The sequence below is a fragment of the Pituophis catenifer genome, unplaced genomic scaffold, assembly GCF_029215685.1.
Source record: "Pituophis catenifer annectens isolate HBS135680 unplaced genomic scaffold, rPitCat1.0.hap2 SCAF_1, whole genome shotgun sequence".
NCBI lineage: Eukaryota > Metazoa > Chordata > Lepidosauria > Squamata > Colubridae > Pituophis > Pituophis catenifer.
Window position 1 is genome coordinate 115,602,761 of NW_027256881.1, and position 72,089 is coordinate 115,674,849.

At 38.8% G+C, this 72,089-nt stretch overlaps 1 protein-coding gene across 1 annotated transcript; it reads right to left on the reverse strand.

Annotated features, from left to right (window-relative positions):
- Positions 1–2,422: 2,422 nt before the first annotated feature.
- MEI4 (meiotic double-stranded break formation protein 4) lies at positions 2,423–59,602 on the reverse strand. The gene is made up of 5 exons (XM_070954395.1): positions 59,524–59,602; positions 44,756–45,001; positions 43,032–43,567; positions 28,144–28,275; positions 2,423–2,689 (listed from the first exon to the last, which is right to left on the reverse strand). Exons 1-5 carry the CDS (start codon positions 59,600–59,602, stop codon positions 2,432–2,434), a joined length of 1,251 nt encoding a protein of 416 aa, XP_070810496.1. The 3' UTR covers positions 2,423–2,431.
- Between the last annotated feature and the right edge of the window lie 12,487 nt (positions 59,603–72,089).

Here is a 72,089-nt window from a genome sequence, read left to right on the forward strand (position 1 = left end):
AGAGAAATGTTTCCCCTTTTGTATCTGAGCATCCAAGAAGGGACAAGAAAAGAGAAAGAAAAAGAAGAAAGATGGGAAGAAAGAAGGAGAATGAAGAGAGAAAGAAAAAAGAAAAGGAAGGAAGGAAGGAAGATTATAATGAGAGGAAGGGAGGGTCTGAGGGAAGTCCTGCCTTAGCTCTTGGCCACCAGCAGCCCTGCTGCTCTTTTGCCATCCCCTTGTCTCCTGACCTCTCCTGGTGGCCTCCCATCCTATTGCTGAGGATGCTTTGGTTACAAAGCTGAGTCTCTTTGCGTGGAGAGGGAGTGGGCCTTCCTCTGATCCACACATTTTGCCCTCCCACATACACCATGAACCTGGCCAAGGAGAGTGAAAACAGCAGCAGCACCAAGGAAGAGGTAAGTGCAGCCAGGCACCCCCTTGGGGAAGCGGGGCTAGGCTGGGCTGTGGGGTCCTGGTGCACTTGGAGCTCGAGGGCCAGGCTGGGTGCTTGCTCTTCACTGCCTAGGGCTCTTCACTGCCTGTGCCGCTATCCGGGGGGTCCTCCGTGTGGCCCAAGAGGGACAGCGAGGTGCCTCTGGAGGACAAGGGTTTGGCGCTCTCCCTGGTCTCGCCTTTTTCCACTGAAGACAATGGATCCCCCCGGCCCTGCCCGGGCCACCACAGGTGCCCCCGACATGAATGATGTTGATATGCCCACGCCCACCCTGGCCCCCTGAGGTCAAACACAACCCTGATGCAGCCCTCAATGAAATAGAGTTTGACACCCCTGGTATAACAAATATCTGTCTTTAAGAGTTGATAGACCATATATAGAATTTAAGTAGAGGAAAACCTTTTGCCTGCAATAATAAAAAATACCTTTCTTATTTTTAATATAAATAGTTGCATTATTTTAAAAGCTATTCACATAATTGCTTAGGGTGAGGAAAGTGTTGCATCTCTCTTGTGCTTTTTTCTCTGTTGCAATTTAGGTATGTTCTTATAATTTTAGACAGCTACTTTTAGTAGAACAATGCTTTCCATTTCATTTTTTTCTCATTAATCTTGTTGAAATGGCTAAAGGCCAAGGTACATATTATGTATGTAAATTGCCTAAAACATCTTTTTAAAAACAGCAAAATTCCCAGCTATTCAGAAACTTACTACATGTTGCAAAAAAATAGCCAAGGCATTGGGACTTCTAACCTAATGGTAAAATCTATGTGATATGCTTCTATTAATTACAGGGGATGTCTGGAGTACTACAGGGTTTTTATTCAGTAGTTGTAAATGGTAGATCTTTCCTAATTATGGATATGCCAATCATTTATTTCTTGAAGAAAATGGGGAAAACTTTTAGCCTTTTGATCTTGTGTTGCGATTTCAATTTTAAAAAGTCCTTGAACTGTACATCTCTGCTAAGAGTTAATATTCTCCAGAGATCTGTTTTAAAAAGGAAGTAAATTGATAGCTATGGAGAATCAGTCAGAAAAAGAATTTGCATCAAGAAGCCAAACTGTGACATAATTAATTATGGTCACTTAAGGTACTATTCTGAGAAATTTAAAAACATAATACTTGATAGAAAAAAATCGATTTCAAATCCACATTGATATTGCTCATTACAAGATGTTTTAGGAAACATTTCCCTATTCAGTAATTAAAGTTGAAAAGGGAGGCCAGCATATTTATTCAACATTCCCCCTTCTCCATTGTAGAATAATCATTTTAGATGATTCAGTATTAAATATATTGAAATAAATTGCAATTTATATAGCTAATACAATCACACACATATATATTGTATATATGTGTATGTGTGTGTATGTATGTATATATGTACACACACACATACACACACACATAAATTTCAGCAAGGATTACACATTTGATTTATAAAGTAAACAATATCTAAGTCTAATTATTATACCTTGTAGATATCTAATTGTCACAATGAAGAATGTGAGCAGTCTTCATTGTGGAAATGTATTTTGTGCTTTCCAATAGAAAATAGTTCAGAACCTTTTCCTGAAAGCTGTTGGGTGGGAAAATATAACCTACAAATAACAGTTCCTAATTATGAAGACTATTCAGAAAGATAAAACCTAACTGTGTGCTTAGGTTGTCTGAAAAACATAATAATTAGGCTCATAAATTGGTGCCCTTCATTGCACTACAATTTTAAATATTCTAATTTCTGAATTCACAATTTCAGAGCTAATTTTTAGTATCAGAGCTAATCTGCTTTATTCAAAGGAACATATTATAAATGTTGCTCAAATTTTAGCCACCAAGAACTGAAGTGGCGATCATGAAACTGCCAAACACCCAATCAAGCAATATCTGATACCAATAAAATAAAAATTTATTAACACCTTTGCTTCAGAGCTTCATTCTCATTCAGTGGAGAATTTTAGTTGCTTCCTGCCTCTTTCTTACCAAAAGCTGGTCAGTTTCTTCCTTGAAGTTCTGTTTGTGCTGCATTCAAAAGTGTACCCAGGCGCCATAAATAAATACAGAACAAAGGAAACTCATCAGAGAGATGGAGGACCGCTTGATCAATGTCCTGCAAAAACTTTTTCTTCTCTTTTTCTTCATAACCAAGACTGGTTTTGTTTTTTTGCTCTGTTTGAGTTTCAAGAAGCTGTTCCAAAATGTTACACAGAAAGAAAATATTTTCATACTGTACACTGTATTTGGCTTGAATCTGGGATGGGAAAAAAAGATAAATAGCAGCATCAGTATGAAATAATGTACATAGTAGCTTGAAAGAAAAAGATATATGATTATTTTGTACATGCATTATTTTATTTATTTATTTTATATGCTGCCCATCTCACTGTCAATGGAGTGGGGTTGGGATTTTCTTCCTAGCCCACTACCTCAGTGTGGAATGCCCCTATCAGGACCTCAGGTCAATTGGCAAAGCCAGGTTTTTAGGCTCCTTCAGGAGGCCAAGAGGTTGGGGGAGGATCTCACCTCAAGGGACATAATGTTCCAAAGGGTTGGACCCAAGGCAGAAAAAGGCCATTCCCTTGGATCCGGCCAGCTGGAATTATATTATGCAATACTTGAGGGTACATTACTAATATTATGTATGGAATACACTTAAAAAACATGTGTGAAGTAATGTTTAATCTGTTGGTGACTTAATTTATGATGGGTCATTCATCAATGTACTACTAGTTACTATTAGCAGTACATTGTTAGTACTATTGCAATCAATGATAATAAGCAAATGCAGATTGAAAATAATCCCTAGAAAAATTTATGGTGTAGATCAGGGGTGTCAAACTCAATTTCATTGAGGGCCGCATCAGGGTTGTGTTTGAATTTTGGGGGCCAGGGTGGGCGTGGCCAGCTTGATGTCACTCGTGTTGGGGGTGCCTGTGTTGGCTTAAGCGCTCTGCAAGCGAAAATGGACTCCCAAGCTGTTTTTGGCTGTGACAGCCTCCTGCAGCCCTCTGCCAGCAAAATCGGCTCCTTTTTGCTGGCAGAGGCATCGCGGGCCAGTCCTTTGCTGTTTCCAGGGTGCCCCCATGGGCCAGATCTAAGCACCCCAGAAGCCAAATCCACCCCCCCCGGGCCTTGAGTTTGACATCCCTGGTGTAGATACAAAGCATTCATTAAACAAGAAAAAAAATCACATTGCTTCACAGGTGACAGATCTGATTTTCTTTGTTTCTAACAGATCAGTGAAAATGATTGGCCTGACAGATGACCTCACCCAGAGACCTCATGCCGAAGTTAAATAAAAGGTGTCACAGTGTAGAATTTGGATGCAATCTCTTTCCTAATGTCAAAACTGAATGAATTCAACCACAGAGAAAGATAAACCATCAAAATACCAAGTTGCTCTATCATTGCACTTAAGCCAGCAGGATACCATGGTTGATGGTATGGAAAGCCTCTCAGAAATCAAAATAACCAAAATGGTTGTACTACCCATACAGTATGTTAGTTCTCCCCAAAGCCATAAACAAGTGCAACCAATGCTGTTCTCGGCTCGTCACCCAGCCAGCCCGGATTGCAACAAAAGGACCTGATGAAAGAGCGATTTGCAATGCTTTTTACTTTTGGTAAAAAAGTATATATTTGAGACTGAAACCTCATTGAAAAGGATGTATATAATCAACCTAGTCAGTGGTGGGATTCAATGTTTTTTACAACCGGTTCTGTGGGCGTGGCTTATTTGGGTGGGCGTGGCTAGCTGGTCATGTGACTGGGTGGCTGTGGCTATGTGTATAGGGACTACTCAGAGGGCTGAAAAAAGTCATTTCTGACAGTTCCTCGACTTTTGACCGTTCCTCGCACTTATTTATTTATTTATTTATTTTTCATATTTGTATACCGCCCTACTCCCAAAGGACTCAGGGCGGTGAACAGCCATAATAAATACAAATACATATAGAAGTTAAAAACTATTAAGAAACAGATTAAGTAATTTAGGCTCAAAGATTAAAAAACATCCAAATTTATCTAAAGAGGTTTAAAACCCAATTTAAAAGACAGTTTAAAAGCCAATTAAAAAGGGAGAGTTAGGCCAGACCAGCTTGTTGGAATAGAAATGTTTTCAGGGCTCGGCGGAAAATGCGTAAGTCTTGGATGTTTCGTAACTCCGGGGGAAGCCCGTTCCAGATTGTAGGTGCCCCCACAGAAAAGGCTCTCCCCCTGGGGGCCGTCAGTCGACATTGTTTGGCCGACGGCACCCTGAGGAGTCCCTCTCTATGGGAGCGAACTGGTCGGTGAGAGGCTATTGGTGGCAGGAGGCGGTCTCGTAAGTACCCTGGTCCTGAGCCATGGAGCGCTCTAAAGATAGTAACCAAAACCTTGAAGCGCACCCGGAAGACCACTGGGAGCCAGTGCAGCTCGCGCAGGAGGGGGGTTACATGAGAGCGCCACATTGCTCCCATTACCACCCGCGCGGCCGCATTCTGGACCAGTTGGAGCCTTCGGGTGCTTCTCAAGGGGAGCCCCATGTAGAGAGCATTACAATAATCCAGGCGTGAGCTGACAAGGGCGTGAGTGACCGTGCGTAACGAGTCCCGATCCAGAAAGGGATGCAACTGGCGAATCAGGCGAACCTGATAAAAAGTCCTCCTGGCTACGGCCGTCATATGCTCTTCAAAAGACAGCTGTGAGTCCAGGATGATGCCCAAGTTGCGAACCCCATCTGTGGGGGCCAACGACTCGGCCCCAATAGTCAGAGATGGCGCCAACTGACTATATCGGGACGACGGAAACCACAGCCACTCGGTCTTGGATGGGTTGAGTCTGAGTTTGTTCCTCCCCATCCAGATCCGTACGGCCTCCAGGCACCGGGACATCACCTCGAGGGCATCATTGGGGTGGTCTGGGGTGGAGATGTACAGCTGGGTGTCATCAGCGTACTGATGGTACTTCACCCCAAAACCACGGATGATCTCACCCAGCGGCTTCACATAAATGTTGAATAGAAGGTGACTGGTCATCATTTATGCCCATTGTAGCATTCTTAACAACCGTGTCACTCATTTCACAACTACTTCTCTTCACCATGGTGACAAAATAGGGCGAAAAACGTAAAATGTGAGGACAGTCGTAAGTGCGAGGACTGGTCAAAAGTGCGAGGACCAGTCAAAAATAACTTTTTCAGCCCTCTGAGTAGTCCATATGCACAAAAGGACTACCCAGTGGGCTGAAAAAAGTGATTTCTGACAGGTCCTCGGACTTTTGACTGGTCCTTGCACTTATAACTGGTCATCATTTATGCCCGTTGCAGCATTCTTAACAACCGTGTCACTCATTTCACAACTGCGGTGCTTCATGTGACTGGGTGGGTGTAGCCAGGTGGTCATGTGGCATCGCTTCTTTGCCCTAATGACAGTTTGCTGCAATGGTCATATGTGTGAAAAACGATCATAAGTCACTTTTTCCAGTGCCATTGTAACTGTTGTAAGTCAAGGATTACCTGTACAAAAATACAAAAAGCTTCTTTGCTTGCAAAAAGCTGCCCTAAATACCAATCATTAGATTAGAAATACCTGCAAACTGGAGTTACAAATCAGGGAGGGTGCCAGAGCACCTTGAGGAATTAAAATAGTTAAAAAGCAATTATAACTATCAGCAGCCAACTCTTGCTCATAAAGTGAAACCCTTTAGCAGAGAGGTCATTTAAGCTCTCCAGAATGAAGCAAAGGAGCAGAGTATCTGTTGCTTGTTAAACCAATTACCAGAACAAATAGAGACAGAACTAGTCAGATTTCCAAAGCTGCTTCTTTTCAGGAACAGAGATTAACATTTTTCCTTCCAAACAAAGCTGAATAGGGAAAGTTATCCCATCACTAAACACAGGATTAAACATCACCAAGCACAGAATTAAACTTCACCAAAAACCAGTTTTAGACCAAAAGTCAGAAAGGGTATGTAAACTCACGTTTGAATGTCAATCTTTCTAGCTAGCCAAGAAGCCTTGCTAAATGTCACTCATCTTGGTACCTTATCATTAAAAGCTTCTGCTTCATTATTCAATTATTTCTTCAAAGTGCTGATCATTGCACCCTGGCTGGAAGAACTCCAACAGGGGAGTATTTCCTCCCAACAGCGGTGTAAAAAGCTTAAAACAACCCTTCCCCTTTAAGAAAGTCAAGCAAAAAAAAAAAAAAACCCACCTCCGAGAACCTCTGGAACCGGAAGTGACAATAAATCTAGGCATACTACTAGAGAGGCAGTTTCTGTAAGCAGGACAATAAAGATTAGGCTAGGAAACAACAGCAAATGTTGTAATTCCTTACAGGATTAAAGTAGAAAAAAACAAAAGGAGATTTCTTTTAACAACCGGTTCTCCGAACTGCTTAACTACTTAACAACCGGTTCTACTGAATCGGTACGAACCGATAGAATCCCACCACTGAGCCTAGACTAAGACTTCAGTGATAACAGCCCCACCATCTCTTGGATAAAAACTGACCAATATAGTTAGGTCTACAGAAATATTCTTGAGGAGGGGGCATGACACCACTCCTTCAAAAAAGCAGGGACCATCCCCTCCTTCTACAAAATACATATTACAGTGTGGCCCAACCACATGCCTTCCCCTGGACTGACTTCACAAAGAGGAGGGATGTGGATATAATAAATAGGTGGTAGAATTAGCAGTCTTGGGGATTCTGCTTATCTCCTTAGGAGTTTGCAGGTTCTAACTTATTTTTATTTATTTGTTAAATTTGCCACCTATCTACATTTATTTGCCGTTTATCTCGCCGTGGCACTACTCTAGGCAGCTTACAATAAAAAGGAAGAAATAAAAAGAGTGCAAACAAAACAGAAATAAAATAGACCAATAAAATAAACAACGGAAAATAAAAAAGAACACTTGTCTCAGCTAATCACATAACACCACTTTGATGTGACTTGAGCAGTTGGAGTCCAATTCTGACTCTATGGCCATGTAGATATTCTTAAGACTCATCTTTCCCTAGCAGAGTAGGAGTCACTTAAAAAGGTCTGCTGGGCAGCTACCAGTGGAGATGTGATTTTAAACAGAAAAAAAATATTTTTGCCACTCTTATCATCACAATATAATCCCTAACATGGGGGTCTTATTTGAGTTTCATCATACGCCTTATCTCTGTTATAGAAATTTTATTATTTGAAACAGTTGATTGCCTTCTGTTGATACGAAGCTGCAGCATTTTTCTGTATTCATTGCAATTTAATTCTCATAGGTCAGCAGACATTTTTCCTTGAGCCTTTTGGTGTTGAAGCTGGTGGCTCTTGGACATCTCTGCTCTGGAATGATGGCTTTCAATTTAATTCCTAGGGTACATCTTAAACCTCTGGTAGAGAAAGGCATGGCTACCCACTTTTCCATAACAAAGAAGATTGAACAGATATGTATAGATGATAGATAGCATGAAGTAAATTTATATGGAATTTATTCCAAATAGAATATCTTGTAGTTCCTGAAGAAAAAAAAAATCTGCTATAAGGTTTACCTGCCTATATTAATGTTTTACAATAAAACATGGAAGCTATAAAAGAAATATAATTTTAAAACAAAATACACAGTTCACTTTATTTACAGTTACATTCCCAGACACTATATATTTGTTAAAATTTGTTGGTTTAAATTAAAGCATTGGAAGCCATTTTAAAATGAAACAATGTTCAAGCAATTTTACATGTATTATCCATTTGTGGAGAACAATTAACCTACTTTTTGACACAAGAGTTTGAATTACACAGCAATAATATTACAGGAAAGGCATATGCAGCACACCCATATATTTATAGTTGAACATTTGGAGTGCATTCAAGAATGCTGAAAGGAAGGTATGATTAATCAGCCCATTGAACAGATAGAAATGAAAACAGTCCCTGTGAAAATTAATATGTAAGCTTCCTGTCCTCCCGATATTTTTTTTATTAAAAGATTCCAGGTGGTTGAAAGTAGATTAAAGTTCTAATTCCAATTGTTACTGAATAAAAGCCTGACATAAAGTTTCTGCTACTCATGCAAAATCTCTGCTGACTTGAAAAACCACTTATGCATACAGTATATATGAAAACATTAAGGTAAACTGGTAATTTCTAACTGGGTTCTATCCCAAGATAGCTATTTTAGGAATAGGTAAGGCCTTTCAAAAGCCATTTTTTGAGTGCACCCATAACTTATCCTCAAAATTCCAAATATGCCTATCAGTCTAAAAAGGTTGGTGACTCCTTTTATGAAATTTTATAATAGTAAATTGGCTGCTGTTGAAAGATTACATTAACTATGTGCCCCTTATTTTGAACTAATACAGCATTTCAAATATTTTGTTATTTGTTATGGCTGTCAAGAATACTTGATTTTTCCATCCTAAGAAAACTGTTATTTAGAGCCAAACAAAATTTGAAAATTCTGTCTTTCTCAATCAAATTCTTATGCAATCCTTCTCCACCCTAGGAGAAAGACTTATTCTATATGCATCTCTCTGTAAGTATTGCATTAAATAATGCATTATTAGTAAGAATGGTAATTGAAGGTTGGATGATGGTGATATTCCAGGTCTTTAGGAAGGAATTGATAGGTGGACAAAAATGCAAAATCCAGTCTAAATGTCTGGCTGTGTGGCCAACCATCATCATCATCATCATCATCATCATCATCATCATCATCATCATCATCATCATTATTATTATTATTATTATTATTATTATTATTATTATTATTTTGGCAGCTCAAGAACAAGCCCTAGCCACAAACTGTATGAAGGCAAAAATTCAACATGTTACCACCAACAGCAAATGCCACCTCTGCAATGAAAAAGAGGAGACAGTTGACCACCTGATCAGTGGGTGCAGCAAAATTTCACAAACTGACTACCTACAACGCCATGACCGTGTTGCTAAAATCATTCACTGGAAATTGTGCCAGAAGTTTGGATTTGAGTACAGCAAAAACCACTGGGAACATCAGGTTGAGAAAGTTTTAGAGAATGAGAAACTCAAGATCTTGTGGAACTTTAGGATTCAGACTGACAGGCACTTGGTCCACAACACACCTGACATAACAATAGTTGAAAAGAAAAAAGTATGGTTCATTGACATTGCAATACCTGGTGATGCACGAATTGAAGATAAGCAGCAAGAAAAAATCACAAAGTACCGGGATTTACAAATTGAAGTTGAGCGACTGTGGAAAAAGATATCGTGTGTTGTCCCGATTGTAATTGGAGCCCTCGGAGCAATACCCAAAGGGCTACCCCGCTATTTAGAAATTCTAAATTTGCCGGACTTGAACATTTTGACTCTACAAAAAACCACCTTACTCGGAACAGCTTACATCCTCCGACGATACCTTAACAGTTCCTAGGTCCTTGGTTAGGACTCGAGCTGCTGAGCTATTAACCAGCCTCAAAGGCTGTGAATCTCACTAAAGATTAACCAATAAATAATAATAATAATAACAACAACAACAACAACAACAACTCCAAGAGTCATATGATTTAGCCACCTCAATCTATTTTTTATTACCTAGGATCAGTTTTGCTCCAACAATTTGTACTTTGCTTTGTTTATCTAAAACGTTTAAAGATTAACTTCATTTTAGCGTTTCCCGCATTATTCAATATTAATCTAATATCAAATAACTTCTTTTTCTTGTGATTCAAGTTATTGAACCACAATTTTCCTTAGCATCATGTTCAAAGGCATCAGTATTTCTTCAGCTTTACTGATGGTTCAGCTTTCACAGCATATACTGTATTACAACTGGAAAAACCATAGCCTTGACAATATAAACCACTGAAGAAAGGGATGATATTATTTTCTTCCATTTACAAAGAGCACTCTGCCAATTCTCCAGGATTTTCTCAAAGAAAATACAATTCAATCTAGAACCTGTGAAGAGCAACGTTGCTATTTATAATTTTCTGACAGGCTGTAAACTATAATGTTGAAGTAGACTGAAGCATAGTAGCGGTTCTGCTGTCCTCCATTTTTTTCTTATTTGGATTGCTTGCAATTATGCTTTTATCTTTTTTAAGGTACTCTAATTAGTCTCCATTTTATGCAATATTTTCCCCTTGGAAGTACAAGTACAGGATTCTAAAAACAAATTAAAGCAGCACTAATTTTATAATTTAAAATAACCAATACATTGAAAAATGTATTTTACACACACACACACACACACACACACACACACACACACACACACACACAGTTTCCCCGAAAATAAGCCCTCCCCAAAAATATTTAAACGCAGAGCTGGAAATCAGGTAAGACGGCAAGAGGAGCCCCATCTTGCTCCATGCGCCTCAAAATAATAGGACCACCTCAAAAATAAGGCCAAGCACTTATTTCGGGGTACAAAAAAATATAAGACAGGGTCTTATTTTTGGGGAAAGACAGTGTGTGTGTGTGTGTGTGTGTGTGTGTGTGTGTGTTCTATGTATAAATATATATACAAAGTTAGGATTATTTGCTTGCTAAAACTGACATAGGTACAAAAGAGCTTTTTATTTTAACATCATCGTTTCTTCTATCAAGAGCTTAATATTTGAGCTGCAAATTGTTTTTTATTGAGATGCTGAAGTATAAATGTCAAACCAAGTCAAGTTTAATTTAGTTGTTCAACCATAAGCCATAACATTCAAGGTGGAAGAATAGAGGATCAATAGGTTATCACATAGACAGCATTCCACTTAACCTTTAAAATACCATTTATACTGACCACACATAACACCCTTAGATTCTAATGTAAAAGTACACATTTCACAAAGTTGGTTATACCATAATTATACAAAATTTAAACATTATGTATAATATTAATTCAGATTGCCATAAAACTAATAACTAATTATCTATTTAGATACACTGTACATTCAGAATAATGTTTTATTAAATGTTCCTAAAGTTCTATTCAGGGAAGAAATAATTACATATATTAATTTGACTTAAACTTTGAGACAAGGTTTAATATTTTGGGATGCCCATTTTCTTTTGAACTACATATTTAATCCATGAAAATTTAATGGGGGAATACAGAAATGCATTATCTTTGTTGTTCTTATTGCTGAGAGATAGTCCTTCGACACTGGAAATACAATTTTCCTCAGTTATTTGAAGACCTGATGCTACTTGCAATTCAGAAATAGTTTGCTTATAGACATAGATATTTCTATATACAAAACATACACACACATAATAATTCTTCAAAAGCTATGTGGGTTTAGATGGGGAAGGGAGCCATGTCTAACTCAAAACAACATGGCTGTGGATATCAGCCCGCCAAAATCTGGTAATATCCCATCTTTAATCTTGGTCATGGAATGAAAATAAATGTACTTTAGACCATTGTCTCATACATGTGTTCATCATTGTGAATCAGTAACAGTATCCCCAATATTTCTGCAAGAGAAAACCCAGCTCACACTAATTTTTGTCCATATGTGGCATTATAAAGAAGAAGAAGAAATCTAGAGAAAGTAAGAATTTGCCAGAGAAAGCTATCTGAACTGATGCTTGTAAAAATATCAATCATTTTCTTTAGTGAGTACCCACAAATAAGAATTTGGTGAAGTATAAGTCACTGAATCCAAAACCAACGTTAACAACCAAATACAGTAATGTACTCATAACTCAAGGTCACGTTACAGAGTGAATTAAATTTATTCCATAATCCTACCTTGTGTACTTAGCAATACTTCATAGAGTTCAAAGATACACTCTGTCGCTCTAAATCTGATTTATGTTAGAAGAATAAGCAATTAGCTTATTATTTCATTCCATCATTTTTCCAGCATGTTATTCTTAAAAGATAATTTGCATTATCATACCCAATTTTCTAAAAAACAAATTTTTCTACTTAGTTATTCCTAATATGATCTATGTTTAATATATTATGTTCCCTGTATGAATAGTTTCTCTCCAAATGCTGTGTTGTTTGAAATGCTAAATAAATGATTATACTAGGGAACTCATTGCACGAAAACTGCATTACTTCCATCTCCACTGTGACAGTTAGCCATGACTAATCACATCTATTCGCTCTGCAATAGATTTTTTAAACATTTCCCAGTTAAGTGTGTGCACAATTTCACTTACTAGAGATTCAAATTCACATAAAAGATTGTATGTGTATATTGCCTTTTTAAACACATGACTTTCAAAGAAATTCACATTTTTTTATATACATGCAAAACACAATCTCTAGCATTATAATGTTATCAAAGCAATTACCTAACAGATGCATGTTAAAAAAAATCACTGCAAAAATAATTCCTTATGGACAGAACAAGCTTTGACCTAGTGTTAAGGAATAACCCTTGAGTAGCAAGGGTGTGCACATGAAAGCGGTTGAGAGTAGTTATGAATAAGCACAGTCACCACAGATACACTGAGTCGTGTTATAGTTTACACAGTCCAATAAATAAAGTCTTCATACCAGTCATATTAACCATACACAGTAAACAATTCTTCTAGAGATGCAAACAGTAAGACAGTAAGTCAGAGATATCAGAGAGCAAGAACAACAAAGAGAACAAGCCATGTTTCTAGCTCCCTCTTAAGGACACTGGCAATAGAGCTAACCAATCAGTACACAGTATGATGCAATACAGCAGTCTCCAAGCTATACAATACAATGCAATATAATGCAAACATACATTGATGGTTTATATATTGCCAACCCAACAAGTTAGGTAATAGTCATATTCCTAATACCTAGGATGCATTCCAAGAAGAATAACTTTTTAAACAGCTGCTGATCAAGGCAGGGCTAGTCTTCAGTTCCAAGTTCTTGTACAAATTATGAGAATACAGGAAGTCCTCGCTTACTAGTTTAGCAACTGTTCAAAGTTAAGAAAGTACTGAAAAAATAACTTTATGGCCAATTTATACTCATTTACAACTTTATCAGTATTCCTTAGTCATATGATTGCCGTTATTGTCAGTACATGTTGTTTTGTGCCAGACTTGGTTTTCCCCCCTTTTTCTCCCCCCTAACAAAAAGGTCGGAGAAGAAGATATTTCAAAAGAATAAGCTATTTGCTCTTTCCCACATTGAAAAAAACACAATTCTGGTGGCAGTGAAAAGCATCAGGCATAGGAGATTACCTACAGGTATTGCTTTCTTTTTTCCCCTCTCCCACCTTGCAGCTCAAAGAGATTGGAGGGAAAGATTTAAAGAGAGTAAGCTGTTCTATAGCATGCAGGCACATTGTTTTCAATGTGTACAAAATAGTAAGCCGGTATTTGAGCCTTCCAAAGAGAGGGGGAGTGGTTAGGGTCACTGTTTCACACCTTCAACAAAACCCGAAAGTATGAAACTGAATAGTCTTCTCTCTTTCCAACTGGAAAGCACTATCACATGATTTCTCACTTAGCAACCATTCTGCTTTATGATGGGAGTTGCCTGGCCCAATTGAGGTCATCAAGCATTGCTATACCCGTAAGCTATTTCTGAGTAAAATAAAAAATGACAACTTTGTCACAGAGATCAGTGAGCAATTCATATAAGACTGCAGAGTTTCTGCAAAGAAATTGTTGAAAATTTGTTATAGCTCACAGGTTCCATGATGAGTAAAATTACACAGTCTATATGCCTTTCTCAATTTTTTTATGCTGAAGGAGCCCTTGAAATAATTTTCAGTATATGAGAACCTCTGTACATTTTTTTAAAAAACATGAAAACTTCACAATATAATTCATTTCTAAGTGACATGAAAACATGTTTTACGATGTTTTCAGTGGCAAAGCAGAAGGCCGGCAGCCAAATCTGGGTATGCAAAAATTCCCACCTGTCCTGCTTCAGGCTTCTATCAAACATGGTGCTCCGAAGATTATCAGTTTTACTTCAAAACTGAAGAGTTAACAATGAACAAAGGGATGTAAACAGAGCAAAAGCTTGCCCACAGAGTTTTCTTTAAAATAGAGCAAACAGAAGAATCATCCAATGCCAATCCAGGGTTATTAGCCAGTGCAGAGGTCACAAGTTCAAGGCTCCTTTTACAAACAGGAACATCACACAAAAGCCAGAGGTTACACATTGTTCCAGCAAAAACATGGTCAGAACTGCGCTGGCAGCCAAGACTGCAGCCAGCTGTCAATAATCAAGAGATTTATTCCCTTGCTTGATGAAGAAACTTCCGCTGCTCTAGTCTCTTCTCTACTCATCAGGGGAGAGGATGGGAGGCCTTATATCATTCTCATCTGACTTGTCCAGCTGCTGAAGTGGTGTCTATGGTTAATTAGCCTCATGTGATTCCTGGCTTTGTCTCTTCTGAAGCTGGCATTTCACAGACTCAGCCACTGCAGCTTCTTCAAGCTCATATTCTGACTCTGAGTCCTGAGCCAAGGCTATGACACCCACCATTGCAAGAGCTAGTAGTGCATGGTGCATGAAGTCCAAAAATAATTTGTTTTTTAATCACAATATCTCATGAAACTCTAGATCACGTGTATCAAACTTGCGGCATTATGTTGCCATCATGTGATGTATTGTGATGGTTTTCCCCTTCGCGGAACTGGAGTGGGCATGGCCTTGTGTGATGCATCCGGCACACGGGATGCCAGTTTGACACCCCTGCTCTAGATTCTGTGGAGCCCCAGTTAAGAATGATGCACAGAATTGTGACAGAAACGTATTTCATTGAGGATACTAAATATTTAGCACATATCAAAATCAGAACTATGGTTGAAGGCTATAAAGTTTTATTTCTCTCTGTAACCTGATATAGGACAATGGCCTGTGCTCTCTTATAATTACTTGCAACCTTTCCATCTCTAAGGTAGGCAAATCGCTATTTAATTCAATTTTATGGCAGAAAAAGAGGGTAATTAAATCTGTTTTCCAAAAACAATATGTGGATAGATTAGACCAGCATGCTATTCTAGAGAGACCTGCTAAATATATATTTTCCTTTTATAATTTGATATTTAAAACATTATTGGTCCTTTTTTATGCTCACACCTGTGCCCAAGATGTTTTGTTGGGAAGAAGGAAACAGAAGCACTATAATTATTTAGCTGACCCAAAGTAATGCTCTCTTATTGACAATTAGCTCCAAACATGGAAATCTCAATAGTTTTATACCCTCACACCTGGGAAAGTGTCAGTGCATTCTAGCTTGTTAACTAAATTGTGCTACGTCCATGCTGGCACTTTAACTCTTGAAATGGCTCCCTTTAGACCCATGAGCTGATCAGCAAATTTCAAGCTGTTAATGCACATGTGTCTTTGTTTTTAGATCACCTCTTATGTTTGAGAAACTTATGTCTAAGACCCATCTATGAAACTTACTATCTTTTTAAAAACGCAGTTGCCCATTCCATGTGGCTAATAAATGCATAATAAATGTTTCTCAAGTGCTCCAAAGATTCTATTTCTAGCAATGCTTTATAATTTATGCCTTTTTATTATTTATCATTATTGTAGTCTTGATTTAGTTTTTGTTACATTATTCAGGATCTTCCTTGAGTTACTTCCAGCATTGAATATAGTGAAATACCTCCATGCTACATCAACCTTTATATACATAAGCTGCCCCAAGTTTCTTAAATTCACAATACTTTAAAGAGTAGGTGGACATATATGTCAACACCTTGCAAGACTAAGAAAAACCTGATCCCTTCATCCAAAAGAACATGTTAAAAATAACATCCCCTTCCATTGAAATTTCATTTCAAATCACTGATCCTTCCAATCGTTTGCCCAAGTTAATACTAAACTTTTGAATCTTTTGTTCACTATGCTATCCACATAGACGTATTATGCAGTATAATGGAATAATTCAAGAATGAAAGGAAACACCCCAAGCCTGAAACTATACATTTTTAAAAATTCCTTATTTGATTACAAAGGAATCTTGCCTTACCATAAAAAATGCATCATATAGTTTAAGCCCTTCACCTCTTTTGCTTTCCAAGTAGAAGGTGAACCAATTGATAATACCATGTGACCTTGCTTTATTTCCAGTAAATCAAACACATCTGAAATGCAATCCATTTATCTGAAGTAAAGGAAATGTTCTGTTGAACTTCTGATATGTGGTTTAGTTAGAAATTCCCTTTTGTAGCATTTCTGGCAATTACCTTTACACTGTACAGTAAAACCCAAGGATGAAAAGGAAATGGATTTTTGTGGTACTATAAACTCTAGTTCTCCAGGGACAAAACAAAAACAACATCAACAAAACCTTACTCTCCAGCAGGTGATTCTCACTTTGCTACTTCTTTGTTTAAGTTAGCATCATATTTCAGAATAGTTAGTAAATTCTGCATCTCTAGAAGAGTAATTCAATGATATATTGTTAAATTGTGGTGTAATTTTTCCTGACTGATTTGCAGTTGGAAAAATCTAGAGAGACATTTACTGTTTCTAATCGACTCACCCTCCCCAACTCTTATTTTCCTTAAACACTTTGATGTGATGATGAATTGAAAATACTGATTTCTAAACAAGGTCCTTTTAAAATTGTTTCAACTATAAAACATGGTAGGCAAATTATAAAATACAGTTTTAATCTGTATGATACTTATGAAGATTAATTTTGCTAAGAATGACAGATGAGTCTTAGCTTCAGAAAATTAGTGTTTGCTTTAATTCTTATGAATGTAATAAACTACACTGTTGTCTGTAGAATTTCATGTGGGGACTCACTTTATTACTTAATCTATTTACAACGTACTTTATTTCTGTGGATTTCTGGGAAAGGAACAAGAATAAGCCAAAATAAACCTACAATAACAAATGCTTCAAATTCTATAATGCAATATTATAAAAGAAAACAAGAATTAACTATGGTTTCTAATGAAAGAAATGCTTGGATAAATAGCCATATCTTCCTTTGGCTCTGAAATGAAACTGACAACTAGACTTAGCATAGAGTATTATATTACTATTATGAACGATGTATCCAGATATATTCTAAAAAGTAACACTCCAAGGGAAAATACAGAAATAGATACCAGAAGTCCTTGTTTAGTGACAATTGGAACGGGCAACTCAGTTATCAAGAGGCAATTGCTAAGTGAAAATATGTCTGGGTGTAGGCTTGCAATTTTACGTCAAAGGCTTCCTATAGGTTTATACTGCTTAATAAAGCAAGATTTCAGCTTGATTGAATGAAAGCATGAAGGCCAATAACCATGGTTTCAAAGAAGGAAATGGCCCACATTTGAATTGTAAAGCAATGCTAACAAGTTACAATACTGCCCTTGGGTTTTTCTGCTGTTTTGCTAGTTGTAGCTAGAACAGGGTTAACCCAATAGCAATCCAATCCCAGCTCTGATGTAACCCATATTTCCAGTGGGAAAAAATAAAATAATGTGATATTCAAAAAAAAAGCATTAATATTTGATGAAACTGACTAACCTGCCACAAACTCCTTTGAACTTTCTCAAGGGAGTTCCTCTCTAAACTGATTTTGCTTTTTATCTTCAAATTTATTTTCCGTATCCGAGGTTGATGGTTGGACTATTTAATTGCAATGATGACATACCAAGAACCCCTGTATGATAGTACCCCATTGGAAGCCAGTTTGGAGGAGGAAGATGCTGGAACTGAAGCCCTCAGATGGGGTTGGCATGAATCCCTAGAAGTGTCCAGAGAGCCCGGGGGCAGAGGAAAATGCAGTCCTGGGCCTGTCTGGCATCAAGGTGAACAGTCGATTGGATAGTCAGCAGCCTACACTAGCAGAAGCAAGGGAGGATCATCTGTTGTTGAGTTCCGCCTCTAATGAGGAACAGCTGCTGCTTGCACCCAATCCACAGACACAAAGAGTGTTGTGTAGAGAAGCACAGAGGAGGTCGGTGAGACTACTTGCAAGGAAACAGCTTTACTCCTCCTAACGAAAAACACTGGACTTGGGAGATTTAGTCAGACATAGGAGAGGATGAGTTTATTGAAGACAACCATTTACTTCTGCAGTGCACTCTCTTTGACTCTGTGAATGTTGGACCTTGTTCTTGCTTTTTGGATTGCTTGCAGACCCTGCTCTGTGGACCTTGGGTTTTGCTGTTGTCTGGTGGAATTGCAGACCTCGCTCTTGTGGATATTGGACCTTGTCCTTGGAACTGGGGTCTTGTGGGGCCAAACTTTATCAGTCTGACTACAGAAAGGTTTGGGGGCTGCTTTGAGAAACAGCTTGACACAATATAGTTGGGTAATAAACATACTATACTAGCATCTGCTGCTGTTTGCGTGACTCAGATCAAAACATCCTATACAGGGGTAGTATTCACTTACCTTCCCTACTGGTTTGCAAATGTGAGCGCGCATGCAGAGCGTCATGCACATGCGCATAGTGAGTGTCAAAAACAGGATGTAATGACATCTGGGTGGGTGGGCGGAGCCTCCCACAGCCGCTGCTACCGGTTCACCCGAACCAGATAGAACCGTCTGAATACCACCACTGATCCTATAAGGGAATCATGGCTGATCTCTAACTCATCCCTGACTGAAAATAGCTGTTAAAGAAAGCTCTAACCGCTGTTTTTCCTCCCAGTTGTGTTTGCAAATCCATTCTAAAACTTCAAATTTGTGGGAAATAAGAGGGAGGTTTGTTTTATTTAGAACCTTTTCATGTACAAAGTTACCCTACCTTTGGTTGTTTAGCTGACTTCCATGGAGAGAAAGATCCAGGGCCGTTACTACGCTGTTTCTTTTTTACATATTATATAATCCCACAGAAAATCTTGCTTTTTGTCTCACTCAGAATAGTGTAACTTATGTTTAAAAAGAGTCCTAAAATAGGTTAATATAATTAGGGATAGGAGAGTTGTGAAATGTGAATTATTAGGCTGATGTCTCAAGCTCCTCCTATACTTTGAAAGGAATATGCTAGCACTGGCTATTTGCCTAGTGAGCTTGTGGTTGGAAGTTTAGGAAGCAAATTAAAAGTCTTTAGTGTGAAACTGATTAGGGCCTTCTCAATAATAGGCAGCAGATAGTATCAGGCTAATTAAGGTCACAGAGCTGAGGTTGTTTATTTGAGGTTAGCACTTTCAGAGGGGAGCTCTACTATCAGAAGCAGCTCAGGAAGATAATAGTTTAAGCAATAGCTTCACTCTGGAAATCAAGCACAGGACAATGACTACTGACTGTAATACTGAACAGGTATGATGCAAAGGTCATAAAAGCATGAATTGGATCACAAAGGTATTTTTTCATTGTCATAACTACAAACTGAAGCAGTCCCTAAACAATAGTGGCCTGTAGATGAATTTATATTATTATGAATATGGATTTATCAGATGTAAATAGGTCTTAGGTGATCTAATGGCTGCCATTCTATTGAATACTAAACACCTAGGGATCATGTTTTAGTACTCTAGCTTGCTTTTTGGATGGTAGAGGAGTGATCAGCTGTGTCAGAAATGTACATTGGCATTTCTAAAACACATTCTTATCCATTCCATAGGTATCAGTTTCTCATAATCTGGAATAACAATACCTTGCTGTTTTCATTTCATTTAGTTACTTCCATCTAAATAAATTTCTTTTTCAGAGTTGTCATCTATCTGATTTCTACATAGACTTGAGATTTGCAAGTTCAAATTGTATATTTGACCGTTACTACTGAAGAGATCCCATATGTTTCAACTAAAAAGACTGAATCAGCATGATTGGCCATTCAGCAGTTCAACTTTGTATACATTTAGTCCTTGACCTACAACCATTCGCTTAGTGACTGTTCAAAATTATAATGGCACTGAAAAAAATAACTTATGATTGGTTTTCATACAACCGTTGCAGCATCCCCATGGTCAAATGATCAAAAATCAGATGATTGACAACTGAAATGGGTTTATGGACAGTTGCATTGTCCCAAGATTTTGTAACCTTCCCAGCCAACTTCCCATAAGCAAAGTCAAGATTCACTTAATGATATGATACAATTCCGGGCGATGGAATTTGCCATACGGCTTCGGGGAATTCGAGAGGAGGAGAGACAGGATTTGAGACAAGTTTGCTCTGAAGCCTTGGCTAAGATTTTACAAGCTAATCCTGATTTGGTATTTCATAAAATAGATAAAATTTACAGAGTGAACTCTTGGGTGGCCAGACAAAGACAACTGCCCAGAGATGTGGTCATATACTTTACTGACAGAGAAATTAGAAATGATATCCTGCAAAAATCTTTTCATACTTCTGTACAAGTGGGGGGTTCACGACTTGAAATTTTTAAAGAATTACCTCCTAAAATGTTGAAAGTTAGAAAAGAATTTGGTTTTCTTGTTAAGGAATTGAAAAACTTACAGATACCCTTCCGGTGGGACGCACCAGCTGGGATAATTTTTAGATATAAGGGAGAAGGATATCGGTTGAATACCGTGGAGAAGGCACAACACTTTTATAGTACTATTCTTAAGGAAAGAACACCATCTCCACGTACATCTACAGTTTTGGAGATTAAGGAGAGTGAAGAGAGGCAATTGAAAGAACAGTCTAAGCAGGAATTAGAAATAGTGCAAGGTGCAGAAGGAGGTTTTCTGAGTGAGCCCTTGTTGGATTCTTCTCCAATTTTGGATTTGATTCAGTTGACTGAAGTTAAAGATCAACGTATAACTAGAGCTCAATCCAAGCTACTTAAACAAAAGCAACAACAACAACAGGAAAGACAAGACAAGAAGGCAGTTAAGAGTACCGTACAAGAGAGTGGCGCTATGGGAGGAGCGAGATCGAAGCTCTCGGATGAACTTCAAATATTTTGCTCTGCGCTACAGAAAGAGGCTGATGACCTTTAAATGTCTATCTTGGAATGTTAATGGGTTGAATTCAGCACAGAAAAGGAAGAAATTATTTACATATTTGAAACAATTTAATAATGATATAATATGTTTACAAGAAACGCATATCACAACTCAAGATCAAAAATATTTGATAAATCCAAAACTAGGAGCACATTATATATCTTCAACTTCGCAGAAAAAGAATGGTGTGGTTATTTATGTAAATAAAAAATTAACAGCGAAAGTTATAGAAGCAGATCAAGATGGTAGGTTTGTAGCAATTGAATTGCTTACAGCAAATGGACAAATTCTTTTGATTGGAATTTATGCTCCCAACCAACAACAGGACTATTTTTATAAGATGTTACATACTAAAATATTGCAATGGGACTATAGATCTATTTTAATTATGGGAGACTGGAATGGAGTAATTGATTCTAAACTAGATAAAAAGAGCTTGGCAAAGTCTAGAATTAGACTACCACAGACTTTTTTTGATATGAAAGAAGATATGGAATTAAAAGATGTTTGGAGAATACATAATCCAAATGAATTGGATTACACTTTCTTTTCTGATAGACATAGATCCTTTTCTAGGATTGATTTTATTCTGTTGTCAAATGATCTACTTGTTAAGACAAAAAGAACAAAGATTTTTCCAAGAACTTTGACTGACCATAGCCCTGTATGGATAGAAATTGAGATGGATAAGGTTGAGAGACGTTCTTGGAGATTAAATGAGAACTTGTTTAGATATGAAAAAAATACAATAGAACTTAAAAAGCATTTGAAAGAATTTTTTGAAATAAATTTGAATAAAGGTACCCCAATTGAAATTGTTTGGGACGCAAGTAAAGCTTATATGAGAGGGGTACTTATCTATATGAATTCTAAACATAGACTGCTCCGACAAAAGAAAAGATCTGAGTTGGAAATGGAAATAAAGAATAAAGAACAGTTACTTATTAAAAATCCATCAGATGAAAGAATACGAAGTGCTATAAAACTTTTGAAAGATCAATTTCAAATGCTTATGGCGGAACAAGTTGCAACAAGCCTACAATACGCGAAGCATAACACATTTTGCAACGCTAATAAACCGGGCAGATGGTTGGCTTACACATTGAGGAAAAAACAAAGTGCACGGATTATCGATTGTATTGATATTGGAGGGAAAGAAATCTTTCAACAAAAATTAATTAAAGAAGCTTTTGTGGACTATTATACTAAATTATATGCCAAAGAAGAGGTGCAGAATGGACTTATAGAAAAATATTTAAATGATAAGAGAGTTACAAAAATTACCGATCAACAAAAGGAAAGAATGAATTATCCTATAACAGAGGAGGAGATAACAGCAGCAATTAAACAGCTAAAAACAGCCAAAGCTCCTGGCACGGATGGTTTGACTGCAGTGTATTATAAAACTTTACAAGCTGAAATGGTGGGACAACTTAGAGATTTATTTTGCAATATTCAACAAGGGGGTAAAATACCCCCATCTTGGACAACTGCTTATATATCTTTGATACCAAAAGAACAAGTTGGTCCTAAAAAACCAGAGAATTATAGACCAATATCTCTTTTGAATACAGACTATAAAATTTATGCGAAGGTATTAGCCAACAGGTTGATGCCAGTAATCCAAAAGGTGATTCATGAGGACTAAGCGGGATTTATTGAGGGTAGATATATGAAGGACAATGTAAGGCAAGTAATAGACTTATTGGAATATCTTGATAAGAATAAACAGATTCCTGCAGTGCTGGTTTTTTTGGATGCAGAGAAGGCCTTTGATAGAGTGGATTGGAATTTTCTACTAAAGACTTTAAAAAAGATGGGCTTTGGGGACCAATTTATACAGGCGATCTCAGCAATTTATCAAGAGCAAAAAGCACAGATTATTATTAATGGAAGTTTGACGACAGAGTTTAAAATTGAAAAAGGAACAAGACAGGGATGTCCGTTGTCCCCACTTTTATTTATTTTAACATTGGAAGTCTTGTTAAATACAATACGGGACTCTAAAATTTTGAAAGGCATAATGATAAGGCAAGAGGATTATAGAATAAAGGCATTTGCAGATGATCTGGTCGTTACCCTATCACAACCAATGGAATCAACAATCCTGATGAACGACATTATACAAGACTATGGTAGAGTTTCAGGTTTTAGACTGAATTCAAAAAAGACTAAAATGATAGTTAAAAATATGACACAAGATCGTAAACATGAGCTTGAAAGGAGGGCAGGTTTTGAAATTGTACCTAAGGTAAAATATCTTGGAGTTCAGGTTGCAGAATCAAACATGAAATTGTTTCAAAATAATTATGAGGTGTTGTGGCGAGAGGTTCAGAAGGATATGGAGACTTGGAAAAAGCTGCAACTGTCTCTACTTGGAAGAATAGCAGCAGTTAAGATGAACATTTTGCCAAGATTTCTGTTTTTGTTTCAAATGATTCCGGTGCTTAAAAGTGATAAACAACTGAAAGTCTGGCAGTCTGGTGTGAATAAGTTTGTCTGGAACGAGAAGAAGCCGAGAGTGAAATTGAAAATTATGCAAGATGTTCCAGAAAGAGGAGGTCTTAAACTCCCAAACCTACAGTTATATTATGATGCAGCAGCTTTAACCTTAACAAGTGATTGGTTTGGAAGTAAAAAGACTGGAATATTGAAAGCAGAAAGTTTTGACCTTGAATTTGGATGGCATGCCTACTTATTCTACGATGACAAAGTTGATAAAGTATTTAAAAGTCATATACTTAGAGACTCTTTGATGAGAGTTTGGAAGAAGCACCGACTCAAATGGGATTACAAAATACCGCTATGGCTGGATCTTGGTCATACTTTGTGGAATACAAATATAATGTCACTCGGGGGGTTTTTATACAAAGAGGTTCTTTTTACAGATGCGGGCAGATGGCAGCTGAAGACATTACAGACACTGTTGGATGAAGGGCTTAATCTAACTTGGTTACAATATAATCAATTACAACTGAGATGGAAAGAGGACCAAAAAACTGGTATTATGTTGCATGAGGAAGAATTGGTTAGACATATAAGAGAGAAAGGTCCAATGCATATTAAAAGGCTTTATAATGTTTTGCTAGAAAGAGATTCAGAAACTGAATTAGTTAAAGACTGTATGATTAAGTGGGCACAGAATTTTGAAGAACCAGTGATGCTGGAAACATGGGAAAAAATTTGGGTTCAGAATGTTAAATTTACACAGTCGCAAAACCTGAGAGAAAATTTTTATAAAATGTTTTATAGATGGCATTTAGATCCCAAAAAGTTGTCATGTATGTACCCTAATGTTCAGCCAAAATGTTGGAGATGTGAATGTTTAGATGCCACGTATTATCATGTTTGGTGGACCTGTAGGAAAGTTAAGGCTTTTTGGATAAAAATTTGGTGGGTCATGCAGAATGTTTTGAGGAAAAAAATTCAATTTTCTCCACAGTTGTTTTTATTGGGTATAGTTAAGGGTTTTACACGGGGTGAGATAAAACTGATATTGTATATGATAACAGCAGCAAGATTGTTGATAGGTAAATATTGGAAGAATGAAGCTTTACCCACTATCGAGGAATGGACTTTGAAGATGGCCAGTTTTGCTGAGATGGCGAAGATTTCAGCATATTTAAAAGACTGTTCACAAGAGACTTATGAATGGGAATGGAAAAGGTGGATAGAATATGTTCAGAACAAATACCAAACTAGAAAGTATCAAATAGCTTTTATTTGAAAATAATGTATTAGAAATATTTTAATGTATTAGAAATATTTTAATGTAAAGAGATAAAGAGGAAAAATTATACAGGGGGAGGGATGGGTTTAAGCTTGTTTATTAGTGTTATTAGTTATGAGTATATAATAGGGAAGTCTGGGGGGGGGAGGGTTAGGGAGGGTTAGGGAGGGTTTGGGGAGGGAGGTGGGGGGGGTGAAAAAAGGGGTGAAAATCTAATTGTAAAACTTTTGCAATAAAAAAAAAAAGATTCACTTAATGAATCTAGATTCACGGAATAATCAAATGATCCACTTAACAACTGCAGTAATTCACTTAACTGTGACAAGAGAAGTCACAAAACTCACTTAACAACTGTCTTGCTTAGCAATGGAAATTTTGGAGTTAAATTGTGGTTGTAATTCAAAGACTACCTGCAATGTATTTTTTAAGCAAGCTTCCCAGGGTTTTGCTATTTCATGCCAAAAATCTTATAAAATTAAGTTGCACCTTCCAGATAAGAATGGGATTATCGAAACTGTAAAGCAACTAGAGAACTTCCATTTGTTAAAAACATGTTTTACTCAGACCAAGAGGGGAATAGTAAATGCAAGCGCTGTAACAGCTGTTATCCATATAACAGCATATGTATATAATTATCTGTTTTTATTTGATAGAAGTGGTGACCCATAGCGACCATACATTATAAATAAAATGTATTTTGATTTGTTTTTTTCTATAGCATGAGAGGTACATATCTACTTACTGGAACAGTTCTAAAACAAATGAGTCCTACAATCATATTATGGATATGTGGATATGTTTGAGTGGTTTTTGGCACAGCTTCAGAGAATTCTCAGAACTCGTTCAAACCTTCTGCCGCCACCTGTTATTTGACAGTCCAGAGGTAAGTGTGAAGCAAAGGCTACCATCAGTCTTTCTCTTGACAAGTACCTATCTCAGCATGTTTCTCCACAAGTTAAATCATCTTCAGCAGAGCATATCAGATCTGATTTTCTCCATTAATGTCTTTCTGTTTATTTTACAGTTCTGTGCTGCTTTTTAATATTATAATCCATTTCTGCTGTCAATAATATATTGGACAGACATCTTATTCTGGATGTCACCATTTCTATGCTTGGTCATTGGGTTCAGAATTCTTTCTTTACCAAAGTTCCTGGCTTTCTGTAAGCATTCCTAAAACTTATCCTATTAGCTCCTCAGCTTGCATGTCACCACAGAAGGTCTCTAGGTCAGGCGTGTCCAACCTTTTGGCTTGCCTGAGTTGCAATGAGTGAAGAGGAATTGTCCTGGGCCGCATATAAAATATGTAGTTAATGTATATAAGCAACAAACTTCCTTTATTTGGGGGGGGGGTGTCTTGTGTGCCCACATGACTAATTGTTCAGGGCTGCATATGGGGCATGGGCTGGACATGCTTGCTATAAGTCAGGGCTGTCAAACTCCCAGCCCATGGGCTGGATGCATCATGCGCTGGCTACGCCCATGCCCGGTTTAGCGAAAGGGAGAAAAGTCCCGATATGTCACATGACGCTGCCGTGACGACGTGAGTTTGACACCCTGCTCTAAATTGTTGGTTTCTTCCCGGAACCCTACTACTACAATATTTTGGGTGTGGAATAGATAGACTCGTGCTGGCTAAATCACAATTACAATTACAGGACGTATTCTAAATAGCAACAACTTGTTAACTAATGGTGTCACTTCCCAAAATGTTTGGCGGCTCTTTTTCCTCTTCCAGAATGCATAGAAGATTAAGAAGATTTAAGAAACAATGCATGGTATCTCTCATCATCGTTCATCAGACAATGGTCTGTCATACAATTGTTACTACAGGGACTTGCCAATTATTTTTACAGAAAGACAAATGGGGCCCCTCTCAACATGCAGATAAAGATGCCCTAAATGCATTTTATTTTAAACCTTCTTATAATAAATCATTTTATGTTCACAAAATCAATTTAATTGCTTATTCAGCTGAAGAAAAAAATAATTTCTGTTTTCTGACTGTCACATTCAGTTTTGTTGTACAATAAAAGAAAACAGCAAACATCTGCTTCTAATATGCAGAGCGCTGGATTTTTTTTTAAAGCCATTGATCATTCTCCAGATTGACTGGCAGGTCACATTTTTTAATATTTCCTTTCCATTTCTAGAGTTGACTTACAGCCAATGAAAGTTCTGGTCAGTAAGGAACTATTATGCCTCAACTGAGGCAAAATACAAGGAATATCACAGAATTCAGCTGAAAGCCTAGATTCAAATGCATAAGAATATCTCTAGTACCCCTAGTATATTTCTGCGGGTGACAATTCATGCTTTCTTCTGCATTATTTATATGTCATCTATGTGCAGAACATTTTACAAAGAGCATGTTATGACAGTGCTCTATTCCCACAAGCTCAAAACAGACACAGAAGCACAACAAAGGAATGAGAGATGGAGGTACGGTAACAAGAATGGATAAAAAAATAATTTATATTTTGACTTATTTACAGTAAGATAAAGGAACTATCTTTTCATCTCATATACCATTGTCAATTGTGGTATAAGGCTCTAAGAAACTCTAAGAAACAGTTCAGTGAACTTGCTCCATTTTCTGGGAATCAAATCATTCTTAACAATACCCTATCATTTCATTTAATTTTGTTTCTAGGTATCTTTTAATTTCCCCATCTTAAAAGCACTGAGCCACATGATCTGAATATCTAAACACTATAATCAACCTGTATAAAGCATTCAAAACAGCCACTTTGCAAAGCATGTTGATGCAAGTCAGGCCTGTCAAACTGGCAGTCCATGGACACATGCATCACGTGCAGGCCACACCCACCTGAGCTCTGCAAAGGTAAACAACGCGATACATCACAATACGTCATGTGACATGATCGACACCTGTGATTTGACACCCGTGATGTAAGTGAACCAGCCTATCTTGAAACATTAAAGCAGCCATGTCACTCAATGAAGCTGCTTCAATAGCTTTCCCCAATTGTTTCTGGATGCATGTGTGTGCATGGCTGCTTCCCCAAAGTTCATTACTGAGATAAATTTTACCACTAGTGGTATTAATCATCCCTACCTATATTGAAATCTGGTTAATAAACTACAGATGTAAGTCAGAATACTTATAAAAAAATAAACCTTTAGGAATAACAGTATCAAGGTAAAATCTATAAAATGTATAACAGCATAAAACTACAGAATTGTACCTTGTTTGCATGCTGCAATTTATTAGCAAATTGACTGATTTCTCTGAAAAGCAGGGATATTGTAGAACGCTTCAGTATGCTACATTGTCCAAACAGAACAAGGGTATGGGAGATGGAATTCTGAATCTGAAACTGAATAAAAATATCATTAAGTTTCATCCCATAAAAAAAATAGTTTTAACTAAATTAAAATGTGCAGATATTTAGAACATCTATAGAACATCCAAAGTACTAGTAGAGACTAAAAAAAGCAAGCCCAACACATTTTATTGAAATGTACTATACATCAATATAAAACTATTTTGTATACTTTACAACCATTAAAAATATGAGTAGATACAGTCAGATTTATTTGATCATAAACAGCATGCTAAATTACTGCCTTTCATGCCAATGAACCAATTTTAGAACAACTTCCATGCAGTGAAACTACACTAATTTACTGAATTCCATTTATTTATTAGATTACTATCCGGCCTTCAGAAATCCAGGGTAGAATAGATAATGCTCCCACCTCCTATTTTCTCCACTATAACTTCGTGAGGTGTTTTGGGCCGATACAAAGAAACTAGGCCAGAGTCACTTAATATGCTTCAGTGTCTGAGGGGAGCTTAATATATGGGTTTACCTGGTGCCAGGGAGAGTTTAAGTTCAACGTTTATGCTGATATCTGACAGGAATAAAATCAGAATGCAATAAACTCTTCTATAACTTGATTTGGTGTCTTAAAGCTGTAGGCACTTAGCATGCCAATAGGGTTTACTACCACAATCCTCTATTAGGTTGATATATAGTGTGTTCAAATATATCAATTATTAATAAATAATGATTTATGGAATGCATATATTGGTAGTCTTTGCTTAATGACTGGTTACTTAATAACTGTTTGAGGTTATAACAAACTTCAAAATATCTACTTACAACCTGTCCTCCAATGTATGACTGCTGCATACACACTCACACACACACATTCCCATGGTCACATAATCGCATTTTGGGTGCTTGGCAATCAAGTCACATTTACTAGTTCTAACAGTTCTAGCATCCCTTAATCACATGTTCATGATTTACTATATTTCTTGCCATTGTCCTGCAAAAACACCCATTAGATACGCTGGATTTGATTACTTGGTTTGCTTTATGACCATTGTAAAAATGGTTGTAAAATTGTACCTGGCCACGTAGTGACCCGTTAAAACAACCTTAATGACCAATATTCCAAACTAAATTGTGATTATTAGTTGAGGACTACCTGTGAACACCTGCAAAACCCAGTACCAATGCACACACAAGTGCAATCTTTTTCTCCCTTCACCCAAGACAAAAAAAAAAAAAAAATCATGTTCAGTTCCTTCCTTCAAAAGTACTCTACCCTCTCCCTTTTTCCTAGCACATGATTCAGAGGTGGGCTTCAGAAAGTTCTGACCAGTTCTGGAGAACCGGCAGCGGAAATTTTGAGTAGTTTGGAGAACTGGTAGTAAAAATTCTGACTGGCCCCGCCCCCATCTATTCTCTGCCTCCCAAGTCCCAGCTGATCGGGAGAAATGGGGATTTTGCAGTAACCTTCCCCTGGATTGGGGTGGGAATGGAGATTTTACAATATCCTTCCCCTGCCACGCCCACCAAGCCACGGCCACCAAGCCATGCCATGCCCACCAAGCCACACCCACAGAACCGGTAGTAAAAAATTTTGAAACCCATCACTGACATGATTGTATGGCATTTTTGCTTATTTTTGGAATTCCCAAAACAATGTTACATAAAACTGGAAGCATAAGCCTACAACAAATTTGAGGTAATGAATTGCCAATATCTAATGGTTTGTCAACATCAGAATATTTTTCTTTGTTTCTTTTAATTTCAGTTTATATACGAACAGTTAGTGTTAGTATTATTAATTTAAATGACATGGATTACCAATATTTGTAAAACAGCAAGAGATTATCAGTACGTTATTTGCACATATTTGTTAATGTAATAAAGCACCAATTTTTAAAGCCATCTTTACACTTCTACCATCGGGCAGAAGACATCAAAGCATAGCCAGCCGAACAAATAGATTTAAAAAATTTCTATCCTTGGGCTGTCAGACTCTTTTTTTTTTAAAAAAAATGTTTTTATTCAACGTTTACATCTTTTAAATCTTAGTTACACTTTTACAGCTTTCCAATATCGGCATTTTTAGTAATATCCAATTTATCTTTCAGCCAATTATATACATAATATTTTGTTTGTTACATACTTATTCATATAATCAATACATTTTATATACATACCTACTACACATTAAATATAACATTTCATTATAATATCTTCTCTTTTGCTATACACTATCCATTAATTTTAGATTCCTTTTCCAGCCAATCGTACCATCTGTTCCATGTTTCATAATAAATAATTTCCTTCTGTCCTTAAGTTCCATCGTTAACTTGTCTGCTTCTGCACACTCCAGCACCTTTTTTATAATCATTGTGTTTGTTGGAGCATGTTGGGCTGTCAGACTCTTAAACACAACCATAATCATTCCATGCACACGCGGAAACCTACGACTAGCTTTTCTTTTTCTTTCTTTCTCTCTCCCCCCGCCCCAATTACTTGCATAGGGGTTATTCTTTATACTATTTATGCTGTTTGTATTTTTTGTCATGGATTGTACCAGTGAGGCAATTTCGTTGTATACATGATATACAATGACAATAAAGGCTATACTATACATTCTCTGCTAAACCTGTTGATGAAAACAACCCTGTGCGTTACTCTTAAGAAATATACTATGACTATGCATTAATTTTGAGTAAATAGCAAAAATGGAACACAGTGTGAGAGTCCCGTTGCTTTATTCATCTCCAAGTTGATTTTCAGAATTTCAAAATCTCAGTCATTTTGCTATCATTCATTTATTTTTAATGGTTATATACACTATTAAAATATTACAAGAGATTCCAAGCTTCCATTGTTTAAATTGGCAAGGTTTTACACTTTTCTATGCATATAAAAAGAAGATATATAAAATTGATAAACTTGAAATAGAAATCTCAATAATTCAAATGCCTCTTTTTATATAATGTATTGATAAAGTGGGAACTTTGTCTAAATTTAATCTGGTGTTTAATTCAGTAGTATAATTATTGAGCACTTCATTTTTATTATTCTCTAAAGCTGTTATGGTTATTTGGTACCTCCAAACCATTTTTCCCAAATTAGTTTCATTTTAAAACCACATAGGTAGCAAAGCTATCTAAATCAATGGTGTTATTCTGGATTTCTTCCTATGCAGACAACAGACCTATATAATTACAGTAGATTATTCTTAAATTGCTGAGAATTGGGCAGTGTACAAATATTTTTATTTGTATTATTTATATCTACTGATTTCATTGGGATTTATTCCTGCCTATCAATAAGATTATGTGAATCATCTAGACATAACAACTGCAACAGCATTCAGACACTTTATTGGGTTGGGGTGCCATGCTTCTGGTGAGGTTTTTTTCTCTCTCCTCCATTCATCAGCATAGTTAAAACTGGAGAGCAGAGAAAGAGACAGCAACATTAGTATTTATTTCCTATTCCATATTTTTTATTTAAATTTTTTGCCTAATGAGTCTAGATTATTTGAAACACTACCATTTATGCATCTTAATCATTTATTTACACTGTGAATTTTGAGTCAGACTATTAAGCCTATATATCATTGTATACTAAACAAAGAAAAAGTTATATACAATTTATTTTCTCTCGGAAATCCTTCCCTGGGCTTATTTACCTATAAACAACAGCAGAACATTGAAGAAAAATCTCAATCCAAAGCATATTCAATATAGAAACAATTTAGCATTCAGCATAGCTGAGTACTTATTCAGGGATATGGAGGGAGAACAAGACAATGCAGTGATAGAAATGGTTATATTTTTGATTATACAGGTAATCAATTTATGACCACAATTATCTCTGGAATCTTCTTTTGTCGAGTGAAATAATCATTAACCAAGGCATCATATGATTGCTTTGTTCAATGAATGCAGTACTGGCTCCCCCATTATCTGATAGCATGAGTGCCTCAGGGTGGGGAAGACTGCAACAGCTACAGGGCCCACTAGTATGCGGAAAGCTGCTGTGAGCTAGGTGGCCTGGTTTTTTATACAGGGTCTCCCATTGTGCAGAAAACTGCTGAGGGTGCCCAGGCCTTTTGCTGCCCCACCATACCTGGGAGGCCCAGACTTGCTCACTACCATACCATACCCAGGAGGCCTGCCTAAATTGGAGCAGCACGCATAAATGTCTCCATTTACTTTGCCTTTTTCTGCAACTGCTGGCAGGCATGCCCAATTGATATGTGGTGCATCCTTCCTACAGAGGCCATCTCATGCCTTTCTGCAAGCGGGCACCATTTGGAAAGCTCCTATTCCAAATTGTGTGATTTGGAGAATCAACCTTCCAAATGATTGTGAGAATGGCACCAGCTTTTGTGATTATTTGGAAGGTTAGAAAGTTTGTATGGGTGGCTGTAGAGTAAGCTAGAACATGGGTGTCAAATTTGATTTCATTGAGGGCCGCATCAGAGTTGGGTTTGACCTCCAAGTGGACCTGACCAGGGTGGTTGTGGCCAGCTCGATGTCACACTTGTCACTGTGGTGGCCCGAGTGCTCTGCCAGAAAAAATGGGCTCCCAAGCAGCCGGTCCTTGATTTTTTCCAGGGTAGCCGGCAGACCAAATTTAAGCACCCTGCAGGCCAGATCCGTCCCTCGGGCCTTGAGTTTGACACCCCTGAGCTAGAACATCAGTTAAATATACTTTCCCCTGCATTTGTATTAACTAATAAGTAGGTTACTTGTTGAAAACTCTATTTGCCAATTCTCGAGACTTAGTAAATTCAATAAGGCTTACTTCTCCATAATGGTGGGAACAGCAGTCAGGAATGGGTTAGCTTTGTCTGTTAGCTGCTAGGACTGAGTCTGCAAACTGTTAAGCCACGCCTCTTCCTGTTGCTTCCCAGCTTTTAGACTCAGTCTAGCTTGGACAGCTGTGTCTTTTTGCGCTAACACATTTCCACCTGCCTTTTCCATCTTTAAGGACAAAGATCTCTTCTTAGAGGCTCCCAGGACATTTGGTTGCGCAATTATCTTACCAGCGTGAAGAGCTTTTAGCCTGATCCCACTGAAGGCCACGTAGGCAGCATCAGACTGCTGGCTTGCAGTTTCCGATTGTGCAGCGCTCACGAGCTTGCTCCAAAACGCTGAGCCAGGTGTTTGTCTTTGCAACCCACATTGCGTGCTGAGATCGACGAGGACAGAGCGGCGGTGGAGACGACCAGGAGGTATAACCTCCCGCACCAGAAAGGTCTGAACAGTCTGATCCGCTTAAGAGGAGCCCTAGGGAATCATGGCCCCCAGATGGTGCTATAGAGCAGGGCCTTAATCTGCCCAGCAACACTGATCTACTATTCAGCCCTATGCCAGATGTCTGGCTTCCACTGCCATCCTGGGTGCAACCTGGGGCACAAAGGGGTCCATCAGCAACCTTCACACCCGCCGCAGCTGGCCTTCGCTCAGATAAGCAACCAGAACCTCAAATTTCATCCTCCATGGGGGTGTTGATATCAGAGGCAATCAGGCAGGGCATTGCAGCCGAGCTGCAGCAAAGAGCTGAATCAGAGATGTCAGACTACACCAGACACCTGGACCGCCATCAAGGACCCCAAATCATGGGGGATTCGAACAGGACTACTCCCATCTCTTCTGGCCAGGCATCTTTGTCTGGTGAAGATACACCACGTGACTTCGACCTCTCTGATGATGAGTGTTTGGTTCCTGACCATCCTGTCTTCGTCGGCCTTTTCCGGCCCCACATTTTTAGGTCTTTGCTGTTCAAGGCATGGAACACTACTTGTCTGGGCAGCACTCAGACATTCCTAGGGATGACTCCAGAGGCGACTGAGCCAAGAAACCCTCTATTTGTGGAACCCACTGTGGAGGCAGAAATCATGCCCGCTCCCAAACTTTTTTCAGATGTGGTGCAGAGACAGTGGGCATCCCCCAGCTCAGGTCCCAATCCTAATGGCCTGGATAAATGCCTCTATAACATGGCTCCAGAGCTTTCTAACATTCTCCAGGTGCCACCGGTAGATACCCCTATAGTGGCTCTCTCCTCGCCCTCACCGTTGGAAGGTCCTCCGGAGGAAAATCTCTGTCGGGGTTGCTTCATGCCTCCCCCACCCTTCCATTGATTCCGAGTGATCAGGAAGCTTCTGGAGGAGGCAGAACCTCTGCTTCTGGCCCTGCATTGCCCCAGATGGCCTTGGTTTGCGGATCTGGTGACCCTATCAGTGACATGGCCCTGGAGGATCCCTCAGGACAGGACCTGCCTCAGCCAGGGGGCGTTGGTCCACCCGGACCCCCAGTAGTTCCAATTGATCGCCTGGCACTTGAGCGGAGCCTGCTGAGTGGGGACAAAAACTATCCAGGCTTCCCACAGGGCTTCCACCAACTGCATCTATGATACCAAATGGCGGGCATTTTGCGGCTGGTGCTTGAAATGTGATCTGGTTCCCATGGATGTTTCTATAGCTTAGTCTTGGACTTTTTACAAGACGGTTTGGATGATGGGCTGGCCCCAAACACCCTTCAGAGGCAGGTTGCAGCCCTTTCCTCCGTGTTGACTTGTGGAACCAGGGATTCCCTTTCCCAGCATCTGGTGGTCCGCCAGTTCCTCAGACGGGCCACTAACCTTAGGCCTCCTGTGGTACACCGATTTCCAACGTGGAGGTTAAACAGTGTCTTAAATGCCCTTACCCAGAGTCCTTTCGAACCCCTGAGGGAGGTCAGTCTACGCTTCCTGTCATATAAGATGGCGTTCCTGGTAGCTATCACCTCCGCCAGGCAGATATCCGAACTGGCAACTCTGTTGATCAGGGAGGATCTGTGCATCTTCCATGCTGACCAGGTGATTTTATGACTCAACCCAACATTCCTTCCCAAGGTCAACATTTTGTTCCACAGGGTCAAGAACTTGTATTACCCAACTTCTGTCCTGAGCCTGGCCACCGTTTGGAACATACTTGACATATCTTGGCTGCGAAGGGATCTAGACAAAAAGGGCTTCCATCTATGTTAAACAGACCTCCTCCCTCAGGAGGACGGAAGCCCTTTTTGTCTCATTCCAACCTGCAACGCTCGGTTGCAAGATTACGTCCTCAACCTTGGGGAGATGGATTAGGGCTTCTATAGGTAAGGCCTATGAGGTCCAGGCCCTACCGGTCCCAAGACACATTATCGCCCATTCTACCAGGAGCGCAGCTACTTCAGCTGCATGCGTGACCCAGGCCTCTCTAGAGGAGGTCTGCTGGCCACTAACTGGTCAGGTATCCGCCACTATAAGCTGGACACTTACGTCTGAGGCAGCTTTTGGCAGGCGGGTCCTCCAGAGAGTCCTTTCAGAGCAGGGGACACAGGACCAGACTACACCCTCTCAATAGGACAGCCAGCTTTGGTATGTCCCATTCCTGACTGTTGTTCCCACCGTTATGGAGAATGGGCACTGGTCTTACCTGAGACGCCCTTTCTCGGGGCAGTGGGAACAGCAGTCAGACCCACTTGGTTTTACATCCAGCCCTGGGGTCCGGATGTGTGTGTGTTTCTGATCTTCTTTGTTCACAGCTCAACATGTCAGTCTGCATCGACGATCTCATCAAAAAGCTGGGAAGCAACAGGAAGAGGCGTGGCTTAACAGTTTGCAGACTCAGTCCTAGCAGCTAACAGACAGAGTTAACCCATTCCTGACTGCTGTTCCCACTGCCCCGAGAAAGGGTGTCTCAGGTAAGACCAACACCCATTCTAATTAAGCTTGAATAAGTTTGTAGCCATACAAATAATACAGCAGCACTTTTTTTTCCTTTTCTGGACAATACAAAATCATACACAGAAACTTCCCCCCCCCCCCATTTTTTTTTTAGTCAGGGATAGGTAATAGACTGCTAATGCAAAATATCCATAGACAAGATTGGACCAAAAACTTCACAAATGGTATTAATTTAGACTTTTACAAAGAATAATGTTTAATAAAATGCCACTTAGCAGAAATTAAACACTAATGATAAATCATAGTTAAAATTTTACCAATAAATCCTTTCAATGATGCTTATAATTAATAAATGAAAAAGATCAATGAAATGTAGAAGGAAGAGATTAATTGGGGGTACAAAATATAAAAGTTAATACCCAAATAATGAAATGAGGCATGAAGAGGATTTGAGTGATTAATTCAATAAACCCTGAGATCATGATATACTGCCTTTTTTATATCAGTAAGCTAACTAGCAAAGGACTACTGACAACTGCATACATTCTTCCATCTGGATTAATGTAAACTCACTTCTGAATTCTGAAATAATATCCTGAATAAATTTTTTAATGTTGAATTTGATTGTTCTATTTTTAAAAATAACTTTAGGTCTCTCCATATAATCACATCGTGATATCTGACAGTTTGAGGCAACAGATAAAGTGGCATTATAATCTCAATTTCACATTTCTGATAGTTGAAATTTCAACACTGATGAAAGCAAACTTTCAGCCGAATGCAACAAATTGACAGCTTAAGCATATGGAGCATTACCAAAAATTATTTGCCCCTCCCAATATTGCTGGGAAAATATTCCTTGTCTTAGGCAACAAGAAAGGACCAACATTAGAGGAGAGAGACTGACTGTTCACAATCATGAATTATAATCTGCCAAATGTTTGTAATTGAATTTGGTTGGCCATGTTGTATAAGATAAATCATAGCTTTCTGATTTCCAGACTTATAGTATTTCCTTTTAGCGGACATATGATCTACAAAATAATGGATAGGATTCCAATTTAAATAAGAGAACCACAGACACAGACACTGTAAAGGCAGAACAGTTTTTTTTTTAAAGAAATGTTTAGTCTCATATTACTTTCCTTCTTGTTTCATGTTCTTGAAATAAAGTGTCCAACAAAATGGCTGGGCAAATGCTGACAGCAGAGTCCAGGGTATATTCTATTTGCATGCCACTGCAACCTGTTTAAAACCTCACATCCTGCACATGCTATTGGCTTTCATACAAACAACACAGCATTTAGCAACTGGACTTTTGAAATTTTACCATATATTATGTCTGGACTATTCTTCCTACATTATATGTAATCTACAAAAGGGTTAAGCACATATTCCTTGTCCTCTTCTGCTGACTTACAATTTTTATGATTCTAGATATTGGCCATATTGATAGAGTGGTGGTAACTGAAATATAACTTCCACCCACTTCTCCTAAAAATATGATAAAGTAATTCTTTGTTTCTACAACACAAAGTTATAAAAGGCTATATAATCTTAATTAGAATGAATATGATTAATACTCAATTAGATGGAGACCAATTGCCTGTTAACACAAGTAAGATGAATTTGATTAAATTAACATATTCTAGATTAAGATTAAGCAAAGCCTAAAAGCACAACCAGAAATATTCCACTGGTCTGCATTTTCATACAGTGTCAAAGACGCTTCCCTGTTAACTACATTGAGCATTGGGTTTTTTTCACAGAAATATTGTTCTCAATGTTGTTAATCTTTAATACAAGGAGCAATGCTATTTAAATCGATACTGAAACAAGATCTTCAAAATTAAGTTAAATCATATTTAACTTCTAATGTTCTATAAATCAATAACTTTAACTACTTTCCTGTTTCATGAAATACAGGAAGAAAGAATCATCATGTTCTATCTTTTATATGTTAAAGCAGTAGACCAGATCATGACAGAGATGAAAAATATAATGAAAAAATGAGAAAAGTATACAGTAATCATTTCAAAGTTTACTGGTGTAAATAAGTTATTTTTTTACTATATTTATTTAGGGGATGTACTCCTAAATAAATAATCCTAAACCTATTTATATTTAAATTTGAAGAATCATGACCTTAATCAAACAAGATTTCTCTGGTTTCTTTTCTCTAGCTCAAATAAAGTAGGAAAGAATAAAAGGTTAATGCAACTTTCAGCAACCCCAGTGCCCCTACATCAAATTCTGATGTTTTACTGCTTTTATACCCAGCCAACAGATTAAAAGAAATCTAGTCTGCACTAGTGGCTCCAAAGATGTTAAAGAATTTTATTGGCTTTCAAAAATACTCAAGAGATACGTTTACAATGACTTACCAGATACAATTCAGCCATATTTTGTTTTTCAATCTCGCAAGTTATTGCTAGCATATGATTCCAACGGAATATGTAACATTTGGGGCTTTTAATTTCAGAGCTTTACCTAGGAGGCAAATTTCTTCACACTCAGGTTGGTACTACACAATTTGCTTTACTAGCTACTGCAACAAATTCATGTCATTTATAACCTTGATGCAGAAACTGATTACAAACCAGATTAAAAAGATATATGCTTAAAGTGTGACTTCAAGTAAAGTCACTTGTCAAGTGATAAATTCTATTATATTCTAAATTTTATTGAGAAACTACTGATCTGCAACTTCAGATTGAAAGACTGAAGATCCAATGGCACTATTAGGATCATCCAATTTATTGGTGATTATCTTTATTTTCATAAACTGAAAGGGATGTTGGTCCTACCTGAATGCTCCTTCTCATGGGCTGGGAGATCATCAGGCATCACCAAAAATGATGACAGGCTCAGTCTCCAGGCAGAAGAGGAGAGCAACACCCAGTCCTGGATTCTCTCTCCCCAGCGCAATGGAGAACATATATGGGTGTCTCTAGCTACATATTTACAAGAAAAATGACCTTAACACGTAGTCATTAACATTTTCATTTACTGTAGTTTTATATAATATTTCATAGGTCTCAGCCTGGAGCTTGAATCATATAAGTGATTCTAAACATCAATGGCCATCAAGTGCTTTCCTTGGCATTAAGTATCCAGCCTTCCAGTCATAAACATACACTCACATCCAGAGGAACCTGTGTAAAAATGGGAAGACTTTAGGAAGCCTCTTGATTTCAAAGAATATTCTAGGTCTGTGATGGCGAATCTATGGCACGTGTGCCACAGGTGGCACACATAGCCATATCAGTGGGCACGTGAGCTCAGCTCCAGTATGCATGTGTGTGCCGGCCGGCTGATTTTCAAGCCTTCTGGGCCCACCAGAAGTAGGGAAACAGGTTGTTTCCTGCCTCCGGAGGGCCTTGGGGGTGGGGGTGAGGAAGGACCATTTTTCTCTCTCACCTGGCTCCAGAGCATTTCTAGGAGTCTTGGGAGGGCAAAAATGGCCTCCCCCCTGCCCGGAGGCCCTCCAGAGGCCAGAAATGGCCTGTTTGCCTACTTCCGGTGGGACCAGAAGGCCTGTTTTTTGCTGTCCCCAGCCTCCAGAGCCTCTCTAGGAGCGGGGGGAGCAAGGGTGGTGGTGTTGTGCGCACATGCGCGTGGATGGGGGGCATAGAATTATGGGTGTGGGCATGCATGCTCGCAACCCCCCTCCCTCTCTCCTGGCACACGATGGCAAAAAGGATAGCCATCACTGTTCTAGGGCCCAAAATGCCTAGAGGCTTCTATAAACTTTATTAGAGGGAAAAAAGGATGGACTGGCTACAATCCTGTGGTTGTTTGAAACTGTACTCACTAGCCCAGAAAAGGGACAAAAGTAAACAGGCCTAGGTGTGTTCTGCAACAGGAAGAAATAATAATAATAATAATAATAATAATAATAATAATAATAATAATAATAATAATAGTAATGAGTAGTAGTAGTAGGAGGAGGAGGAGCAGCAGCAGCAGCAGCAGCAGCACCTTGGGTGCAATTCCAAAACAACTGGAAGACCACTTGAACACCATTGGCATTGACAAATTTGCCACCACTCAATTGCAAAAGGCGGGAAGGTCTTGATAGGTAGACAAAAATGCCAAACCCAGTCTGAACATCTGGCTGATTGTGCAATGAACAACAACAACAATAATAATAATTTTCAATTATTAGAAAATTGCATTTAAAATTAAATAGCTGTCTGGAACATCAGTCTTCTATACCTCCTCCACCGATTTACGATCACGTGGTTACCACATCTCAGTAAGACAAGAAGAAAAAGTGAGAAGTATCACTGCAGATGTTTCAGGAGAAGCAATGCATCTCATATTACTTTACTTTGTCCTCCTCCGGCTTCCTTGTTTATTTTTCAATTGCAGCCTTTAAACACTAAATTAAGTGGTGGCAAATTTAAAAGTTCTTCTACTTTACTTAATAGTTATAACACTTATGGCCTTTTTTGCCGTTGTTGTTAAGTGAATTATTCTGTTTGTTAAGTGACTCACATGATCATTAAGTGAATCTGGTTTCCCACATTGACTTTTTAAAAGCCAGCTGGGGAAGGTCACAAACAACAATCCCTGACTCTGGCATGCCACTGTATGTCATAAATACTGTACATGCTGGTTGCCAGGCATCTTGAGCTTTGATCACATGATCATGAGGATGCTGCTATGTGTGGGGACTGGTAATGAGTCACTTTTTTTCAGTTCTGTTGTAACTTTGAATGGCCACTAAATGACCAGTTGTAAGTTGAGAACTACCTGTAATAGTGATTGCATAATCACTGTGATCTCAAAACAGAAGAAGTTTGTATATAACTACAGTATTCCATATTTTAGGGCACTTAAACTAATCAAAAACACAGATGTACCTGTTTATATTCTCTGAGGCGGTCATTTTATGAATAGGTAAATCTCTTTAGAAGCCATTTTGCAACATTCCTCACTACAAATTCATAAAATTTAAATTTACCCATAATCCTTGAAACATTTGATAACAAATATTGTTGCAACCCAACTGCTCAAAAGTGTATTATTTTAAATACACATAGGAAGCAGATTCTAAGTTATATCAAATCTAACTTCTTCATAAAATAAAGTTTGAGTCTAAGAAGATAGACTCTTTGTTATCAGAAACAAAGAGTGACTGAAAGGATATCCTTAGTAAACCAATTTTACAATGACAATCTGTGTTTGTTTTTAAATTATACTCCTATTATAAATTACATATTCCTGATCATATTTGCCACTAAAAACAACTGCTATCTATAAATAATTGATTTTAAAATTTGTTATTCTGAATACATTAAGACGTCTCTTGATAGAAGTGATCTGAAATTGAAAACATTAATCAAACAGTGACTTTTGAAGAAGGCAATTTAAGAGTACTACTATTGTCCATACTTTTACTATTCATCAGTCTATAAAAATGTTCTATATAGTTATGCAATTTATTTCTCCATTTCCTTTATTTAAGGTGTCACAAGAGGAATGACCTATAATCTATAATAGGTCTATTATAGATATTATAATAGAGGAATAATTCCTCTATAATTCCTATTATAGAGGAATAATCTATAATTTTTTGAATCAAGAATACTTTGTTATCATTTCACAATCAAGGACAAAAGTGATTCTTTAAAGTCTCATTGCCTAAAATTATCTGGTATGTTCTACTATTGTGATTTGAAGTTTAGATATTATATTTTGGTCACCGACCTCCAAACAAAGCAAAGCCAAGATCTAATTAAAGTCTTGTAAAACTTTTATGTTCAGGTAATTTTATATTCGAGATTAAAAAATGTTATACATGTTCTATAAAATACTTTTTCCAAGTTTCTTAAACATTATTAGTATCATTCCATTTAATAGGGTTTTCAACTATTATCTTATAGTTGAAAACCATAATATTAACTATTACGACTTCAATCTGTAAATATTTAATACCAAAGAGAGCTATTTTCTGGAACTGCAAAGGAATTACTTTTGAACAATGTATTACTAAATTTAATTACCCTACTTAAACTATAATCAGGAAAGTCTGGGGAAACCTATAAATATTACACTATCCTGGATATTTCACAGATTTTCACTATGTTCCAACACATCCCTTAAATTATAAAATATTTTCAAACGCTGACATTCGCTGAAATTCTGTCCTTATCAGAAAGTAGAACCACCTGGATACATTACCACCCCTTGAGCTCATTTAGTGGGAAAGAGCTGGATTCTCTTGCACTATGAAATATTTGAATTTAGATGACACAGGCTAATCTTCAAAATGCATGCATAATATTTATGGAGTACTTCTTGGGCACTTTTTAACCAGATTATAAATTGCCAGCCTGCTCAATGAATGTGTTGCAAGTTCCATCTAGAACCATCAAAAAGCATGTGAGCATGTAACGCAAGCATTTCTTTATTATGAAAGATAACTTTTACAAGCAGAACAAATGAACTAGACTCTGCTCCATAGTTAACAAACTTTCAATGAGGTGTATACATTTTGCCCAGACGGAATCTATCAATAAAAACGGTTATAGTCCATGAATCCAGTTGCACAAATTCCTATGTAAGTAGCAAAATTTGTTCCTGTGCAACTTTGTGATCCAACCTAGTGAGATGGATTGCCTAGGGATGCAATTCCTAGTGAGGAGGAGCTTGGCAACTTGCAATTATAACAAGCTGACAGTAATAATTTTTAAACTGCAGATTTACATTAATTCCCAGGACATCTTAGGGTAGCTGTTCCAGAGGCAATGCTAGATTAGTTGGACCAGAGTTATGACTTAACGAGAAAATCATAAGTTTCCTCAGCCTGAGTCTGTCAATAGACTGTACACACTCTATAAATATAGGTTGTCCATTAAACAGTAAATGTAATATGTTGATATGTCTGGTTCAGATACATATGGGTTATATACTATTTACAAACTCATTGCCTTCCATGCTCTCATTCATGCAAAGGGTTGGAAACTCAGAATTTCCAGCAATATAAAATGTTTAACATCACATAAATAAGCATCATACAACCAAATGGTCATTATTCTTGCAAACTTAAAAATACAGTAATTCCTGGAATGTATTTTACTTACTCTGTTGAGATAGTTGCTGTTTAAAATAATTTGTACAAGTCTTTCCACAGAGTCTTCCAACTTTTTAAAACACCTTCCCAATATCCGACAAGAAAAATCAGCATCATTTAAGAATTTAGCTATGACAAAAACAGCCTGAGCCATAAAATCTGGAAAGGGTTGTTCAGGAAGGTTATATGATGTAACCAGACCATCGAGTAACTGGGAAAAAGAATTGGACACCACAGAGCAATCCCTTCCAAGTTTCATCAAATCTTTTTTCGCACTATTGGACTCTGCCAGATTTCTTAGTTCAATGAAATGTTGTAGGAACTGCATGTGCAACATCACAGATTGATTCTTGCTGGAAGTCAATGTGGGAAGTACATTTGACAAAACGGGAGGGCCCAGACTGTTGAAATCCTGTCCCCTGAGGCTTAAACTAGGCAGGTTTTCTGTACAATCACTTGAGATATCACATCCAGAGTCTTCAAAAAGGTCACTGCACTCTGTTGCATTAGAACCTGCCACAGACTGGCTTGTAAGTGGCAGAATCCCTGAAAAGACAAGAAGAAAACTAGACACTCAGTATATTACAATGCATAGAGAACTGGACTCTAAATCAAGAGACCTGAGGGGGGAATCAAAATTTCCTAAAGGAGGCTTTCATTGAAAACATTAGGCTTCAAAAGCTCCTATCACTTCCATGATTTTCAATCAATGCCACTGAACAATTTTAAAAAAATCATAATAAAGGTTTTATCTAGTAATCAGTGTCATTTACTTAGAGGAAATGACTGCTTTTGTCTGCAAAGTCTCATCTATGTCTAACAAAGGTATGGCCATTTTATGTATTTCTCCATTAATGGAGGAACATGTAAGCCTCTAATGCTGACAAGTATGGTGAAGTCAACAAATAGGCTCTTATGGAATATGCCCCCGTGTCTTAGATCCTGCTCTTAACCCTACCTCTCAGTCAACACACCTCCAGAGCTCCAGGCTTTTGGGTATTTCTGTTGAAGCTATTCTTATTTGTGATCTGATCACAGATAAGAGAAGCCACCTGGTGTGTATTATTACCAAAACCTGGCTGGCTTTTAGGACAGTTGTGTGAATTCAAAGATGTGGATAATCAAATAAACAAATATGTTGATTGCTTATTTAGTATCCTATGACTATCACTAAGTGTTGTGTCTTATGATTCATGATGAATGTATTTATGATGACTATGATCATGATTTATCACTTATAACTTTTATGTACACTGAGACCTTATGCGCTGAAGACAAATTCCTTATGTGTCCAATCACACTTGGCTAATAAAGAATTCTATTTTTTTTTTTCTATTCTATAAGGGCAAGAAAAAACTTGACCTGATTAATTTAATTTAATTTAATTGATATAATTGTATGTTTAATAGTAACCAACTTTTATTATATAAAAATTATATATAGCTACTATGTAGCTACTTTTTGGAAAAACTCTGGACAGCACATTCAAGGCTTCAGGGGTCCACAGATTGTGATCCCAAAAACTAGAGGAGTTTGCAGCCTGTTACTGCCCAAAAGGCAGTGAAGCCAGCAAGAGATTTGGGCAACTCATCAGTCTTCCATGTGGCTGTCTATTCTGCTTTACTTCATTTTAAGCTCAAACACTAATGGCAAGGCAATTTATAAATCCCCGAATATATGAATAACACACTTACTTTTAAAGAGCTAATTACTAGAAATACATTTGAAACTTACTGTTTTTTACACTGATTCCAGAAAAACATTTATTCAAAAGAAGCTGTTGCCTTAAATGAAGAACTTCCATTTCTAATGCTTCAACTCTCATTTTCCATTTAGAATACTGTTCAGATACTGTATTGGCCAGGTGCACTGCATATTCTTTGCTGCTTTTATCTGGTGGCTTGGAGCGGATAATTGCTAAAGCCAGTGCCAACTGCAATGTTTTGAAATACCATGTTGCATCTTCTTTATCTTTTATGTCTGTTAGAATGAAAGCAAAGCCATATTAGGTATTTCTCCCCAATTAAAAAGTTGCTTTATGTTTTATTTATTCAATGATCTAAAGGAAATATCCTAGCTCTGGCAAGGCTTATATTAATCAAAAGGTTCAACCATCCAAGACAAGTAAAATTAAATATTTACAAATTGCAATGACATGTTGTCAAAAATAAATTGTAGTTTCTAAGAATCTAAGGACTCTCATACTATGCTAACATATGAGGACCTGGTTTTGTCAAACTTTAGATAGTGTCTATATATATTTGTAAGTATACAAATGCATTCTATTAAATTAAAATTCAGAAGCTATGTCTTAGTCCTTTTACACAGTGGCTGGAACATAAAATGGACTTATCAATAATTTGGGGTAGAACTTCCCTCTATGTTAAGCTCCTTTGAGGCTTAATTTGAATACCAATCTAGGAATTACTCTAAAGGTTAACATTCATCTCTGTTTCGAACACTGGAGATTCAAATTCTTCAAATGCTGATCTTGTATTCACAACTTTGTCTTTTTACCAACTGCCCATAGTGGCTCTTTTTTTTCTTCTAAATTTCTCAGATGGCTGAGTCGAGGCCACGTATAAGGGAGATTCCTGACATGCATCCCACAGCATGAGCCTTACATTAAAAAAAAAAGTGAATCAGGGCTGACCTTGGCTTGTTCTTGAACCAAGAAATTCCAGATGGGTAAGTAGATTGAGAACTTTAAAAACACCGAACTGTCAAGCCTAACACGAGAATCTTTATGCTTTATATGATGTGAAGCCACTGATTCAGCCAGTGGTTGTGGAAACAGCTGAATCCATAGTCATTCGAGATTCTTGCTCTTTAGATTTCAGTTGAAAGATGAAGTCCAGACACTAATCCCAATTCATAATCAATGAGCAAAAGTTGCCTTTTCTGAGAGTTCCTCCATATCCAACCCAGCACCCAATTCTCTGATGCTAATGTTTCTTTCTAAAGACCTTTAATTCTGGAAGAGGGGGGGAGAGGGGTGTTCATGTGAGCCCAGCATGTCTCATTTATTTACATTTTCCCCCAAGTCTGAAAACAGATTCCTTTGCTTTCAGAGCTCTATTATAGATTACTTTAATTCATTAGAAGAGTACCAACCTTTCTCAGGGTCAAGTAGAAGCCTGAAAAAAGATTTGAGTGCTTTAATTTACAGCGGAGGTACTGTATTCACATGAGATTCAAACCACTACTGAATAATTTTCAAAACACAAAGCTTTATTAGCTACTATACATTACAAAATAAGTACTTTATGAACAACTGCTTGAAATAATATTTTGTATAATTGCTTGAGTTATGTTGGCTTTTAACAAATAAACTGCAACATTTCCTTGAAAAGATGTCATTTAACTCCTAAAATAATTATCTTTGTACTGGAGGATGTTTAATGCAAGACAGTAAATTTTCAAGCCACCATACTCATAGAGTACTAGAGACAAAGTGAGTACTAGAGACGAATTAATTGCCTGAATTAGGCTTTTATTTAAAGGAAGATAATATGTCTGAAAGAGAGATATTAATTCTCTCTTAATGAAAAAGGGACTCACTCTATGAAAATGAGACAAAGTAAAGAAGCTTGGCACCAGATCAGATAGGATTTGTGTTTTGTTATCCCTATCTGCTCTTCTGTTTTGAAGGGTTGATTTAAATGCAGGATTGTCTTCCTTTTGGGTAAATCCAATAATTTTACAAGCAATGCTAATTTCCATAGTGTCCTATAAAAAAGGTAAAGATTTCCCCTGTCCAGGAGGCCAAATCCAGGAGACGGTGCTTATCTGTTTCTTAGCTGAGGGAGACAGCATATTCTAAGACACTTCCATGGTCATGTGGCCAGCATGATTATACACTAAGGCACATAGAACACTGTTACCTTCCCACCAAAGTGGTATCTATTAATCTACTTGCATTTGCATGCTTTCAAACTGCTAGGTTGGCCAGAATATAGCAATCCATTAATTTAGAGGCTTTTAGTGCTTTTCAATGTTGTACAGTTAACTAAAGGGGAAAAAATAGCCATCTATTAGCACTGGAAAAAAATAATTTATCTATTTGTATGAATTTTCTAGAACTTTAGCCAAGCTAGAACATGATGAAGAATTGGAATATTCTTTGCCTTTTTTTATACAAACTCAAAATTCCTCTCCCAAAGTATTTCACTTCATATTAAAGGATTGGAACATTAAGAATTCTGAAACCACGAAAGTAGAAAATGTGCTTACAACTCTGAAACCAACCCACACTTTTTGTGAAATCCTATCTCTTACCTATAGGGGCCACAAAAAAGAACGAGCCCCAAATTTACAAACGTATTTATTAATCCTATCTTGAAATACAAGGGCACCTACAGACCGCCAGTTTAACAGGCTTTCCTCCAGCCATGAGACTGCATATTAGTAAGTCAGTATAAATCTCCCCCAACAACTATTTCTCCTGTGCTTTGGTAAATTGGGAGGTAGATGGTGCTGGCCTAACAGTTTTCTGAGAGGCAAGTTAATATGCAGTGTTTTGAGGATTTCATGCAGAAAATAAGGACATCTGCCAATAACTCTCCCTCACATGAGACGTAGGTTGGGAGAAGAGGTAAGGTCTGATTTATGGCTAGACTATTGTCTAGGGTTTAGCCATTAGTTTAGTACTTGATCTAGGGGGTGAATGGGAGCTTTCCACCTATCCTGCTGTGCCCAAAAATTCTTATATATCCCATGGATGATCTGTGGATTATTCTTCTCACTCTTTCTGTCTAACACTCATCTGTCTCTTATTTGCTTGTGTCTTTCAAGTTGTTTCTTGCTCAAGTGCTCATTTTATCACTTGCACACTCTCTCCAATTCATTCATCTTTCTCCATCACTTGTCTTTTTTTATTCATCAATTCTCATGCCTGCTGTATTGTAACTCATGTCCTTTTATCACTTACTCTCATTCATTTGCCCTTTCTTGCTTTCACTTGTCACTTGTCTGTCTTGCGCAACTGTCTATCATTTTTGGTTGTCATTTTTGCTCATTTTTTTTACTTGCTCATCTTTCTTGTTTTTGTTTTTCTGTTTGTGTTATATTCTTTTGTTGTCTGTAGGAACTGCTGATAGGGATGGTTGATAGGTGTTACAAAGTGGCTTCCCCATTTTATACAGGTATGTTTTGGCATTTTTTAAAAAGTGTCTAGTAGTCACACATGACAAAAGAACCATATAATGCCTGACATGCACTTGGCAAAGCACTACTCAGGCATCATGCAGACAAATGCCTGATGTCTGAATGTTCCTACTATCCATGCCAAAATAGCCTCTCCCTTGACTTTAGGGGAGAGTGGTTCCCACAGCAACAGAAAATAGTCATCTGGAATTGGGCTAACCTGAGCTTCTACAAGTAAAATATTGTACACTGTGTATATAGCAAGTCCTATGATGGGAGAAGATAATAAACACAATTATTAAAAATTATGGATTGGATAAATGAAAAGGTTAACAGACTTAGCTCTAGGATGCTGATAAAAAGAAGGTTCAAATGAGGACATTTCATTCAAGAATGATTAGCAAAGAATTATTAACCCCTATTAGGAAGACATGTGGTTGTGCCCTGGAGTACACAGTGCAAGTATTTAAGCAAATTTTCTGCATGTCAGAATCAGCACAAAAGGGACCTATTTACTAAAGTATAATGTTAGACACTGATCCGGGGTATCAGAAACAACAGATTAAGAAAAAATACTATCTTAAAAATTATACAACATTAGTTATATTTACCACATCTGCATACATACGAATGCAGAGTATTTAAAGCATAATCCATTAACGTATTAAATTAGGACATTAATAAATTTGTCTTGGGCTATAGAAGCTTGAACCTTTTAAATCTTTCTTAATAACTTCTGAACTGAAAAGATAGGCGTTAGCTTTGCTAATTTGGGTTATTTTATTAATTAAACATTTTCCTCAGATTTAAGAGACTATATATAACAATTCTTAGTAGTAAAATAAAAAGATTAATGATGTATCTTCTTAGCTACAAGGACTAAAATGTGTTTGCATCAATGGTTAAGTCTTTGAAAAAGATGAATGTTCTTCCTAACACATGGTGGTTTTTTGATATTCTCTTTTGAGACCTCATTTGTTATTTCTTCTTCTTGTTTCACTTTTTGCATCTTTATAAACCTTAGACATATACAGTAGCAATTTCCAGAATGTAGAAGATATTACTATTTTGATAGCTACTTGAGAATGTGGGGAAAACAAGTGACTGGGAGGAATATAGACTTCAACAGAGATGCAAACAATGAGAGGATGAAAAATGAGATAGATATATTAAAAGAGGAAGAATGTGCATCAAAATCCTGTTGCACTCTTAACCTGCAATTCTATTTGTACTTAACTGACAATTAAGCACCACTGAAATTAGTGAGATTTCTTACAAGACATTAATACAATACATTATTTTTGTACAAAAGCACTAAACGAATAAGATCACTAAAAATAGCATGGTCTAAGGAGAATATTTAGATTAAATTAGGAAGTTTTACTTATGGGCCACTTTAACAAAATGTTTCGAAAGCTCCCAGATATAAAACTTTTATGGTCTTCCTTGTGTTCTACATACCTCCCTCCCCCAAAAAAATAAAACAATGACACCATCTATGTTAATGGTTCTTATTGTTCACCACTTTTCCCAGACTCCAATATTGTTGCCCTGCCTCCCCAAAAAAGCCAGACACTGTTGTTTTATACAACAGTTTGGGACTGTCCATGGCAGTCCCAAACTGGATCTTGGATTAATAAACAAGCAATTACAAACTGTTCCGTTATAGCAATAGCATTTAGCACTTAAGTCTTAGATACTGCTTCACAGTGCTGTACAGCCCTAAGTGGTTTACAGAGTCAGCATATTGCCCCCAGCAATCTGGGTCTTCATTTTACCCAAATGGGTTACCCAGGAGGATGGAAGGCTGAGTCAACCTTGAGCTAGGGAGAATTGAACTGCTGAACTGCTGGCAGCCAACAGTCAACAGACGTATCCTGCAGTATTGCATTCTAACTACTGCACCACCACTCTCTTATCTTTAGAATATGCCCAAATCACCACCAGTTTAAGAACCATTAATCCATGTATGCCACAGCTGCATAGAAATGACTAGTTGAGCTTACTATTTTATTTCAGCTAAGGTTAACTTTAATTTAAAAAATTAAAATAGATGCCACTTTTCATTTAATGCTTCAATATAGTTGAAGCTACTTCTGCACATGCCAGCATCTAAGAATTGCCGCATGGTACGTAACCTAATGCCATTTCAGCCAAGAATTGTTGTATTGAGTTTACCCACATAATCTTAAACTCAAAAGGAAAGGACTTCAAAGGGCAGCTTTCAAATGGTTTTTCAAATCTTACCCTTCTGCTTATCTGGATGATTAGCCTTCATCTCCCTTGAAAGATAACCTATATCTAATTTTTATGTAAAGTGGAGGAATGAGGGACCCAATTAGTCTCATGAAAATGTAGTACATTTGCTGTAGATCTAAATGTATATAAGATAAAGAAGGCACATAAAATTTAAGAAACCTAATAAAAGAAAATAATGATAAATTCCTATGAGTTGTATGTCTGTGTGGAAAGATGGAGGGGAGTGGGAGGAAAAAGAATGGCCCCTCTTTTCTTAAGGTTCAGTGAGTACACCACAATGTCAGTGGTGAATTAGTAGAATGACACAAAGGCACAGTCTATATGTTATTAAATACATAAGTTACTAAGTGTCACAAAAGGCAATGAGGGGAAGGGGAAATCAGCATTCATGACACAGTACTCAAGCATATTATATACAATGATGTATACAGACTGTAGAGATAGCTAAAAATCCACTGCTGGAACTGGGGAAATATAATGTTTTGCACAACTGAAATATAATCTTGACAGAAAAATAAAGCATACTTATGACACTAATACTTGAAACATAACTGTCCTTTATTCTAGATTGGCAAATATTGGTAATGTTCCTGATTAGAATTACATGCAAAGGAAGAGTGATATGAGTAATTGTGGCTAAAAACATATATTTCCTTTCCCTTCTGGTTTTCTTCGTGGGAAAATAGGCTTATGCTACATGCTACGATAGATGATGACCAACTTTTATTAGCTTAAGGGCTGCATCAGACTTTATGTGGCAAAGAAGGGCCATATACCAAAAGTTAAGTAGGAGGGACAGGTTCCAATTTTGCATGGGGAATTTTGGATTTGTCAAAAGGTGAAATTGGTGGCTTGAGTCTCTGAAAACATAACGGTGTAATTTTGCTCCTATGCAAACTCTGGGGACTGGAAAATAGTTGTGGTCTTCTATATTAATCATATTAAGCTGTTGAGAGAGCAAGAACTTTAAAAATAAGTATATTCTGAAAAAATGAATTAACTTTCAGTTATAACAGGAAGCAAAGAATATATCAATAAAGAAAAACCTACCATCAGTGAAAAATTATAACTGATTCATAGCTAGACACCAAATGATTCTAGATGCTTAAAGTTCGGTCAGCAAAATTCAGGATCTCACTTGACAGAAATTGTCTGCAGTGTGAAATAAATGTCATTTGTCCTTGAATACCTAATACTTTGGAGTCCGGAGAGATGGCATACAGCAAAAAGAGGGTTATGGGGTTTTTTAGGGAAATTTCTTAATAAGATTTTAAGGGATTCTGGGAGGGGGGTAGATTACGTGGGTTCGGGGGAAGACCCGCGGGGAGGGTATCTGGGCCAGCCGTAGGGCGTGGCATGGGAGGTGTGAACTCTGGGGTCAAGGAGATGATTAGATCTTACGATACAGATGCCCATAACATCGATACTGTAGGTGGGAGGGGCAGATATGGCGGGAGCAGGGGGCCACATCATCCTACGGGAGTGCGTCCTCGCTGTTTACAAGCGGTGGCGCGCTCCGACCCTCAAAGCTCTTCTCGTTCCCCAGGTTGTACGGAACCTCGGGCCCCAGGCCTTCGGCTGATGCTGTGCAACGCCAGGTCCGTGGTAAATAAAGCCCCCCTCATTTGTGATCTTATTCAGGTGGGGGGGGACCTGGCGGGTATTACGGAGACCTGGTTGGGCCAGGAAGGGGGAGCCCCCCTTGTTGATATGTGCCCACCAGGTTTCCGTGCTTTCCATCAGCCAAGGTCTCAGGGGAGGGGCGGAGGGGTGGCGGTTGTTATTAACGAAGGTCTTGGACCAAGGGAGGCCACTGTTCCTCAGACGGCTGGATGTGAGTCCCTTCTTGTGAAGTGGGGTCATAGGGTGCAGTTGGGCTTGCTAGTCACATACCTGGCTCCCTGCCATGTGGCAGCAGCCCTGCCTGAGCTGCTTGATGTTATAGCCGCGGTGGCTGTTGACACCCCCAGGCTTATGGTCATGGGAGATTTTAACCTGTCATCAGTTGGCGAGACATCTGAGGTGGCTCGGGAGTTCATGGCTTCCATGACGGCTATGGACCTGACCCAGTTAATTTATGGCTCTACTCACATGGGGGGACACACACTGGACCTTGTTTTTGTCTCTGGACAGTGGTTGAGTGATCTCGAGATAGGGGATATAGTGATTGAACCCTTGTCATGGTCAGATCACTCCCTCCTTCGCCTGGACCTTCGAACCGCCACACCCCGCCGCAGGGAGGCGGAACCGACCAGGTGGTTCCGCCCCAGGCGCCTGATGGATCCTGAGAGATTCCAGATGGAGCTTGGGCCATTTCCTGAGGTTCTAGCACACGACTCGGCTGAGGACTTAGTGGCCGCCTGGGATAGGGCGGCGGCTGATGCTTTAGACGAGTCGTGCCTTTGCGGCCTCTGACCGGTCTCACCTGGCTCCTTGGTATACTGAGGAGCTGAGGGAGATGAAGCGCTGGAAAAGACGCCTAGAGAGCAGTTGGAGGGCTAGTCGTTCTGAATCCGACCGAACACTGGTAAGATCTCATATTAAGAATTACCTAGTGGCGATAAGAGTAGAGAAGAGTAACTACTTTTCTACTCTTATTGCATCATCAGATAATCACCCAGCCGCCCTGTTTAGGGTGACCCGCTCTCTGCTCCATCAAGAGACGCAGGAAGACCCCTTGGAGGGTAGAGCTGAGGATTTTGTACAATATCTGTATGACAAAATTGCTCAGATTCATGAACAGCTAGACTCTGACTGGATTGATCCAGAGGAGATGACAGGGGCAGGTCCTGAGAATATTATTTGGGAAGAGTTTGATCCTGTGACTCCCGAAAGCGTGGACAGGATACTGAACAGACTAAATGCGACCACATGTTTATTGGACCCGTGTCCATCCTGGTTGGTACTGGCCTCCCGGGAGGTGACGCGAGGCTGGCTCCAGGAGATTATAAATGCTTCTTTGAGTGAGGGTGTCTTTCCCACCGTCTTGAAAGAGGCGGTGGTGAGGCCCCTCCTCAAGAAGCCCTCCCTGGATCCAGCTGTATTAGCAAATTATCGTCTGTCTCCAACCTTCGCTTTGTTGCAAAGGTTGTTGAGACTGTGGTTGCACGACAACTGCCTCAGTACCTGGATGAATCGAATTATCTAGATCCGTTCCAGTCGGGATTCAGGACGGGTACAGCACAGAGACAGCATTGGTCGCATTGGTTGATGATCTCTGGAGGGCTCGGGACAGGGGTTGCTCCTCTGTCCTGGTCCTACTAGACCTCTCAGCGGCTTTTGATACCATCGATCATGATATCATACTGCACCGGTTGGAAGGGTTGGGGGTGGGGGGCATTGTTCTACAGTGGTTCTCCTCCTTTCTCTCTGACCGGTCGCAGTCTGTGTTGACAGGGGGGCAGAGGTCGACCCCGAGGCCCCTTATATGTGGGGTGCCACAAGGATCGGTCCTCTCGCCCCTTCTATTCAACATTTATGTGAAGCCGCTGGGTGAGATCATCCGTGGTTTTGGGGTGAAGTACCATCAGTACGCTGATGACACCCAGCTGTACATCTCCACCCCAGACCACCCCAATGATGCCCTCGAGGTGATGTCCCGGTGCCTGGAGCCCGTACGGATCTGGATGGGGAGGAACAAACTCAGACTCAACCCATCCAAGACCGAGTGGCTGTGGTTTCCGTCGTCCCGATATAGTCAGTTGGCACCATCTCTGACTATTGGGGGCGAGTCGTTGGCCCCCACAGATGGGGTTCGCAACTTGGGCATCCTCCTGGACTCACGGCTGTCTTTTGAAGAGCATATGACGGCCGTAGCCAGGAGGACTTTTTATCAGGTTCGCCTGATTCGCCAGTTGCATCCCTTTCTGGATCGGGACTCGTTACGCATGGTCACTCACGCCCTTGTCACCTCACGCCTGGATTATTGTAATGCTCTCTACATGGGGCTCCCCTTGAGAAGCACCCGAAGGCTCCAACTGGTCCAGAATGCGGCCGCACGGGTGGTAATGGGAGCAATGTGGCGCTCTCATGTAACCCCACTCCTGCGTGAGCTGCACTGGCTCCCAGTGGTCTTCCGGGTGCGCTTCAAGATTTTGGTTACTATCTTTAGAGCGCTCCATGGCTCAGGACCAGGGTACTTACGAGACCGCCTCCTGCCACCAATAGCCTCTCACCGACCAGTTCGCTCCCATAGAGAGGGACTCCTCAGGGTGCCATCGGCCAAACAATGTCGACTGACGGCCCCCAGGGGGAGAGCCTTTTCTGTGGGGGCACCTACCATCTGGAACGGGCTTCCCCCGGAGTTACGAAACATCCAAGACTTACGCATATTCCGCCGTGCCCTGAAAACATTTCTATTCCAACAAGCTGGTCTGGCCTAACTCTCCCTTTTTAATTGGCTTTTAAACTGGCTTTTAAATTGGGTTTTAAACCTCTTTAGATAAATTTGGATGTTTTTAATTCTTTGAGCCTAAATTACTTAATCTGTTTCTTAATAGTTTTTAACTTCTATATAGGGTGACCCGCTCTCTGCTCCATCAAGAGACGCAGGAAGACCCCTTGGAGGGTAGAGCTGAGGATTTTGTACAGTATCTGTATGACAAAATCGCTCAGATTCGGGAACATCTGGACTCTGACTGGGTAGATTCAGCGGGGAGGACAGAGGCAGGTCTTGTGAGTATTATCTGGGAAGAGTTTGATTCTGTGACGCCCGAAGACGTGGACAGGATACAGGGCAGACTGAGCGCAGCCACATGTTTACTGGACCCGTGTCCCTCCTGGTTGGTGCTGGCCTCTCGGGAGGTTACACGAGGCTGGCTCCAGGGGATTATAAATGCTTCCTTGAGTGAGGGTGTCTTCCCTGCCGCCTTGAAAGAGGCGGTGGTGAGGCCTCTCCTCAAGAAACCTTCCCTGGACCCGGCAGTGTTGGCAAATTATCGTCCAATCTCCAACCTTCGCTTTGTTGCGAAGGTTGTTGAGAGTGTGGTAGCGCGACAGCTCCCCCAGTACCTGGATGAATCGTCGTATCTGGATCCGTTCCAGTCAGGCTTCAGGCCTGGGTACAGCACGGAAACGGCATTGGTCGCGTTGGTTGATGATCTCTGGAGGGCTCGGGACAGGGGTTGTTCCTCTGTCCTGGTCCTATTAGACCTCTCAGCGGCTTTTGATATCATCGACCATGGTATCATGCTGCACCGGCTAGAGGAGTTAGGGGTGGGGGGCACCGTCCTACGGTGGTTCTCCTTTCTCTCTGACCGGTCGCAGTCTGTGTTGACAGGGGGGCAAAGGTCAACCCCGAGGCCCCTTGTATGTGGGGTGCCACAAGGGTCGGTCCTCTCGCCCCTTCTGTTCAACATTTATGTGAAGCCGCTGGGTGAGATCATCCGTGGTTTCGGGGTGAAGTACCATCAGTACGCTGACGATACTCAGCTGTACATCTCCACCCCGGACCACCCCAATGATGCCCTTGAAGTGATGTCCCGGTGCCTGGAGGCCGTGCGGATCTGGATGGGGAGAAACAGACTCAGGCTCAACCCATCCAAGACCGAGTGGCTGTGGTTTCCGACATCCCGATATAGTCAGTTGGTGCCATCACTGACTATTGGGGGCGAGTCACTGGCCCCCACGGAGAGGGTTCGCAACTTGGGTGTCCTCCTGGACTCACGGCTGTCTTTAGAAGAGCACATGACGGCCGTGGCCAGGGGGACTTTTTATCAGGTCCGCCTGATTCGCCAGTTGCGTCCCTTTCTGGATCGGGACTCGTTAAATACGGTCACTCATGCTCTCGTTACTTCCCGCTTGGACTACTGCAATGCTCTCTACATGGGGCTCCCCTTGAGGAGCACCCGGAGGCTCCAGCTGGTCCAGAATGCAGCCACGCGGGTGGTTATGGGAGCGACGTGGCGCTCCCATGTGACCCCCCTCCTGTCAGCTGCACTGGCTCCCGGTGGTCTTCCGGGTGCGCTTCAAGGTTTTGGTTACCACCTTTAGAGCGCTCCATGGCATCGGACCGGGGTATCTACGAGACCGCCTTCTGCTACCAATAGCCTCTCACCGACCAGTACGCTCCCATAGAGAGGGGCTCCTCAGGGTGCCGTCGGCCAAACAGTGTCGACTGGCGGCCCTCAGGGGGAGAGCCTTCTCTGTGGGGGCACCTACCATCTGGAACGAGCTCCCCCCAGAGATACAGAAGATCCCAGACCTGCGCACGTTTCGCCGTGCTCTCAAAACTTTTCTATTTCAGCAAGCTGGCCTGGCCTAACTCCCATCTTTTAAATTTTTAAATTTTTTAATTCGTGATTTTACAAATTGGGTGTTTTAATCTGTGTTTCGGCTGAAATATTTAATAATTTTAAGGGATTTTTTAATATTTGTATTATCTGTATTTTATCTTGGCTGTTCACCGCCCTGAGTCCTTCGGGAGTAGGGCGGTATAGAAATTTGATTAATAAATAAATAAATAAATAAATAAATTATGGCTGTTCACCGCCCTGAGTCCTTCGGGAGTAGGGCGGTATACAAATATGAAAAATAAATAAATAAATAAATAAATAAATATGTAAGATAATGTCTGTGTATTCTCCCTCTACATGTACAGGAGGGAGATAATGAATAGTGGATGGTATAAACTTAGTACTAATCTATGGTACATGTGATTTCCCTATCCATGAAGAATTGTAGCCTTGCTATATTTTTCTCTCTTTCAAAAGAATGCTGTAAGTTGCTGACATAACTATGGCAAGGGAAAAATCACTCCCACTCATTAGGGCTCCACGGCCAAAGTAATCAGTACAGGAATTGTGCTTTCTTTGGCAGGAGAAGAAAAACTTACATAATTAATTAACTTATGCTGTTTATTTTTTTAAAAAACCAGTGTTCTGGTTTCAAGAGAAATCATAGTAGTTTAAGGCACTGGTAGGGATACAGCAGAAAAGACAGGGTAGATAGAACATGCAGATATATTTTTTTCCCTCAGAAATTACAATTTAGAGCCATGTTGATGCAGTGATTAAGGCATCAAGCTAGAAACTGGAAGACTATGAATTCTAGTCCTGCCTCAAGCACAAAGGCAGCTGGGTGACCTTGGGTCAGTCACTCTCTCCCAGCCCTAGAAAGGAGGGAATGGCAAACCACTTCTGAAATCTTTCCAAGAAAATTGCAGGAACTTGTTTAGGCCATCACTAGAAGTTAACATTATCCAGAAGGTACCAAAAAAGATTACAATTCAGCAAATAATTTTAAAGTTTTAATTGATAAGCTTCATGATAGTGTACTTAAAATGTGTCAAGTTGCTATACTATATCTTCTTGAACTTTCAACCCATTAACCTCACCTCCCAATCTCATTTCCTTGTTACAAAAATAAGCCTCTTCAGTGCTCTCTCATGAGAACATTTAAGAGAATCTAGATTTAGTGAACAGTAACTCTGAACTTCAATGATAAAGCAGCTGGTAAATTTAATATGAGCACAGGGAGTCTATTTCATCATAACCTTACAAGGATGAAAATATGGTTCCTACATCCAAGTTTGATTTCCAAACACAAATAAATATAAAAATGTTAGCATAAATGTGAACTTATTTATAAACTAAAAGTCATTTGTATTACCTGACGACTAGCTATTATACTTTTATCTATATCAAGTTTCTAGTAGGTGCTTTTTAATTATGAAAATTTCAGAGATAACACTCAATCCAGGTAGGTTTTTAATAAAGGGAAAAGCTCCAAAGATCATACTTCTATCCCAGGATGAGGACATCATTCAGGCTAATAGGAAAAGGTGTCTTGCACTCAAGAGCAACAAGAGATAATTTTGTATATTTTGGTATTTGGAGAAACACCATTCTTCTGGCTAAGAAAAGGAAGAATGCCTTGTTTAAACTTTTATTTATCTTTTTATAAGCATGAATTAAATATTACAGTGCATCTATAAATGTTCCACCAATTAATCGTGACATTTTTTCAGTTGATTAATTTTATTGTTTATCTGTCTGATCAATTGGATGTCACCATCCTTGAAATCATATTTTTTGGAGCCATAAGCTTGATGCACTTCCTAACATATTGCCAAATGTTAAAAAAAACAAAGCTAGCAATCTCTTCAGAAACAGCCTGGCTGTCAAACGACAGTACAGGTAGTTCTCGACTTAACATTCATTTAGTGATCATTCAGTTACAATGGCACTGAAAAAAGTGAGTTATGACTGTTTTTCACACTTATGAATGTTGCCGCAACCCCATGGTCACATGATTTACATTCGGATACTTGACAAGTGGTTCATATTTATGACAGTTGCTGAATCCCAGGGTCGCATGATCCCTTTTGGGACCTTCTGACAAGCAAAGTCCATGGGGAAGCCAGATTCCCTTAACAACCATGTTGCTAATTTAACAAGTGATCCACTTAACAACTGGGGCAAGAAAGGTCATAAAATGGGGCAAAACTCCCTTAACAAATTTCTCACTTAACAACATGAATTTGGGGCTCAACAGGGATCATTAAGTCGAGGACTACCAGTTCCTCTACAGAGGAAGAATTGCGCCAACCAGGAGTGTTGGGGGGCTCTCACTTCACCTCATACAACCTGCTGCAAATATAACATGACAGGGGGGCGAACACTCAATTCCAAATGTTCATCTCCAACATTGCAGGGCTCCATGTTGAGGAAAGTGATTGATGGTTGAAACAAGCCCAAGCAATTCCCTATCCTGTCCCCACATTAAACCAGTCAGGACAGCGTCAGTCAATGGCCTAGTTATACTGGCAGAATTACAATTAGCCAGGAAGAGAAAACGGTTTTAGGCCAGAATGCTTTTTCATCACCTCAAGCCCCGCAGGATAATATGATTTAAATGGGGGGGGGGGGGAGTGCCCTGACTTTTTGCCTTCTGACTGACCAGAGGAACTATTTTTCCACTTAAAAGTACGCTGGAAGACAACAAATTCCACTTAAGTTATTCTGGAAGTGGGATAGTCTTGGGGACATTTCAAAGGCGCTGCGTTTCATCTCTGCATTATTTCGTGGCAGAAGCAGCAGCAACCGGGCATTACCGCATCTACTCGGACTTCCCACTTTTCAGCAGTCCTGCCCACTCACCCGCAGGCCGTCGTCCTGCAGCCGGCAGGCTCTCTGTAGGGCCGCTGTCTTTCACCCAGGGAAAAGCCGGGGCCTCCATGCCATTCCCCGGCCTTCACCCCTGGCTTATCTCGGTGCTGCTTGCGCGGCAGCAATCGCTCCACAAACCAAGCGGAGGCCCACGCGCCTCAGCGGAGAAAAGCGCTCGCGCGTTGAGGACGCCGGAGAAAGCGGCTGGGTTGATTGGGATGGTCCCGCGCTTTGCTAAAACTCCCTGCAACTATGGCTTTTCTTTTCTTTTCTTTTTTTTTAAAAAAAGCCCTTTATGAGTCCCCCAAACATTTGATTAAGCGCTTATAAATGGGGCGGGTTTGCGCTTAAAAACCAAACCAAGCCAATGGCTGGCTTGATTGGCGCCTGAATTTGAGGGACAAAACGCGTCTGGAGGAGGAGGTGGAAAGGAGCTTCGCTCAGTAAACCTCTCTGATCTTTTGAGAACAATAAGATAATGTACTTCCGTCAGCAGAAAGTGTGTGCATTTATTTTCGGTGTGTGTGTATGTGTGCGGGGGTGGGTGGGTAGGTCCACTTGATGGTAAATCGGGTAACCTGCCATGGAGCAAATTTAGGCACTCGGTCTCTAGTGAATATTCGTGTTTATTCCTCAGGGGTGCAGTGATCTTCATAATCATGGTGGAAAGTCTGATTGAGTAGAATAGAGTTATTTCTGAGAAAATCCCGCAGGCTTGTGAAGAAAGTCTGCACTACTATTAATCTTCTCATCCGTTCCTATCGCCCATCTCCTCCCAGTTATGACTGTAACCTTGTTGCTGGTATCCTTAAGATTTATATTGACTGTTTCCTAATATGATTTGATTGCTTATTTACACCCTATGACCAGTAGTGGGTTGCTACCGGTTTGCCCAGATCGGGCAAACTGGTAGTGGCGGCGGCAGGAGGCTCTGTTCACCCACGCTGGATGCTTCTGTGCATGCGCAGAAGCATCGCACATGCAAGCGCGCCCACGCCCCTGAGCAAACCAGTAGTGACGGGTTTTGAAACCCACTACTGCCTATGACTATCATTAAGTGTTGTACCTTATGATTCTTGAGGAATGTATCTTTTATGTACACTGAGAGCATAGACACCAAGACAAATTCCTTGTGTGTCCTATCACACTTGGCCAATAAAGAATTCTATTCTATTCTATTCTATTCTATTCTATTCTATTCTATTCTATTCTATTCTATTCTAAAGGCATGCAGCAAAGTTGTCTATCCTTAGTGAGAAACAACGTTTTGCTCTACAAAGAGGAAGCAAACCTATGTACTTTCTATCATACTATACTTATGGCATAAAAAAAATATTTTTTTAAGGTGTTCAACTCATCCTACTCTTACTTCCAACTGATTTTATCCTCCACCATGTGAGGTAGACTATTTGTTCATTGTTAGATTTACGCCCACATTTTCTTCCTGTATCTCTGAGCAGTGCTTATAGTAGTTCTTACACAGTGACCCCTGCCCTCCCATCCTACATCTAACAAGTCTGAGGAAGATTGAGCTGGGAGAAATTGACCCAAGGCATTTAGCTTCAATGGCTAAAGATGGATTTGAACCTCAGGGCTCTTAATCAACGTTAGATGTCATATTCAGAAGTCTTTCCATCAGTTTTCTACCTACAATATTCTTCTGAAGTTGGTTACACTGAAACAGCATAAAACTACTTAGAAAATCCATATTTTCTACTATAATGAAAAAGGCCCTTGATCTGAAATATCAGAAGGTTGACAATGGAGAGAAAAGCAACCAAGCATCTGAAGAACAATGGCATTATGCAAAAAATACATTGAAGACAGAGAAGATTCTGAAAAGCAGGTCAAATTAATAAAACAGTTTCAAACCAGTGAACTTTTGTATTACCCTTATTATAAATGTGCATTTTAATAAAGTTCTAGAAAATCTCCTATACTTAGTTGGGTAGGGGGGTTGATAGAAACTGTATTATAGTGCATTTGGAAGATGCCACATTTGAGAAGGATGCTTCAAAATTAAATACTTAAAATTTTGCTTCCATCCCAAGATAGATTGTTTTGCTCATTGACACTATTACTATCTTTTTAATGAAAGATAAAACATGTTGATGTCTTCATTATGTACTGTGTAATGAATTATAATGAATTTGTAACTTGGTGCCTTATAATATTGATAATTATGACAGAAATACAGTTCAAATATACACAAGCTCTTTTGATCTCAATTTGCAACTATAAATGGATCTATTGAATCAAGATGCTCGATGAATAATGAAATGTTTCTCTAGCAACTTTTCAAAATATCCCAATATGGCTTCAGGCTTTTCCACTCAGTTGAATTCCTGTTAATATCAGAAAATATGAAATGTAGTACTTCTATTTCATTTCTAATCAGCATATTGTTGTCCATGTCACACTGATTCAGAGCAACTAACAATACATGAAAATATGCCAACAATACAAAAGAGCAATAATATAGCTACCTACAACAATAACAAAAACTCATAGTAAACACACATAACTAAAACGATGCAACCAAGACTTATGATACTTAAACTGGGGGAAAACCCATTAGCCATCCTTATATAAGGGGATCATCTAATACCTTGGTTGAAAGTCTAAGGGAAAAGTCAGGTTTTCAGGATCTTATAGAAGGCTAACAGGATTGGAGCCATCTAAATTTGAGGTGGGAGGGGTTAGGGAATCCCGTTTTAAGGCAAGTCCATGGGCCCTGCTAAACTATATTATTTCAGAGAAGGGCCCCAGAGCACACCTACCCAGTTGGATTTGGTAGGATAAATGGAAGCAATTGGAGATGGCAATCCCATACATCTTGAATTGTACCCCGAAGCCTACTGAGAGTCAGTGCAGTTTATGATGCAGTGGTGTTAACATGGTGTGCCCAAAACTGCATTTGTTACTGTAAAGGCCCTCCTGATCACAGCTGCACCTCCCCAAGCAGCAGCAATGAGATACCCAAATTGTGAACAACCCTGGAAGAATTAATCCAATCCAGAGTCAAAGGCAGAAAATCTCCGGGCCCCTAAAACTCAGAACTGCTTGATCTTATTAAGACTAAACTCCAGGCACTAGGGAAAAAAAGCTTGCTGACACCATTTTAGTGGCCTGGGTAGAGATGTACAACTGAGTATTTTCATCAGCATACTGAGAATACTTAATTCCATGCCAGTGATGACCTTTAATATTTACCATGTAGGTATTAAATAGGTCTGAGAAAAGAATACAATCCTAAAATGTCTTGTTAGATCATTCTTCACTTCCAACACTAATTGGAACTAGCCTTGAAAGAAGGTGGAGAGCCACTACAAAATTGTTTCTCCCATCCCCACATCCCTAAACCAGAAGGGTAGCATGATTAATGGTATTGAAAACTACTGAAAGATTCAAAATGGTGAAGACAGGTGTATCTTCCATCCTGAGCTCCCAGAAGTCATCAACACATACAATCAATAAATTTCGGTACTATAACCCAAAACCTGACTGAAAAAGATCATCCATTTCCTCTAGGGTCCTCCATGAGCTGTAAGCTTACTATCTTCTGAATAATCTTCCCTAAAAAGCTGGGGAAAGATATGGATACCCCAAAAATAAAACTGAGAATAAGAGGAATCTTTTCCATTGTATCTTTGGGACTATTGTTAACAAATTCCGAAGTGTAAATGTCATTCTTTTTTTTTTTTTCAGTAGCCTGTTTGAGCAGTAACTTTAACCTTTACTTTGAACGGCATGAGGAATGTTATCTTTAGAAATTGCTCCTGATGGAGATATTAGAGGTAGCTATTAAAAATCTGGTTTTAATAAAAAGGTTAAGCCTAGATGTGACTGAAACTTCATTTTTGACTGTTTAGGTGCTTCAGCCTCAATACCAGGAGCGTTTTATTAAGGGTTCACAAAGAAAAATGCAAAACTAGGATTGATGTGAATGTGTAATTTTTTTGCCTTTATTGGTTTGGTAGAATATGACATTTTAGTCCTTAAAACCCACTTCAGAAAATTGTTTTATGCATACCATCATCTCAGGTGACAGTCTTTATATTTCTCTCAAACTTGCCAAGTTTAACTACTACAGAATAGAGTGCTCTCCTTTTTGAGAATTTTATTTACAGGATTAACAATTCAGGTCATTTTTCCTCTCTGGGGAACATATCTGTTTCTGAATGAAGGTACACATTGACCTACCTTCCCATAAACTGTCTGTGGGAATAGAATTTCCGGAATTCAATTTAAGGAAAACTGACACAAAAGGAAGTGCTGTGTGGAGAAATTCACATTTGCACAAACACAAGGGTAACGAGGAATCAGCAAAAGAGATCCTCATGGTTAGAATAGAATATGTCTGTCACATCTCCTTATATCATGGTTAGAATCACCATCTCTGTGGAGTTTTGACCCAGGAAGATGAAGTCAGTTATTCTTTCCACAACATCTTCACCTATTTGTATCAGGTGGGCACTAGCAGCTAGTATAATTTTAAGGGGTTTTTTTTCACGATGAACATTACACTAGTTTTTGCATTTTCTATCTTCAACAAAACATTCCCTTAAGTGTTCCCAGCTTCCAGCCACCAATGGTATTAGCAAAGCTGGAGTTGATAATATTTCTTACAGCAATTTCCAATTCCAGTTTCTACTTCAGCATTTCTCATAATCTGCATCTAAATTAAGTAGATAGAAAATATATAGTCTTGATGAAAACTTTTCCCAGCAAGAACCATTTTCTTGCTTATACAATTTTTTTTTTACTGATGGAGAGGTCTAGTACACTTTTTAAAAAAGGCTATTTATAGTTTGTTGGTTGCATGCAGTCAAAAGATTTAGTATAATCAATAAAATAAAAGTACATTTTTGGGGAAGTCTCTTGCATTTTCCATTATCCACTGGATATTTGCGATGTGATCCCAGATATCATTGCTTCCTCTGAAGCCTTTGATAATTTCCTTCCCTTGTGTATTTAAAGCCTGGATTGTAAAGTCTTGAGGATTTTTTACTAGGAGATGAAATAAGTGCAATTGTTCAGAGTTTGAACATTTATGGAGGTTCTTGTAGGGAATATTGGTAAGATAAAGGTTCCCCTTGCACATATGTGCTAGTTGTTCCTGACTCTAGGGGACAGTGCTCATCTCCGTTTCAAAGCTGAAGAGCCAGCGCTGTCCAAAGACGTCTCTGTGGTCATGTGGCTGGCATGACTAAATGCCAAAGGCGCACGGAACACTGTTACCTTCCCACCAAAGGTGGTCCCTATTTTTCTACTTGCATTTTTTACGTGCTTTTCAACTGCTAGATTGGCAGAAGGTGGGGCAAGTAACAGAGCTCACCCCGTTACACGGCACTAGGGATTTGAACTACTGAACTGCCGACCTTTTGATTGACAAGCTCAGCATCTTAGCCACTGAGCCACCGCATCCCACCATAGGGAATATCAGTAGACCCAGGCAAAATGTGTGAGCAAGCCAGTGAGGGATACGAGTATTGGCCTGATCTGGCAGAATTATATTCCCCAAATAGTTTTTGCACATGCCTATTTTTATATTTTCTGATTGACAGTTTGTGGATATGCTTTTATACTTTTTAATGCAACAATATGGAGATAGTTTGGCATTATGCTTCTTCTAGGAAGGCTTTTTTGTCTTTCTAGTCTTGCCCATAACTCTGTAGTCCTATGATATAAGGAGTCTGCATGCCCAACCTTGCTTAACTTCTGAGACTAGACAAGATTGGCAAATAGCTGCTATTGGCTAAGTAGAATATTCAGTAGAATATTAATATTAATCTCTTGCATGTATAAAAATCCAGAGTAATTATTGTTAAATAACCATTATTATTGGCATTATTTGATGCATCATGTCCAAAGTTATTATTTGACGTGCCTCATTGGATGTTGGGATCTAGTTGGTTTCCAGCCTAATAGTTTAACTATAACTGGATTTCTCTTAAAAAATAAATAGAATTAAATCTTGTTTTGCTGTATTAGGTTTAGGTTTAGGTTTATTAAATTTGTATACCGCCCTTCTCCCGAAGGACTCAGGGCGGTGAACAGCCAAAATTAAAATACACACAATATAAAAATTAAAATAAATTAAAACAGAATTAGATCGGTTTGGCTTCCCCAAATTTTAAAACCCTTTACCCATAAAATAGCCCATTAAAATTTTAAGCCAGCCCGGCTTGCTGAAATAAAAAGGTCTTCAATGCTCGGTGGAAAGTACGGAGGTCTGGGATCAGTCGTATTCCTGGGGGTAGCTCATTCCAGAGGGCGGGTGCCCCCACAGAGAAGGCTCTCCCCCTGGGGGTCGTCAGTCGATATTGCTTGACCGACGGCACCCTGAGGAGACCCTCTCTGTGGGAGCGGATTGGCCGGTGGGAGGTTATCGGTGGCAGAAGGTGGTTTCGTAAATTATTAAACTTTGAAAATCGGGGAGAAAATATGCTTCATAATAAATACATTTCTCATTCCTTCCATTTCCTTGGCTGGAAGGCACCGGGCCCAACCAAGAAAGGAAAATCTTCACCAGCAGCTGCCAATGAACACAATTATTTCAGAGAATCCTGTTCCATTTAAAGAGACTGTCAACCTGGCTGACAGTCTGATTGATTATGAACTGGAGTTGAATAATCAGACTTTGAAGCACTCATTATAAGGTTTCTTTATTGTTGTTCTCATTATGTTGTGTTTTTTTTTTTTTATGTAAGACACCTTGAATTGCCTTGTGATTGAGGTGGCATTCAGGTTGATTAAATAAAATCAATCAATCAATCACTCTTACAAAGTATATGTTTACCATTGAAACACTCAGACAAAACGTTGTTTCCACACAGAATAAAATTAAAGAGTTTGAGAAAATGTTGGAATCTCATGATAAAAGAATCCAAGCCCTCTAAAAGACTGAGAGATCACATTCTGAGGAGCTTAGCGACATGTAACAGTAACAGAGTTGGAAGGGATCTTAGAGGTCATCTAGTCCAACTCCCTGCTCACGCAGGAGACCTGTACTAGGGATTCGAACTGCTGAACTGTCAACCTTTCTGATCGACAAGCTCAGTGTCTTTAGCCACTGACCCACCATGGCATGATGAGCTAATTCCAATCCCAGGCTATTTATGCAAGATAAAATATTGGATTTTTTTATACAGCCTCTACTAACTGATAATGTTTTTGTGAGGTGTCCCTGTTTTTGTGAGATTTCCCTGTCGAAATTTAATCAGCTTTCTTGGTTTCATCAAGATGTCAATTTATCATAAATCGAGTATAGTTGTAGGAATATTCCTTAGGCAAACCCCAAGTGATAATATCTTGCTGTTTTCTAGGCAAACAAGTTCATTAGAATATGCAGAAAAGAAATAATCTCCCTTGACTTGCCTCCAAGATTCTCAACAATCATAAAGAATTTAATGAAGTTTGTGAGATAACAAAACACCAAGGGAATACTTATTTATCCCTGTCTGCTCCTGGAAGTTGAAGGGAGAATATTTCATGATCTTAGGTTGTTACCAAACACCTGAAAATATGATGTGAAATCCATTCAGATGCTGAATTACAACAGTAGTCCTCCCAATAATTTTGCAAATATCAAGGTAATGATATAGAGGAGCTGTGGTGGCACAGTGGTTAGAATGCAGTACTGCAGGTTACTTCTGCTGATTGCCAGCTGACTGCAATTTGGCAGTTCAAATCTCACCAGGCTCAAGGTTGACTCAGCCTTCCACCCTTCCGAGGTGGGTAAAATGAGGACCCGTATTGTTGGGGGCAATATGCTGACTCTGTAAACCGCTTAGAGAAGTGCTATTGCCATTGGTATAGATATCAACACAGTTAAAGGGCCTTGATAGTACAGGGGTTTAGTGCACCCTGTTATTAACACAGCTGCCTGCAATTTCTGCTGGTTCGAATCTCTCCAAGGCTCAAGGTTGACTCAGCCTTCCATCCTTTCTAAGGTAGGTGAAATGAGGACCCAGTTTGTGGGGGCAATAAGCTGACTTTGTATAAAATATACAAAAGAATGAAGGCTATTGCTTAACGCATTGTAAGCCGCCCTGAGTCTCCGGAGAAGGGCGGCATATAAATCAAATTAAAAAAAAAAAAAAAAAAAGGAACAGTATCTGTGAAAGAGAATTTCTTCCTTGGCCAAGTTGGATGAGGTTTGGATCTTTGGGTTTTAAACTTTGTTTAGACTGCCCAGCAGAGGAGTTTTCCCCTCTGCTGGGAGTACACAGAAGGACTTTGTATTTTAGCAAGCAATTCCTTTACGCTGTGTCTGTCCACTTTTTTTTTTTTTTTACAAATTTTTATTGAAAATTATTAAAAATTACAGAAAAAAAATATAGCAGTATGGATAGAATTGCAGAGAATAATATAATACATATATAGTTTTAAAGCATGTATTTTTGTCTAGAAATAGTACAAACCTCCATTAAACCAAATCATCAAAAAAAGAAAAGATTATCTAAAAGAAAAAATTCTCAACTGCCATGCAATATTCCTATAAATATTTACCCACAGTCACACTAAGATTATTATTTTACATTCTTCTTAAGATTTCTTTTTTGCAGCCAAGCATACCACCGGTCCCAACTCATATATAGCCCCGTTTCTTGTCTATCTCGCAAAAGTCTGGTAAGCTTGTCTGCCTCTGCACAGTCCATGATCTTTGCGGTTAACGTAGTCTCCGATGGGGTATTTTTGGATTTCCATTCTTGCACAAACGAGATCCTGGCTGCAATGATGATGTGGAGAGCGAGATACCAATTAGATTTGTTTAAGTTCTCTGGTTTCATGCCTAGTAAAAACGTTTCCGGGTTCAATTTTATCCTACATCCTATGATTTCTAAAATCCATTTTTGAATTTTAGTCCAATATTCTTTTGCTCGGGGACAGGTCCACCAGGTATGAAAATAAGTTCCCATAGCGGCGTTACATTTCCAACAAACCGGGGAGGTGTCTGTCCACTTAACAACTCTCACAATTGCTTAACAATCACAACTGGGAAAGTTAGGACTGTGATCACTGAGTCACGTGGGCATCTTGCTTAAAAATTGCAACAACTTACAACTGAAATTCCACACTCGTTTATGGTCCTTGGTAACAAATTACATCCCAACCTCTTAAACATTAATAAACCAGCATATTATAAGATCTAATTAACATTATTTCATATGTCCTGTCTACAAGTTATTCAGCACAAAATATGCTTTAAAGTTTACATTCCTTAATATGCTGAATAATTTGTAGGCCAATTGAAAATATTTGCTCTCATTTCATTGGAAAAAGTATATAATCAATCCAAAATCAAGTATTGTATAGATTTGATTGTCCTCATGACACCAATTAATCAATGACGATTAAACATAGTTCTCACTACCTATTTGTAATTATGCCCACTGTTTGTAATTGGAGCCAACCTATTACCAACTAATTGTAATAGGAACCAACCAATACTATTGGGTTAAGCATCAAAGTAATCTCCATTAGCTATTTCTCCTGAATACTTTAGACAGAAGTTTTCAATACTGTTGTCATTTAAATCAGGTAACAGTTATGATCTTTTTAATTAAATTGATAAATTATTCATGACCTCAGTTTGTAGAGAAGTCAACAAATAATAGGGTGCTGCATTGATCTGAATGCTAGACAAAAAACAGAGAAACTTTTAAAGCTCAATAAATGTCCATGTGACAATCAATATGTCTCAGTTTACCTGAGAGCGGCTGCAAGGATAAAAAGGGGGAGTCATATATGTTATATGCTGCTTATTAATCATTATCTAGCATCTTCAGACACAGTTACATTAGCATGAATGAAAGGAGCCATTTATTCTGGGCATGACATAAATGACATTTAAAGAAAAAATCTATTGCAAAATCAGCTTTCAAGCATACTTATTAACATTATCATCAGCTGTGGCATCAGATGCACACAATTCCATTACAAGTCAAGTTAATAAGGTTAATAAGATTGATCATGGTATTTACCATAATTGTCCCAATATAAAACTGGTTTTAGTGAGGTTCTTCACCGGGACTGCTTTTCAGCCTTTGTGTTTGACTGTTCTGTTAAATGTAACCCATTTTATTTATTGCATAAAATTACCTTCCCCAAGGTTTTGCTGTGAGTTCATATCTAATATCCACTGTTTTCTTGATTTAGACATAGCAGATTTTAGGCACTGTATATATATTTGTACAGCTTTATTTAAAATCATATTGTGTTTGTACTATCTTAATAAAGAAACCATATTATTCATTTTTTTTGGATTAATTTCAAATAATTAATTCAGAATTCTGATTGTAACCCTTAAATGTTGGTAGCTTTGTAACTGCTTGAGTACTATTGTTTCAGCTCCGAGTTTGTTTGATGACAGATGTACAGGCTATGCCTTATATGAAATCCATTTGTTCAGAACTGCCATTCTGTGAATGAAAGTGCTTTAAAGTGTAGTCTAAGCTATGGTTTACCTAATAAAACATTATAAAACAGATAATGAGTTAGCATGGGTATGTTCACAAAAGCAAAGTGCATATTACACTAAACCATAAAGTGGTTTTGTTTTCACTTCGACTAAAGTTGAACATTGTGGTTTACTTAAAATCATGGTTAACTAAACCATGGCTTTGCAGAAGTTTGGAATTTAACACCATAATTGAAAATCTACACGCAACAGTCTCAGTCCCACTTCAAGACTAAGCTCTTACACCTTGAGTAGTAAGATTCTCATAAAATGTGACCATCCATTCGAAGCACATCCTCTTCTCAAATTATTTAATTTGTGTGTGCGTGCACAAATTTAAATAAAGAGATACATTCTGAAAAGATTCTGTTTGGAGTGAATCACCTGGCTTACAAATCAGCAAGCAAGTTGGTTCAATCAAGGAGAAAAAAGCACAAGATGAATTAGAAGAAAGAGGCATTGAACTTGGCAAACCAGAGATAGATCTTAGAGCTTTAACAGAATAATAGAGTTGGAAGAGACTTGGAGGTTTTCTAGTCCAACCCCCTGCTTAAGTAGTAAACCCTATACAATTTCAGACAAACGGTTGTAGCAGAGTATCTGTCCACATTATGTCCCATGGGTCAAAAGATAACATGGATGTCTGAATACAAAGGTTCTTAGAAAGTTCAGCTTGGAAACTCAACAGAAATAACTTGGTAGGGTTGCTTAGTTTTCCTTTTTTTAGCCAATGAAAAATTTAGTTGTAACAGCCTTCAGATATGCATGACGAAGCCGTGTCTCTAAAGTATCCTTAAAGCCATGTTTTCAGAAGTTAATTGGGTAAAAAGTGGCACCCAGGAGGTTCTTCAAGCTGCTCATTTATTGATATGAAAACATTTCAGTATTCAGTAATGTCTCCAGTCAAATAATGAGACTAGCCAGTTTAATCTATATGAAGATATATTCATGGCTATTTGGACTGTTGACCTAGTAGCCATCCAGTTATGTCCAATATATATACTGTACATAATGTAGTAAATCAGCTCAGTGAGGAGAGATATATTAAATTTTATATAAAGGTAGTCCTTGATTTATGACTTATTGCTTTAGCAATCATTTAACTTATGGTAGACACCCCCCCACACCTAAAAAAAAGTACTTACGACCTGGAATTCAAAGTAACCCAGATTTGAAGTTATAATAACCAGCACCCCTCCAATCACATGACTACATTTTGGGCATTTGGCCATTTGCAGCAGCTCACGTGACTCTGATTTACTATGTTTTTGCAAGAAACCAAGATTGACTTCTGGTTTTCGGCAAAATACCCTTCATAGCGAACAATGGGTTTACTTAATGACCCAACATAAGCTTAACAACTGCTGTGTTTACTTAACAACTGGTGCAAAACATAATAAAATTGGGTGCAGTTACATAATTAATTTATTTATTTATTGGTTCAATTTATATGCCGCCCTTTTCCGGAGACTCAGGGTGGCTTACAACGTGTTAAGCAATAGCCTTCATACTTTTGTATATACCTGCTTAGTAGAGCTTTCGGCCCCCCCTAAGCGGTGTTCTATTTTATACAAAGTCAGCTTATTGCCCCCACAATCCGGGTCTTCATTTTACCTACCTTGAAAAGATGGAAGGCTGAGTCAACCTTGAGCCTGGTGAGATTTGAACTTGCAGTAATTGCAGGCAGCTGGTGCTACTTATTAGCACTTTAGTCTGCTGCGCCACCAAGGCTCTTTAATTACATTAATAACCCTCTTAATGACTATCAGGACTTACAAATGTAATTGCAGGCTCAATTACAATACTTAAGTCAAAGGATACCTGTATTACCATCAGGATCTTGCTCCATATTTCCATATTTTGGAATCAGCTTCCAATGAAAATGGTATATAGGTACTCCTTGACTTAAAACAGTTCATTTAGTGACCATTCGAAATTGCAACACCGAAAAAAGTGACTTATTGCCATTTTTACACTTATGACTGTTGCAACATCCCCATGGTCATATGATAAAAAATTCAGATGCTTGGCAACTGACTCATATTTATGATGGTTGCACTATCCTGGAGTCATGTGATCACCTTTTGCGACC

Coding starts and splice junctions, on each gene's coding strand:
- MEI4 (XM_070954395.1), bottom strand. CDS start 59,602: ATGGAGGCCCCGGCTTTTCCCTGGGTGAAAGACAGCGGCCCTACAGAG. Junction 43,568..44,755: donor TGGAATCAGTGTAAAAAACA/GTAAGTTTCAAA, acceptor TTGTCTTTTCAG/GGATTCTGCCACTTACAAGC. Junction 28,276..43,031: donor ACAGCAACTATCTCAACAGA/GTAAGTAAAATA, acceptor ATTTTTATTCAG/TTTCAGATTCAGAATTCCAT.